This window comes from Mustela nivalis (genome assembly GCF_964662115.1).
Source record: "Mustela nivalis genome assembly, contig: HAP1_SCAFFOLD_118, whole genome shotgun sequence".
Lineage (NCBI taxonomy): Eukaryota > Metazoa > Chordata > Mammalia > Carnivora > Mustelidae > Mustela > Mustela nivalis.
In genome coordinates, this window is record NW_028136499.1 from 997383 (window position 1) to 1069471 (window position 72089).

Sequence of the window (72089 nt, forward strand, 5' to 3'; positions counted from 1 at the left end):
TAAATTTTGATGTCTCTTAATTTAATCTAATTAAATTATCAGTTAATGAAAGAAGTTAAATTTTTTATGTACTACTGCATCTAAACTTATCAAAGTCTTTTGTTATTATTAGACAAGTATGTCATCCTGTTTTTATACCAAGTCTTACATTAAAAAAAATCATACTATATGAAATATTACTTATTATTTTTATTATTATTATTATTAAAGATTGTATTCATTGGGGTACCTGAGTGGCTCAGTCAGTTAAGTGTCTACCTATAGCTCAGGTCATAATACCCGGGGCCTGGGATAGAGCCCCGCAGGGGGTTCCCTGCTCAGTGGGGGTGCTTCTCCCTCTCCCTCTGTTATTCCCCCTCCTGTGTGCATGTTTTTCTTTTCTCACTCTCTCTCAAATAAATAAAATTTAAAGATTATCTCTCTCAAATAAATAAGTCAAATTATTTTTGTCAATGGGAGGGAGAAGCAGACTCTCCACTGAGCAGGGAGCCTGATGCAGGGCTCAATACCAGGACCCTGGGATCATCACCTGAGCTGAAGGCAGACAACTTGAACCGACTAAGTCACCCAGGCACTCCAGTTGTTTATTTATTTATTTATTTTTATTATGCATATGTTTTATCTCTCTTTTCTTCAAGTCTTTTTTTCGATCTTTTTACTTTTTTACTTTTTTCATAAAACTAAATTATTTCAAGATGACTTGGTCATCCTCTTTTACCCCACCCCATAGGTCATAGAGTACATTTTAACTGTTAAAATATTAGTATTTAAGTGCTGCCTACACAAATTAAGGCAAATTATCTGTGGTCTGTATTCCTGAAAATATTTTTTTTTATTATGCCTTCCTATTCCAATGACATTTTATAAGGATCTAAATGTTTACATTTGTGATTATTTTTTTCAAAATAATAAAGCTATTACTTCATTCTTTTTTATATCTGATGTTATTTAAAAAAATTTCTGTCAGTCGGATTCTTGTTTCTTTATTAATGAATTATTTTTTTTCTCTCTAACACTTATGATTTTTTTTTTTGTCTTTGGTATGTATGCCCTAGTTTGGGATTCATAGAGTCAACTATAGTTATGAATATTTTCTTTCTTTTTTTGTATGTAAGTTTTAATCCAGTGTCTTGACTATTTTATGCTTGAGAAATAGATGTACATTAATATTCAAATATTTCTTTCCTTTTACTTCTTTCATTTAAAAAAAAAAGTCATTTATTTTATTTTATTTAAAAAAATATGTATTCATTTATTTGGAGTAGAGAGAGAGGGTCATGAAGAGTGGCTGATTATATACTTTCAATTTGGGAGGAGGTTAGGGATAGCACAAGCCTCCAAGGTATTTTATAAACAAGGTTTCCAGGACCTTGAGGGGGCTAGCTATTGTTAGGGAAAGGTCATTTATTACTATTTAGTAAAAACTCAGGGAAGAGACTCTTCTGATGTGTATCAGTGGGTATATGCTTGGGAGATGATTGCCAATGTATATCTTGAGGGCAGGGGTGGGGAATAGAGATAAAGAAGTTTCCAAAGTAATTTTTACATGTGAAAGTAGATTTTCAGTATCCTGGGGGGGTGGACTAAGAATGCTTTTTGCCCTGAGTAGATGTGTCCACATGGAAGCAGCTGAGTCTCCAGAGGAACTTCAAGGACTTGTCAACAGGCTATGAGTAGTAAGGAAATCTAATTTTTTCTCTAGCTTTTGTTCCACACGTATCACCTACATCTTACACCTCTTTTATATTGATAATTTTAATGCTTTGCTGGTATCCAGATGACTATATCCTTAAGTGACTTCTTATCTCTATTGAATCCATTACGTATTCTATCCATTGTATTCTTAATTCAACTAGATTACATATATTTAATCTATTAGTACCACTAGGTTCTTATTCTTGTTTTCATTTCAAAATCTTTCCTTATTTCCTTACATTATTTATTGGGTATATTTTAAATCCCTGATATACTCACTTATTATATATAAGCTGTCAACCTTATTCTTATTTTGAGGTAGCTATATCTTTTTGGGTTTTAGGACATTATACCAACAATGCCAAATAATTTTCAGACAACAGCAGGATATCCAAGAATTCAACTAAATTCTGACACTATCTACCTGAACATAGCGTAAGATTTCATCAGTTAAGGGATCAGTCCTCCAAGACTATCTCCAACCCCATCTCAGATGCCAGTCTCACTGTAGGCCCCAGGTTATTACCTGTTCTTGTGACTGAGCAACTACAGGTTGGAGGTCCCAATGGCCTACTTCTTACGTTCTTTTAATTTGCTACAGGGACTCACAAGACTCAGAAAAATACTTACTTTATGTTTGCCAGCTTATTAAAAGATATAATAGAAGATTTAAATCAATAGATAGATAAAGAAGTGCACAGGGCAAGGTATGGAGAATGGGCACAGAGCTTCTATTACGTTCTGTAAGACTGCCACTCTTCCTGCCTTTTCATACATTTAACAAACTAAAAGCTTTCTGAACCCAGTCCTTTCAGGTTTTCTGTGGAGGCTTCATAACATAATCATGACTGACTAAATCATTGTCATTTGCTGATCTAATCTCCAGCTTCTCTTCCCTCCCCAGATAATCCTGAATTGGGAGGAAGGGGAGGCATGTTGGGCAAAAAGTTATGAAGGCTTTCACCAAGTTGTTGGTCCTTCAGGCAAACAGCCCTTGCCTTGAGTGAGGTCTGAAGGTCACTTCATTAACATAACAAAACACACCTCTCTCACCCTTCTCACAGGAAATTCCAAGAGTTTTAGGAGCTGTGAGTCAGTAGCCATGGTTGAAAACCAAATATTCAGATGACCAAAATATATTTCTTGTAAACCGCTATATTACCCTACATGCTTAAGTATTTAATTATGTGATCTTTTAAACTAATATTTTTCTAAGAGTCTAAACTGTTCTGTCAGTAATCTGGATTGGGGAGTGATGTATTGCCAAATTTCTGTTGTTTCAGTCCAGGAAGTCAAAGAGAAACAACAGGAGAGCCCCTTAGGGCAGGAAGTTCAAAGTAACAATGTTGACTACTACTCCCTTTTCTTGATTTTTTTTAAAACAAGCAAAGCATCTCTTCAGAGTTGCAGTTTAAAGCCAAGAACATGCGGAATTGGGAGAAAAAAATCGTTAAATTTGGAGACTTGCAGAGGTAGAATCAGAGTAGTGAAAGCCATTACAGTAACGGAACTAACTGAGGTCAGTCTTTGGTGAATCACAGAAACAGGTGGAGTTGTCAAACAAAGGAATCTTTGTTTACAACATACAAGGAGATCACAGGGAATAAGTTCCAAAGCCTTGACTGTTTGAACAGGAGAGAGATTTTTATTTAGTATTTAAGATGAATACTCAGAAGGGAGAGTTTTATTATCCCGTGTATGGTTGGTCATAAGGTTGTGGATGCATGCACATCCACATATGTATTTGTGCAATATGTATTGAATGTTTACCTGAATGAAGCTTGTATTCCACCGAGGGCAGAAACCAACATTAGAATAAAGCAGAGGTAACTGTTGGACAAGGGAAAGGGACTCTGCAGGCTTCAGATATAAACTAGATGGGGTCTTGGGCTCATTTTCTGGGACAAGGAATGCAAGGCCTTGATTACTTTTGAAATAGCACTAGGAGTTTTACCACTGATTTATTGTCTCAATAGCTTAGGCTATTTCCTGGTCTGGTGGTGACTGTTTTCCCATTGCCTTGTTCTCTCAAAATCCTTAACTAGTGAGGTTTTTGCATTTCTTTGTAAGAGCCTCCCAGGAAATTTTGGAAGAAGTGTGCTTGGGCAAGTACACAGGTGGGGTATAGATCATTGAAAATAGCTGGGGACAAAAAAATGACTTTTCTTATGTCAGGAAAACTCATCTCATATCTCATATCTCATATCTCATCTTTAATTTTCTAAGAACCTCTAACTCTTTCTGCTGATGTTACCAGCAGGCATCTGAGATATTACTGATTGTTCTCTTGAACCTAAGGAAAAGGAAATGTAAAAAGCAAAAGACAAAACTTTAAAATCTATCCTGCAACTCATAATTCACTGCAGCCACCTCTCTGTCTTTCCCTTTCTCTTTTTCTCTCTTTCTATTTCTCTCTCACTTTCTCTCTCACATACGCACAACACATGCAAATCAACTTAAAACAATTTTTAATTTTCCCTATTCCATTTTAATATACTTGAGGCATGATCATTTTCTTAGTAAATACAAGAAAAAAAAATCTAGGATTCCATCATTCTGTGTGATTAAAGTATTGAGGAATTTACTTCCAATAGCACTTATAAAAACATATATTTTTTTAAAGATTTTATTTATTTATTTGACAGAGAGAGATCACAAGTAGGCAGAGAGGCAGGCAGAGAGAGAGAGGAGGAAGCAGGCTCCCCGCTGAGCAGAGAGCCCGATGCGGGCCTCTATCCCAGGACCCTGAGATCATGACCTGAGCCGAAGGCAGCGGCTTAACCCACTGAGCCACCCAGGCGCCCATAAAAACATATTTTATTTAAGTAATATTATATAATCAGGTGCCTGCATTTTTCTTATTCTCCAACTAGTGTCATTTGGCAATTAATATTTTGTCAATCAATATTCCCCTATATCTGAATGTGTGGGCAGTGAGAGATGAGTTAGAGGCAAGGATGGTGAACACTCCCAACAACTGCAGACTACATATATCTTAAGCCATGATTTTCTTTGCAAAGGTCAACATTGATAATGTTCTAGTCATACCTCCGTGTACCAGGAAAGAAGTAGCATATTTCTTGAAAGACACAGCTATCAAAGCTCTATTGAGAAACCGTAAAGATGGAGAAGGGATTTGCAAATTATATATCTGATAATGGACATCTACTCTGATTATTAAAAGATGAATAAAAATAAAAAACCTTACTAATAACCAAACAGAGTATCCAATTTTACATGTGAAGGAAATAATGGAAGAGACATGTCACCAAAAGGATATGGATGGCTTATAAGCACATGACAAATTTCTCAACATTTAGACATTAAAGAAATACAAATTAAAATCATAATGAGACATGCTTACATATCTATTAGAATGGCTAAAATTATAAAGGCTAATTGTACTTCGTCTGAGCTAGATTGAGAAGCAACAAAAAATCTAAACTGTTGTTGGCATATATCATGATACAACCACTTTGGAAAATAGTCTGAAAATTTTTTTTAAATGCAAAATATGTTGCAGTTACACAAATAGCCATTTTACTTCTAGGCATTTAACCAAGAGAAACAAACCCTATGTTCATACAAGGACTTGTATATGAATTTCATAGCAGCTTTATTTTTAAGAATTGAAAACAATGGAAATGTTCATCAATGTCCATCAATATAGCAAAGACAAATTATGATCTATTCATTAAAGAGATTACTATTCAACATCAAAATAAACTATTTACAGTTGGAGATTCTCAAAATAATGATGCTGAGAAAAGAAAAGCCAGGCAACGAATAATATATACTGTGTGATTCCATGAGTATAAAAAATCTAGAAAATACAAATTTATATATAGTCACAGTCACCAAATATATTGGTGAGATTTTAGTGCCTTCTTCTGTGCTCCCATAGCTTCCTACACTTGGATCTCCGAGCATTTGTTACACCATGTGAAAATATGAACTCTTTTTCTTTATTCTGTCTTACTACAATAAGAATCCTTGAAATTTTATGGACATTTGAACTCTCAGTTATTAGCAGAAATTCTATCACACAGTAAGTTTCCAAATATAAAAGCCAGAGTTTTACAATGACTTCTAAGCTTTTACATGATCTAGCCACTCATTTAACCTCTGTGACCTCTTTCCCTGCTACTCTTCAGTCACTCACAGTGGCCTCCTTGCTATTCCTCAGATATGCCAGGCATGATCCAACCTTATGGCCTTCAAGATAGCCAATTCCTTTGTCTGGAGTGACCTTATTGCTGATAGTTCTGGGCAAATTCATCACCTTTCCATACCTTTGTTCAATTGTCAGCTTCATTGTAACTACCCTGATCTTCCTATTAAAAATTTTAACTCCCCATCCCCTGCCTAGCAACCTTGATTTTTCTCACCCTGATCGAATTTTTCTTTTTCCCCATTATACTCATCAATTTTGAATGCACTATGCAATTTTTATTAAGGTTTATAGCTTTTAATTGTCTCACCCATGAAAATAAAAGTTCTACAAAGCCAAGTATTTCATTTACCAGTGTAGTCTGAAGTAATATCTGCCATATAATAGGTTCAATAGACAATTGGTAAATTTCAGAATAAAATAATGTTGAGAGTATACTGAATTTCATAAGTCATTTCAATATTTTTTTCCAAAAAATAAACTATGTAAAACATACCTTAAATTTACTTTCAAAATATTTTATAGCATATAATGGACAATATACATAAGCCTTAAAGAAACAATCATATAAATAACCATTTCATACCTACTTAAAAACTGCATAATACCGCACTCCTAGATCCTCTCTGAACGTTCTAAATTAACCCTTCAAAGGAAATACATTTTTAAAAATAACAGATTTTTTGTCAAATAATTTAATAAAATAAAAGTTTCATTCATCTATGTAGATCATAATAAATGTTTTTAATAAGCATGAAATTATAACTCTGAAGTGTGCTAAAATGAAACCACCTGCGAAGGGTGAGAGAACAAAAATAAACATCATTTTTCCAAATAAGAGGAATTTATTACTTTTGAATCCAAGCATGTGGATTTGTTCAAACTGGCAATAAAGGAATATGGAAACACAAACCATAGAAAGTCATATTTTAGATTTCTAAAAGACTTCGAAGTGAAGAGTATACATTTTTTAAATGCTACATAATGCTACATAATGACAAGATGACAGGTTGTGACAAATAGCATTTTAAAAGCTCTACTCATAATAGAACGGAAGGTGTCATTTCCCTATAATTTTATATATATCATTAATTTACTATATCTGGATACAACATATTACCAAACAGATGTTCATCAAAGACTAAATCATTTTTAATGGAACATAATAATTTGAACCTACATGTATTAATCATTTTTTTCGATCTAACATTTATAGTCTCGCTAAACATTTTATCAGTTGTCCACAAAATTCAAAAAAAATAGGATAAAAAGTCGTGTTTGGAAAAGTAGATTTTTTTTGAAATTTGCATTTAAATGAAAATATTTGATGATATTTTTAAAACTTTAAATGTAAATTTATATATATCTGACCTATCAGATGATATAAAATTTTTGGAGAAAATATGACATATTTTTTGATCTTGGTTGAAGGTATTAATAAAGAGCAACTGTTTGTATTATTTGTATTGTGATATCTTAGTTAATAAACATGAATAACTGGTATAAAATATGTTTTTTAAAATATTTTATTTATTTACTTGACAGAGATCACAGGAAGGCAGAGAGGCAGCCAGAGAGAGAGGAATAGAAGCAGGCTCCCTGCTGAGAAGAGAGCCCACTGTTGGACTCAATCCCAGGAACCTGGAATCATGACCTGAGCCGAAGGCAGAGATTTTATCCCACTGAGCCACTCAGGCGCCCTAAAATATGTTTTTTTTTTTTTATATATATAGAATTATAGTTCTTGCCAAACTATGGAACTAGCTGGAACTGAATGCCTCCTTCAAAGTCAGCTCTGGAGAAATTATGCAAGTGTAATATGGAACTATTTCAAATATTAACCAAAAACAAAGAAATGATGATAAATTCCTTAAAAGACTCAAAGTTGCTCTTGACTGGTATGTTTCAAGCTCTATTCCTGGTTTGAAGACAGGTTTTAACAGGCCTGTTACTGTAGAAATCAGCTGGATGTTTAGAGGCTATCAGAACTGTACAAAAACCTTGAAGGGGTAAAGACTTGAAAATTCTTTAGAGAGATTAGCTCCCTAAGGCATTATTCCTACACACATTTTCCTCCAATCAATTAAGACTGATGGATGAGGGGCACCTGAGTGGCTCTCTCATCACGTGGGTGGTGGGTTAAGCCTCTGCCTTCATCTCAAGTCATGGTCTCTGGGTCCTGGGATCCAGCCCCACATCGGGCTCTGCTCAAAAGGAAGCCTGCTTCCCTCCCTGCTTGCCTGCTTCTCTGCTTACTTGTGATCTCTCTCTCTCTCTCTCTCTCTCTCTCTCTCTTTATCTCTCTCTGTGTCCAATAAATAAAATCTTTAAAAAAAAGGCTGATGGATGATAAATTATGAAAACTGCTCCCTCCAAATGATGCTTCTTCATAAGGATTTAAGAATTTAAAATTGTAAGAATTTAAAATTGAAACTTGATCGTAGGATTTATCTTATAGAATAACATCAAGTGAAGGCAGTTATTATTAGTTTTGAAGTATTTGTGATTCTGAATTCTTGGCCTCATTAGTAAATTTATTTTTAAATTCTCCCATGGAGTGGTGAATGGCCTTCAGTCTTTCATTGATGTACATCATTGGGTCAAATGAGATGTGTGTGCCCAGAACTATATATAATCTTCTTTGTATTTCGCTGGAGATGGCATTTCTGAGTTTTGTTCAATTGAATTTGGACAGATGTTTTAATAGTCACTTCTAAAGTTGGCCCTGGAGAATATCTTCCTTTTTTTCTCTTCCCGATTCTCTGAAAAACCCTGACTAATTCACATTATCACAGTGATATCACAATTCAAGTTTTTCCAAACACCATAGCTGCAAAATAGAAGGAAGCTACTCAGAATGTAATACTATTGTGAATGATTGAGAAAGAAAACATTATTATAATTAAGCTACCAGGTTTCAATGTATTTTATTGTTGCTTAGAAAATCCTAGCATACCCAGACTTTACAGAGATTTGATGATCCGAAGAGGAGCTGAACTCATGGACCAAAATAACTATGCATATAAAAAGTACAATTACTTACCTAAAAAAGATGATGTGGTTAACTTTATATGGCAATCCAAGAGTTATTGGAACAGGAATTTAAAAAATAGCTTAGGGGCGCCTAGGTGGCGCAGTGGATTAAGCCACTGCCTTCAGCTCAGGTCATGATCTCAGGGTCCTGGGATCAAGTCCTGCATCAGGCTCTCTGCTCAGCAGGGAGTCAGCTTCTCTCTCTCTCTCTCTCTCCCTCTCTGCCTGCCCTCCATCTACTTGTGATCTCTCTCTGTCAAATAAATAAAGAAAGAAAATCTTAAAAAAAATTGAATGACTGTACTTTTAAAAAATAGCTTAAAAGGGGCGCCTGGGTGGCTCAGTGGGTTAAGCCGCTAGCTTCGGTTCAGGTCATGATCTCAGGGTCCTGGAATCAAGCCCCACATCGGGCTTTCTGCTCAGCAGGTAGCCTGCTTCCCTTCCTCTCTCTCTGCTTGCCTCTCTGCCTACTTGTGATCTCTCACTGTCAAATAAATAAGTAAAATATTTTTAAAAATAACTTAAAAGTATATGATAAAATAATGATATACATATACAAAGAAAAGATACTATACTGTGAATATAAATTAAGTGAAAATTGTTGAAATAAAGAATACAATAAATGGAGACTAAGATGAATATAGCTGTAAAATAAATAAATGAGTTGGGAAAAACAAACAAACAAACAAACAAATTAATGACTTCTGCCCAAATGCAGCAGAAAAGAAAAAAAAAATAAAGAAAATATTTAAATAAGTACTGAGATAAATTTTGGAGAATTAAAGAAAGATAAAAATTACCAGACTTAAAATGATGCCAAACATGAGAAATCAGAAACAAAACAAAACAAAATCCACACACACACAAAACCACTCATATACATTATGGTGAGTTTTAAGAATATCAAAAACATAGAAGAGCATAAATGATGCCCAAGAGAAGAACAGATCACCTAAAATGTACAAGAATAATACTGACAGCAGAATTCTCAATAGTAATAGCATATAAAGGAGACAGCTGGGGGTTTGTATAGATGGAAAAGATATTTGAAACTAGATATTATACATCAAGCCAAATTATTGATTAAATTTGAGAGTACAGTAAAAATACAATGAAGCATGTTAGGTCTTAGAACATTTATCACACAGAGACACACATTTTAGAAAACTTCCTTGGAGGACAGCTCAATTTAGATAGAGAAAACAGAATTATGTACTCAAAGGCACATTTTGAAGGAAGGATTGAATATAGTCTGCACTGCAAATATTCTTTAATCGTATGTTCTGAATTTCCTAAATTTAAGAAGTATTTGTTCAAATATTTATCTTTAAATAAACCCTAGGAGACTTTTTCTTGGATTCTGGAAAATCAGTCCATTTGGATACAAATCTTTTTGTCACTGATGGAAATTTTGATATCCCTTAACAGTGGAATGCCTAATGTATTGTTACAGCAATTGTCATTTGCCAATACATGGGTGATGTGTGTGTGTTGTGTGTGTTTATTATTATTTTTGATGGTTTTACTCTTCTATGAGATTTTTAAGTAGACATAATTTTAATAAATTATGATTTGTTGAAATTTATCTGAGGTTATATATAATAAAATGAAATTTGTGTGAACTAATGAAGTGTGTCTCCATTTTTTTGTTTTAAGAGTAGACTGGTCTTTAAAAATTGTCCAAAGAAGTACATTATATTCATTATTAAATTTGATAATATACAATAAAGTATTTATGGGCATATGGAACCATATCAAATTCTACTATTAATTCATATTAATAATTACCATAAGAGGAAAAAGGGATATTTTTCAAAATGAAAATTAGCGTATTTTTCAGAATATGATATAGTGTTATTCACTGAACAGAGGGAACAAATGTCAAAGTTTAACACAGTTTACAGAATGTTTTAACATAAATTGAAATTTAAATCTGACCCAATTTCACAGTTTTAAGTAAAATGGTAGCACTTATAGTTGGGGATGCTCAGCTTGCTCGGGGCGGAACACCGCCCCTTCACAGAAGCTGGGCAGCGGGGGATACCTCGCTTGCTCATGGCGGAATGCAGCCCCCTCACAGAAGCTTCGCTGGCTGGAAGCCCGGCCGGCCCAGGGCGGAATGCCGCCTGCTTCGGGAAAGCGGAGCACCCGGGAACGACAGGTTAGCTCAGGGTGGAATGAAAACCGCCTGCCTCCCTTATCTCTTCCCAGAAGTGCCTGTTGCTAGTTAGAAGAGTTCTTTCAATGTGCTTGTTTAACTATAAACTTTATCCTCCTTCTTGCTTGTCAGCAAGATGGGATTAACATTTGACCTTCCTCAATCCTTTTATTGGCTATTGTTTTCTATCCAATAAAAGTGAGACTGTCGAGTTGCTCTTGGCAGACGTCCTTTTCGACTGTTGTCCCCTGCTCCCAGTCTTTTCCAGCTGACTGGTTCGTGCCTAATTCTTCTCTTGTCGCCATCTGGAAGCGGCACCCAAGCTTTCTTGGGCTTCCTGTTTTTGGTGTTCTGTTCCACTCATCTCTGCCACCGCCCCCAGGTCCTCAAAATGGTTTTCTATGGTATCTTCCAGAAAACTTCTGATGTCCTCTTTAGTATGTAGGCTACATCAGTAGGGAATAGCGTTAAAACCTCTTCTGTTCCATGTGGATATTCACGTCGTTGAGCACTGCTTGGTCAAAGTCTGCCCTTTTCTGTTGGTCTGTTTTCTCTGGTCACTTCAGGAGTCCTTGTGTAAGAAATCCTATCCCATCAGATGCTCCTCTCACTCTCTTTCTCCCTTACTCTTGCTCTGGCTTCTTTCTTCAGATTTGCCGGGGAATGACAAGTCCTTTTCATTCCTATGAAGATAGAAGAATTGGCTAATCCACAGATACCATTTTTAGTGATATACAAGTGTATATATAATAACTAATATGGAGATGTACATGTGCACCTACGTATATATTCTATAATCTATAAAGTATGGAGGTTGGATTAAGTCTGAAGTCTCTCATACAGCTTGATAACCTGTGACTCTTTGATCAATAACTTCCATTTTCCCACAGGTCAGAGAAATGGGAAAAAATGCACATATGAACATATGTAGCACGTTAAAAAATGATCACAAATCCTATGACTCCCCATTCCCTTTGATTCACATGGGCTATGTGACTGTGTTAAACAGTGAAATAAACGTGTCAGTTTCAGGCCCAAGTCCAAAAGGAACCCCTCTCTTGGAACATTTGCTATTGGAGCTCTGAGTGGACAGGAAATAAGTCCAACAACCTTGTTACAAAGACTGCACGGAAGTGGAGGGCCATCTGAGCCTCATCTCCCAACTGTACCCATCAAAGTGACAGGCATGTGCATAAAGTCATCCTGAATCCTCTAGACCAAGCAGCCGCCTGCTGAAGGCCACCACCCACTGACCTCAGTTAATGCCGTATTAAGCATAAAAATTGCCCCATGAGATCCTGCCCTAATTTCTGAACCCCAAAACATATGTAATATGACAAAAGGGTTGTTTTAAGCCCCAAAATTTTGAAGTCATTACATAACTAATTGGGTAACATGGCAAATATGTATCCAAACTAATGGAAATCAAGGAATATGTTTAAAGGCACCAAGTTATCTTAAAAAGTTCTCTGAACACACAGAAAAACAGAAAGAGACCCATAACTACAGAGAACAAATTGATCGTTTCCAAAGAGGAGGCAGCGGGTGGACAGGCAAAATGCGTGAAATACAGTGGGAGATAACAGGCTTCCAGTTACAAAATTAATAAGTTGCAGGACGAAAGGCATAGCATAGGGAATATGGTTGGTGGTACAGTACGGTGAGCACAGCACAACATACAGACTTGTCAAATCTTGTTGTTTTATATCTGAAACGAATGCAACATTGTGGGTCAGCTATAATTCAATTAAAAAATCAAAGGAAGTTTAAAAAAATTAAAAGTGAGCTCTGTTATCCAAATAGGACATACGAGATGGATTTCCCATCATACCATAAATTGAAAACGACTTCTCTTGATAGAACAATGCTTTCCTTAGTCTTAGTCCCTACTCCCTCCACAAAAACAAAACAAAACAAAACAAAAAAACAAAAAACAAAAAAACAACTACTTTTGAAAAACATCTTGGTATTTTGAAAATTATAACTGCAGTGAGTGATGAGAGTGAAAACAAACTGATAATCCACGTTTCCTCATTTCTTATCCCTTTTATGAAGATGAACAGTAAAATCATAGTGTAAGAATTAACCCGAGAGAGGTCCATTTTCCACTCACTATAATCAAGCTGGAATTCTCAACTATTATTTAGATTAGTTGATTCTGGTGGCAAATGCAAATATGGTTTCACTTCTTGGGCACATGAGGAAGATTTGGTTGGTGAAACAGACATACCAGGTTGGCCCAGGCCTGCACTGCCAGGGTTCAGAAAATTGCAAGATACAACCTGACACTTAAAACTTCCCATCAACAACTACCGCTGCCCCCCAAACATCTTGTTTCTTCCCACAGACAGCTCATACTGAGACCTGTCCACTGTCAGGGTCAAGCTAAAGGGGGATGCCCACAAACTAGGTGGGAAATGAGAGGATGCAACTGCAGCTCTCTGGGGATGCCTAAGGCCACTGAATGCCCCGTCATGATTCTCCAGCACAGATGGGGGCAGCCTGCACCACGTGGGTGGAGCTCGAGGACACAGAAAGTACTGGAGTGGCAGTCAACAAACAAATGTGTTTGTGTAATATATAAACACCCATAGGGTTGTCAATTGGTGGGATTCACTTTTTCTAACTGTTCACCCCATGACATACAACTTCAGGAAACCCAGAGCCCATGGATTATTGTTGAAGGGCACATTAGGACTCAATCAAAGTGTAACTAAGCGTAATCATACAAATAAATACAAATATCATTAAAAAATCAATACCACCTCAAACTTTCTTTTTCATTCCCAAATGAGCTTTTATGGGTTTTAATATCAATTAATGTGCTTATAGAACTGGTAAAAAAAAAAAAAAACAGTCATTGATGAAATTTTAAAATTACCACTCTGCTTTCCCTAATTTCTGTTGATGTACTTTTATCTCACACAAAAATGAATTACTAAGGAATAAATCATACTTCACTGAACATGTTTCAGCTGAAATGATGCACCAAGATGTACCGCTTTGGTCAGGCTTATACTGTTGTTGTCAACATAGTATATGGGGTGTAAGAGCTACTGTCTTTTCCTTCTCCCATGAATATTAGTCCTAACAGATTCTTCACGTGGAAAGAAAACTTAGTCTAGAAGATACACTAATTCCTCTCCTCCCTGGTGAAAAATACTATTAGAGGTATTAGTTTTAGATAGAGAAGCAAGTTCACTTTGGAAAAAAGCACACACACACAAAACCCTCCAACATGACCTTTAATACAGTGATAAGGGTGAAAGTGTAAACTTCATTTGGAAACAGCACTCAAAATACTGTTTTGAAGGGCCTTTACAACAGCGGTATACTCTTTGAAAAGATTTTTCAGATCAACTGATTGAATCATATTTAATTTACCTAGGGACAATTAGATAAAATTTAAAATTCCAAACAAAAACTTTTAGGACACAAATAAAATTATATGTGCTTTTATTCCTGCAACTATCTCCAAAATCTAATATTCAATGGTTTAAATTGCTGCATTTCTCATTTGCAATGCAGATGAAGAGAGGAACACAGCAGACACATGTGAGATGAGGTGTGAGGCATAAAAGGGAGCACAGGAGGCAACTGACCAGCTGAATAGCGACTGCCCCAAAGATGACCATATCCTGAGCCCAAGAAGCTCTGAGTACTTTACCTTACCTGGCAAATGGGATTTAGCAAGCATGATTAAATTAAGGTGTGAGGGGGGGAGAGATTATCCTGGATTACCTCGGTGGTCCCAATGTAATCATGAGGATCCATAAGGAGACAGGAGGATCAGAATCAGAAGGCAATGTGAAGTTGGAAACAGAGGGATAAAAGGTGGTGCAATGAAGGGCCACAAGTCAGGGAATGCAGGCAGCTTTAGAAGCAGGACAAGGCAAGAAAGTGGATTCTCCTCTAGAGACTCCAGAAGGAACACAGGCTGCTAACACCCCGATTTTACCACACTGAGACTGATTTTTGAACTTCTGACCTCCAGAACTGCAAGATAATCAATTTGTGTTGTTTCAAGCCACTGAGAATTTGTCATTTGCTACAGTGGCACTAAAAACTACTAGAAGAACTCACTGAGACATATTGAGTCTGTACAATGGCAGGGACCATTTCTAGGTAGGACTATCTTCAGGGTGTGGTAGTACTGGATCTGGAGAGTTGACTGCCAGCATCCTTCCTCCCTCCCCCTCCCTGAACCCCAGTGCACTGTGTGCCTCCTCCACTGCAGCCCAGGTGACTCACAGGAAGCTGGCCCCATCCACACTACAGGGAAGGGGTCTGTCATGGAAGCCAGTCATGTTCCTCCTGGGCCATTCACACAGCCAGCTGCACGACAGTCAGTGCCTTGTTACTGTTCTATGAGAGACAGTAACCTAGGTTGTCCCACACACACAAACGGGAAGGGCTTTACAGAAATATCTGGGTTGTCTCTGAATGTGAACAAGAAAAGCAGTGCCCCCACTGCGGGCAGCCATCACACAGTCAGCAGGGGGTGGAAGACAAACTGGCCAGAGGGAAAGGGCACAGTAGGGAAAAATGGAGAAAATCATGGAGACAGTGTGAATAAAACACATTCTCCGCAAGCACTGCCATGAGCTGCTTCTTCATGAGATTGAAGGGTTTTTTTTTTTTTTTTTAATCTTTAAGACAGTTTGAGTTAGGATGAGACAACCATCCAAACTGATTCAGGAGGTCAGACTTTACGGAAACTAAGAAATCCAGATAATAAAAGTAGATGACTCACATGTGTGAAAAGTTTCCTTTCCCACTAAGGGCGGGGGGAAAACTAGAACCTTGAATTTGTGGCTATTCCATTATTCTTGCTATTTTTCATCACTCAAATGTATTTTTCAAGAATGAGGAAATTATTCTCAATAAATACAGTGATGGTTCCCTGAAAATTTGTAACCAAGTAGGGAACAGTCAGAGTCTCTAAACAGATTGTTTTGAATTGACTTAACAATCACACAAAATAGACTGTAAAATTTATCAAAGAGTGGGGCTGAGTTTCTTATATATGATTTCATGCAAATTTTTGTCTACCTGATGATTTTTAGTTTTTGTCTACAGGGTGAGTGAATAAAGGTGTCTCAACATGGTCCAGAACTAATGGTGTTCCCTGGCTCACTATGAAATCCAGGGTCATTTCTGTTTCCTTTTCCATGAACTTCTTCCTCTCATTTGGTCTGTTTTTCAATCGGACTGTTTGTCTTCTTCTCAATTTGTAGGCACGTCAGAGACATGAACTCCTTGAACAGCTGATGTTACAGACGCTTTTCACAGCCTGTTGCCCACATGCAGCTTTACTCTTTTTTGATATACAAATCTTTTTCAAATTTTTAAAATAAAGTGGCATGTCATTTCTTCTATGGCCTGTGGGTCTTATCTCTACCTAAGGTAGTCTACCACTTCCCAAATTTTTACATGCCCCTAGATTGTCTCCAAATTCTTTATCATTTTGTTTGTAGAGTTAGAACTTAAACCAATTTACAAGGTTAATCAACCTGAAATCTCCTTACATATGTGATAGGAAGCAAGAGTTCTAAGAAAGAGAGTTCTTTCAGCTCTGAGGGATAGAGCTTAAAGTCAATATTCAATGATACTCTGTCTCATTTTCTAGAAGGAACTGGTGGTTTCTGTTTGGAACTCTGACAATTTTTTTCTTAGTCCCTGAAAGTCAAATAGGTTTACGTCTGTTTTGGTTTGAGTCTGTTCAGCTAATTCTCCCTGGGACTTGAAGGCTTTATGAACTGAAGGCATGACTGTTTTTCAGCTCAAGTAAATGCTGCATTAGTTCAGTTATAACTTCTGTTATTTTCTCCTTTTGTCCTCAGGGTACTTGCAAGGTAGATTTGGACCTGACCTCAGACCTTACTTATTCGTTTCTCATTTCCATCTCTTTGAAATTTTCCTCAGTGTTCTGGGATATTCCTTTGGAAAATCAATTTTGTGGGGCACCTGGGTGGCTCAGTGGGTTAAGCCACTGCCTTCAGCTCAGGTCATGATCTCAGGGTCCTGGGATCGAGTCCTGCATTGGGCTCACTGCTCGGTGGGGAGCCTGCTTCCTCCTCTCTCTCTGCTTGCCTTTCTGCCTACTTGGGATCTCTCTCTGCCAAATAAATAAAATCTTTAAAAAAATCAATTTTGTTCTCAGCAGTGATCATTACTGTTTACAGGGTTCCTATTACATGTTACAACTAGTGAATTTAAGTTTCAAATCTTTCTTGTATTTTTATGTTTTAAAAGATTTATAAAATTTATTTGACACAGAGAGACAGAGAGTAAGTGAGCACAGACAGGGAGAGTGGCAGAGGGAAAGGGAGAGGGAGAAGCAGACTCCTCACTTAGCAGGGACTCCCCACACCCCACCACAGGGTTTGATCTCTGGCAGACATTTAACCAACTGAGCCATCCACGCACCCCAAAGCTCCCTTTCAAAATCTTCAGTAAGTATTTTGCTGCTCTTTACTGTAACTGTATCCCCCTCAGACTTCTTGACAATAAGTTTGTCTAGCTCTGTAGTCAGTTCTTAATCAATGAGGACACGTGCTCTGGACCTCAGTTTGGTGCTCCTCCACCAAGATGCTACCTGCCACTCAGGTGTGTGAACTCTTGCAGCTCAGGCCTAGTCACACTTTTGGGAACTCTGGGGCATCAGCGAAGCTACTCTAAGGGGACCATGCTTTGTGCATAAAAGCAGGCCCCTGCCATGAAGCAGCCCCTCTCAAACCTCCCCAAGTTGTCCTTCCTTACACAGCACAAAGTCTCTAAGAAACTCAACCTGCTGGGAAAGCCCATTTCTCTATGACCAAGGACCACAAGAGAGGGAAGGTATACCATGGGCCCCACACAGAAAGAGGTCTTCACTGAAAGCCTTCAAAAGAGAGTCTGCCTTTTCTTCCAGGCATTCCATCATGGCACCTCAAAATCCTGAGATCTCTTCCACTGCTCCCTCTGAGATGCCAAGAGGCACTTGGCAGTCAAATAGGTCCTTCCCACAGCCCACCTACATGATTATTGAGAGCCTGCCTGGTGCTGGGGATGGGTGAAGGCAACACAGGCCCCTGGTCTTATGCTCTGATGTCACTGGCTCTTGAGCAAAGGAAGGAAAATGAGAGGGTCCAGGAGACTGCACACAACATCATGTTTTCAGAACATCTCCCTGGCCCCCAAAATCACCTTGTCATGGCAATGTCAGCAGGGCATGGCAAGTGCTATCTCAGAAGTCCCTCTGACACCTCAGCAACAGAGAGAGAGCCCACCCATAAACATAATCCCTAGAACCAGCATCCTTTAGGAACCAAAACCCCTATGAGTCAATTACTTTGGTATGTGTTAGTGTATTTTTACCTATGTAAAATATAAGAAAAAGAGGAATGACATACCTGTATGATTTGGGGCAGTACAGCAACTCGATTTTGAGTGTTTTGGATTATAGCTAGATACTTTTTTCCAAAAAGAAATTTATAATCCATTTAATAAAAACAATGTGAATTGCCATGTATGGAATTTTTATACTATAAATGTTTTCATTGTCTTGAGTTGTAGTAATGTACATACACTGGCGCTGGTCTCAAATGGGGGATGTCTGTAAAAAAACAGAATACATGATTAGGGGAGTGAGTGTAAGCCACCACCCTAAACAGTTCCATTTCTCACAAACATATACCTCAGCTATATATTTGATTGGATGAATATTAACTAAAACTTTAAAATTAAAGTGCCAGAAATTATTAGGGATGACATTTTTTGGTAGACTTGTTTCTGATTCTGCCTTGTGACCTGACAAAGGTGGGATGGTGACTCCTGTTACTGCTTGCTTATTATAGCTATGGCATACAGCGGTGGAAGTACTAAGTACTAAGCCACTAGAAAATTTGAGAAAGGATAAGCAATTCTAATAGTAAGGATATTTTCACATACATTATAACTAATTTAATATTTTAGGACTGAAACAAATCTAGAAGAATGTACAGACATTCTTCATCATTTCAGGTACATTAACATCCAATACTACCCTAATCAAATCCATGAGACTTTAGTTTTATAGCCTTTTCCTTGTAGATGAATCTGAAGAATAGAATCAGTATAAACTACTTTATATCTGAAAAATTTCATCTTTGAATTTTGACTTGACCAGCTCCACAGAATCAATAACAAGTCCCTTTCTTGGTGCAGCCACATTGGGAAACAGTGTGGAAATTCCTCAAAAAAATTAAAATGGAGCTGCCCTATGACCCTGCAACTGCACTCGGTATATACCAAGAAGATACAGATGTAGTGAAAAGAAGGGCCATCTGTACACCAATGTTCATAGCAGCAATGGCCAAAGTCACTAAAGTGTGGAAATAACCAAGATGCCCTTCAATGGATGAATGGATAAAGATGTGGTCCATATACAATATGGATTATTATGCCTCCATCAGAAAGAATGAATACCCAACTTTTGTATCAACATGAACTGGTCTGGAAGAGATTATGCTGAGTGAAATAAGTCAAGCAGAGTCAATTATCATATGGTTTCTTACTTCTGGAGCATAAGGAATAACACAGACGACATTGGGAGATGGAGGGGAGAAGTGAGTTGAGGGAAATTGGTGGGGGAGACAAACCAAGAGAGACTGTGGACTCTGAGAAGCAAACTGAGGGCTTTAGAAGGGAGGCAGGTAGGGGGTTGGGTGAGCCTGGTGATGGATATTATGGAGGGCACATATTGCATGAAGCACTGGGTGTGGTGCATAAACAATGAATTCTGGAACACTGAAAAGAAATAGAATAATAAAAAAAAGTCCCTTTCTCCTTTAAATTTCATAATCAATACAAAAAGTTACATGGTATTGGACTTGAGCTACTACTTGCTGTATGTCCAGCTCTCTTACTTTCTTTTTTTTTATTTTCAGCATAACAGTATTCATTGTTTTTGTACCACACCCAGTGCTCCATGCAATCCATGCCCTCTATATTACCCACCACCTGGTAACCCGACCTCCCACCTTTTATATACCTGGAGGCACTTGCATGAGGCAGACAAGTTCTCAATAAAGAACTTTAATTCAATATATTAAAGTATACTATGTTTTCCACAGTGAATATAGACTATTTATCAAATCAGAATCAAGTTCTGAAAAAAATACCCATATACAGATAGCTAACAAATACACAGCCCGGTACCTCTAAAGGTTAGTACTTCTACATATTTCAAAAGGCATCAAGTTTTTGCTGCTTTCCCCTGATCCAAGCATGCACATTTGTGTGTATGTAAGTAAACACCCAAAGACAACTGAATTAGTAGTCCACATTCACCACATGGATTAATGCCTGTTGTGATCTCTTTCCCTCCCAAATTGTTTCTGATTATTCACTTTAACTAATTTTGCCTGCTTTCCAATAATAGGGAGAAGAAAATTTGCTTCCCCACCCCAGCACCAATCAAAGGGATACTTATGTCCTGTGAGCCTTCATTTTTCATAGGGGAAAACAAACAAACAAACAAACAAAAACCCAAAAAACCCTGAGCAGTGAAACTAGAAATTCCCTCATGTTTCCTTCCTTTCTGGAGCTTACTGCCCTTAGGTTGCACAGTTGCCCAAATATTGGCCCCTCCATAAGAAGCTGTAAGTAGCACGTAGTGCATGAAAGATCCAGGATATAAGGAAGGGCTACTCTGGGCAGTTGCATGGCCTGGGATGGTCTGCCTCACCACTGGGCAAGGTCTGGGGTCTGGGGTCATTATACCTCAACACCGTTAAGAGAAGACTTCAACGAGAATGTTTATTTCAACATCTTTGCATGAGAAAATAAACACTGCCTTCCATAAACAGTTTCAATTAAAAATTAAAATTTTAAAACTTAATTTTAAATATAATTATACCAAGAAGAATCATGACACATGTTGAATTATTTTAGGAGCCACAGTCTTCCTGAGGTACAAATAAATAGTTTGTACAAATAGGTAAAATCATTTATTAGGAAACTTAAAACCTCTTACAATAAAGTTACCATTAAATATAAGAATAAAGTGACTATTTTGCTTAAAAATAAACAAAGGTCACTTTGAAAGAGAATGGCAGCTTCCCTGTGGACATCCTCTATAACCAGCCCAATCAGTACTTACCAAGTACAAGTTTGTAGATTTTGCTAACATGGTAAATGATGGAAATAAATGAGGAAGACAATATTTTCAAAACAGTGTAAAAAGAACTTTAAAACAAGTATCTTGATTCTCCTTATTCTTCCACTCTAATTTGTAGCCTTTGGATAATATGTGGGAAAGAACATATATACATTTAAATTTTAACTTAAATGTCTACTGAAATAAAATGCTATCTTATTAAAATTCCTATCCGAAATTAAAAAAAAAAGTCATGGTGACAAATAATGTTGACAATTATGTAATGTAATCCTATCTTAAAACTGAAATTATGCTAAGAATGAATATTTCAAAACTAAATGGTTCACTTTGTTAAAAATATTCTTACTGAGTATTAAAAAAATCACCCAATGGTATCATGTTTTTAAACTCATTCTACTCATCATGCCTGTATTTTATCCTACCAGTTCTCTCTAATGACAGCATTCTTTCTTGTCTGCTCTCCTCTCTCATTTCCTTTCACCAGCACCAAAAACACAAAGACTCCAAAGTCCTGAGAGCAGACTGGAGTATCCCTTTGCCTTCTAGAAGCTGTGCATTTTGACCCTACTGGTCCATTCCACCTGCCCAATAGGCAAGATTGCCCAATAGGACAGTGCAGTCAGGAAGGGAGGCAAGGACAGAATCTTGAGGGATAGCAGAGAGAAAGAATCACCTTAAGAAAACTGGCAAGAATTCCTATCTTACATTGAGGTCTTCCATCCATTTTGAGTTTAATATTTTGTTCTAATAACACAACTCTGGGTGGGCTCCGAGATGGCTCCTCAGTGGGGACACATCACCAGGAAGACCACACCATGATTAGAATTTAGAATCTTTGGCACCCCCACCCCAACCCCTACATTCCCCCAGAGAGGGGAGGGGGCTAAAAGCAGAGCACATCTATTTAAGGAAGCCTCCATAAAAATCCTCATAGCAGGGACGCCTGGGTGGCTCAGTTGGTTAAGCAGCTGCCTTCGGCTCACGTCATGATCCCAGCGTCCTGGGATTGAGTCTCACATCGGGCTCCTTGCTCAGCAGGGAGCCTGCTTCTCCCTCTGCCTCTGCCTGCCATTCTGTCTGCCTGTGCTCGCTCTCTCCCCCTCTCTCTCTTTGATAAATAAATAAAATCTTTTTAAAAAAATCCTCATAGCAGGGGTTTCAGGAAACTTCCAGGTAAGTAAACATATCCAGGTACCAGGAGGGGGATAAAACCCAGCTCCACAGGAATAGACATTCCTGTGCTTGGGACCCTCCCAGACTGTGCCCTTTGTGTCTCTGCATCTGACTGTTCATCTGTATCCTTTATCATATCTTTCATAAATTGCAAATGAAATCAAATGTTTCCCAGAGTTCTGCGAGCCACTCAGTTGAACCGGAGGAGGAGTTGAAGGAACCTCTGATTTGTAGCCAAGTTGTAGAGAAGTTGTGGGTAACCTGGGCTCCTCCTACTTATGACTGGCACCTGAATGTGATGGAACAGTCTCACGGGACTGAGCCCTTAACCTGTGGGATCAGATGCCATATCAAGGCAGACAGTGTCAAAGCTGAGTAAAACTACAGGACACCCAGCTGGTGTTGCAGAGTTGCCTGGTGAGGGAAAAATCCACAGCCTCAGCCACAGTGTTAGAAGTGAAGTGTTCTGTGTGAATATGGTAATATAAAAGCAGATGGGAGAACTGAAATGTTTGCTTGACATACACTCTCACACAAAATATTATGTATGCCAGGTCTTTGCTGATGTGATATCGCACATATTCAAGTTCTAGTGAAATATCATAAAGAGTCAACTCAAAAAACAAACAAACAAACAAGCAAACATACAAAATATGGATGAGCTGGGAGAAAATAAGCAATGTTTCCTCTTTCCTATCAAGAGAAAGACCATTCCTGAATTATCCAAGATTTTGCTTTTACCTGAATAACCATACAGTTCAATAGTACTTGAAGGAAAAAGCATGTTTGGTCCTCAGCGATCCTTTCCCCTGATATGGCCGGCAAGAGTGGAGTGATTCTTGTGGATATATCTTTGCTCCAGAGTGGGGAAAAAAAGGAGTTCTTTCACCAACGTTCAAAGGGTTTTTAAAAAATGGCCTTCATTAAAATACATCGGCCCCTCCTTTGGAACCTGCTCACGCTACACTCCAGGCCAGCGAGCATCAAGGGGTTGGAAATACGGTACAAACTCCCATGAAGCCACCTCTCCCTCTAAACTATTCTTCTCTCTGCCAAATTCTGCTTCGGTCAGCCTAAGGATCAAATACCTGTCTTTGGGCAATAAAGTGATGTGCATTAATCAATCATTGGCCCTAACTGGCAAGTTCCTTAAAAACTCATGGGACACAGATGGTTGCCATGACTTTCCCAGGAAGCAGCTACTGTCTTTCCATGAATGCGGCATGAAAATACAGGGCTGGGTGAGCAGATGAATGTCCACTCGTGAAACAATCATGCTGAGGACAATAAACAGTAGTTTTGGATGGCAGATTTAAATTTCATTCACAGCCAAGAAAACACTCCAGATACATGATGTGTCTCCACTTCCTGTTGTTTCCAACATCTGAGTCCTCCCTTCCATTCCTGTTTCCACCACTTCAGTAAATGTCTCCCATCCTCATTGCATATAAAAAAGGCTCTGATTCTTTCTATTCTAATGTCTGTAAGACATTACTGTGAACAAGAGCAGGGGATAATTCCTCCTCCAAACCCATCTATGAAATAAAGGGTTCTATTCAGGATCATGACAAGCTGAGGAATCCCTCAAGAGAACTTCCAGAGTCATTTCAACCTGTAAGGCTGGCTAAAATGTTCCTCACCATCCACCACACCAGGGCTAGGACTGATGAGTGTCTCCACCATGCAGGTCCCTCTGGATGACATGATCGCTGGGAAACCAGGCACGAGGCAAGCAAAAATCAGCACCTGCTCTTCTGCAAAGTTTGTCTGAAGTGCTTGAAGGCAGAGAAGAAACAGATTGACTCCTTCAGATCTTACCTAAAAACAAAATTAAAGGTGACAAAATTAAACACATGTTTATGCAGAGATGCACTGCAATGCAGATTCAGTTCTGAGAAAGAAAAACTAGAAGTTAAAGGTACCGTTAAACTCCTGCACCAAGTTCTTAGTGACAAGAAATCAGGCGTGCTGCAAGAAGCCCAAGGGTGAAGAGTTGGGGTCTGGAGCCACAGTGCCTGGTTCCAATGCAGGCTCTGCTTTTTGCTTTTTGCTTGCTTAGCTGTGGCCAGTGGAGAACCACCAAACTTCTCCCTTTGCATCAGTCTCTACCTCTGAAAAATAAGGATGATAAAAGAATTTACCACAAAGTGTTTGCACATGGATAAGTGACTTACAACAGTGCCTGTATCATCAACTGTCATTTAATCACAAAAATAATGCAAAGACAATCATCCTCCAAATTTACAGTGTGCTTTGAATAGGGTTTTTTTCTATAATATGCTTATGTATCATGGAAAGTTCTTGAAAAATCTCAGAGCTAAATAAGACCTTAAAGACCTGGCTCAGTTATTTGACCTTGAAGCCCATTCATCAGGCATTTCTACACCAGCCCTCCTTTTTTTTTTTTTTTTTTTTTTTGCCTGTGCAGGTAGCTACCTTGAGGGCTGCCGCCAAATCATCACTTCCACAAAGAACCATTCAGAAATTTCTGGAACTCATATCATTGCTGGACTTCTGGCATAAGTCCATTGTTCCTGGTGGATGCTTCCAGTAGTAGGAAATGGAACATGCTCAATGAGGGCAGGGGGTTGTGTTTGACTTGCCCACTGCCATATCTCCAGCACCTATAAAGGTGCCTGAAACACATAGCTGGCATCCAGTAAATGTGTGCAATAAATGAGTGAACTAGACAAAAATAGATATGCACTGGTAGACGTGGCCTGTGGAGTACAGCTTCAAAAGCAGGAGAGTATTGAGAGTCCTACATGGTAGGTTGCATGGCACTGAGTTAAAGAAAATGGGTCCTACAATCAGACCAAAGGTTAAACCTCGAAAGTTGTGTGATCTTGGACAAGTCACCTACAAGAACAAAGACCCCTGTCTTCTATTGATAACACCTGGGAAGAGAGAATCCATTTCAGAATGAAAGGGGACACAGGACGGCTGTGTATGACACTTATATTGTGGTCAAGATGGCAGTGTAAATTCACTTCATGGGGTCCCACACCATCATCCCTCACTACCATTTGAAATACATGGTAATAAGAGATGAAATATATATATATATATATATATATATATATATATATATATATATATATATATATTTTTTTTTTTCAGTGTAACAGTATTCGTTGTTTTTGCACCACACCCAGTGCTTCATGCAATCCGTGCCCTCTCTAATACCCACCACCTGGTTCCCCCAACCTCCCACCCCCTACCCCTTCAAAACCCTCAGATTATTTTTCAGAGTCCATAGTCTGTCATGGTTCACCTCCCCTTCCAGTTTCCCTCAACTCCCTTCTCTCCATCTCCCCTTGTCCACCATGCTATTTGTAATGCTCCACAAATAAGTGAAACCATATGATAATTGACTCTCTCTGCTTGACTTTTTTCACTCAGCATAATCTCTTCCTGGAAGAGATTATATATATATTTTTTAAAGATTTATTTACTTACTTATTTATTTGACAGAGAGAGATCAAAAGTAGGCAGAGAGGCAGAGAGAGAGAGGAGGAGGAAGAGGGCTCCCTGCTGATGCAGGACTCAATCCCAGGACCCTGAGATCATAACCTGAGCTGAAGAAACAGGCTTAACCCACCCACTTAGCCACCCAGGTGCCCCTAGATTAAACACATATATTTTTTAAAGATTTTATTTATTTATTTGGCAGACAGAGATCACAAACAGGCAGAGAGGCAGGCAGAGAGAGAGGAAGGGAAGCAGGCTCCCTGCTGAACAGAGAGCCTGATGTGGGGCTCAATCCCAGGACCCTGGGATCATGCCTTCAAGCCGAGCCGAAGGCAGAGGCTTTAACCCACTGAGCCACCCAGGCACCCCTAGATTAAATATATATATTTTTTTAGGAGAAGAGAAAAGTTCGCAAGTGAACCTCGGTAAAAAACAAAACAAAACAAACAAAACCCAAAACTGACAAACATCTCCATGAAGCAGCAACCGCAGAAATTCTCAGTGATGCACAGATGTGTAGCGACAGGAAAAGATGTCTGGAGGCTGACTTCAAGGAGGACAAGTCGCTCCCACTGGAGATAAAGGAAGACAGAAAGGCCTGCTCGCTTGCTGCCTGAAGCCACAACTTCAACTGGGCTGCGGACTTGATTGCACACCACTTGCTTCACCAGAACACTGTGAGGTTTCCAGTAGCTCATTACATCTAAACACTACTGCCTCCTTTAACAAGGTTTCCCTTCCAGATTGCCCCTAACTTACAGGGATAGGCAGTAGGTGTCCCTCCACGTGCTCCTTCCAAATTCTCTCCTCTCTCTGCTTTCTTCTGATCCACTTTTTATTTATGGGCTAGCTTTACAGGATATCCCTTCTGTGATTAAACAGGTCTTAATAATTCTACCTTTTGTAAAGGAAGCCTTCCCCAATTATTTAGATGTTGATAAATATTTACCTCTGAATCTCCATAAATCATCACTTTATATGGCAGCAACATGTAGAAAATAAGAATGAAGTTACCCAATTTTCAGAACGAACCATACAAATGACAACCTACCATCTAAAGCCAGAGACAGAAAGAGAACATCTGCATAAACTAATGTAATGCGGGTTCCTTATTCATTCATATTTATTATGCAAAATGGAAGTTTTAGGAAGATTAGAATAATGCATACTTGTTCTACTATATAGGCAACTAATCCTCTGTAGATGGTAATGTATCCATAACTCCATCTCCAATCTAGAATTTCTGAACACGAGGAGAGGGTATTAAAATCTCTGTGGGAGGCAGAGCATTACAGTGTCTGGCTCTGGCCTTCCTGCTGCAGGATGAGACTTAGTGATGGCAAATGGAATTCACAAAACATTTCTGGGCTTTAAAAGACATCAGAAAACTAGCAAAGGACTTAGAAAATGGTAGGAAAGGAAGCAGGAAGAGGGAGGTGGCAGAAACAAGTGAGCCAAAACCTGATCTGTAAGCAACAAGCTCAAGAAAAACAAATCAGGGTGCCAGAGAACAAATGCCATTTTCACTGCAGGATCTCTACAGGCCTGTGCCCTCCAGACCCCGTTCCCACCACACGGTAAGTTGGGGGAACTGAACCTGAGATTTCCTTAATAAACCAGGATCCTCAATTGGAACCAAAGTGATCCCAACCAAGAACACTCCCAGCCTCCTGGCAAAGGAAAGACAAACCCTCCAGGAAAAAACAGACAGACAAACAAACAAACAAACAAAAACACCAAAAAACAGAATTAAAAAAGATTACATCTATGTTCCAATAAATCTGGTCTCAAAATCCCTTCACAGAGCATGCAAGAAATGAGGCCACTGTGAGAGACAGAAGACTGAGGGAAAATGAAGACTTTAGACACTGGAATGATCAGATACAGAATAGAAAATATTACGTGTTAATTGTTTAAGAACACAAAAGAGGTTTAAAAATGAAGAAGGATCAAGAGCCTATCAAAAGCAACAGGTCAAGTGTGAACATGGAACTGAAGGAAGTTAAACAGGGACCAAAAATCACTGAGACGTAAAACACAACAGAAAACACACCAGAATGGTGGGGCAGTAGATGATCCCCGAATGAAGGACTTCACAACACTGCACCAAGAAGTGAAGACATTCCCCAGAATGCAACACAAGGAGGCAGGAGAAGAGGATGAACGCCAGCTTGAGAGACACGAACAACAGACGGGAGGTTTAAATAAGAATCCTGGGAAGTACAGCAGAAGGACAGAGTCAAAATTTCAGAAGAAAACAGCTGAGGATATTACAGAAATGATAAATCCAGAAATACAGGAAATGCACAGATACCAAGCAAGATGAGAAATCTTTAATTAAACATTTTGTGGTAAAGCTATAGAACACCAAAAACTAAGAAAAGGTTTTAAGGAAAAGGGATTTAAAGGAATGAACAGGGTGGAAACAGGGTTTAAAGCTGCTACAGTGGTAAGGAGATGCTAGTAAAATGGTACCTGTAAAGGGTGACAAGAGTATTTTTACTGCCACTACTGCTAATACTGTGTCTAATGCACATAACAACTGAAGACTGCGAAGGTTAAGCTGGAGCAGAAAAAAATTAAACAAATTATGACCCTCAAAAGAAGGATAATGCCGGGGCACCTGGGTGGCTCAGTGGGTTAAGCCTCTGCCCTCAGCTCAGGTCATGATCCCAGGGTCCTGGGATCGAGCCCCGCATCGGGCTTTCTACTCTGCAGGGAGCCTGCTTTCTCCTCTCTCTGCCTGCCTCTCTGCCTACTTGTGATCTCTGTCTGTCAAATAAATAAATAAAATCTTTAAAAAAAAAAAAAAAGAAGGATCATGCCAATGAATTTCACAACTCTGGTGATCACTTTAAAAGCATCTCTTCTTTTTATCATAGCATTTGTATCATGTCCAGGATGAGATATTACAGCACACATGATAGAATATTTTAAAACAATAGTCCATTTTGCTCAAACTCCATGTTGAAAGCAAACGACTCTGTCAAACACTTTGAAGAAGGTAATAGTAGTGGAACCATGTTTTGTCAAAAAAGCCCAGGGAGAAAAGCAGGTAGTAAAACCAAGTAGCAGTATCGAGGAAGGGCAGCCTCAGGAAGAAAATGAACACCGTTTTCTTCTGCTTTGTTCTCTTTTTTGTTTTCTTGTTGTTGGTATCTTTTTTTTTTTTTTTTGGTCTTTCCCAGAAATCACTTCATATATATACACTTATCTGTTCAACTTCAGTGAAAGTTGGGAGGAAAAGGTGCCAGAACTTTTGAATGGTTGTCTTCAGCTGAGTGCTTATTTTCTTCCTTCAGTTTCTCTGGGGTTTCCCAATATTCTTCAATAAACATGTGTTGCTTTCTGGCAGGGTAAAGCCAAATGCATTTTTAAAAGAAGTAATGGCAGGTCATCCGTCCATCTAGATCAGGAGAGAGCCCATACCAGAAAAGGCAGAGAGGGTAGTAGACTCCCCTCTGTGAGTTCCTGCCCTCTTGGTCTTTCCTCAGCCCTTGCTCTCTGCTATGTCTCTCCAGTCACACCCCAAACCCAGAGAAACAAAAGGACTCTTCAAAACTTAAACCCTGTGAGAAGGGCCACGCGGAGGCAAGGAGAGCCCTGTAAAACTCTGAGCCATGTGGTCTGTATCTGAGACTGCACATCTCCTTGAGCCACGTTCCATTCCCTCCATGCCTAATGTTGGCCTTGTGTTCTACAGAAGCAGTCAGGGCATCCATACACTCCTCTCAGTGTGCTTTTCTGTATACCTGATCCCATCTCAACCCACAACATCCAGCAGCATGCACCATCTGTCATCTCCCTTCAGTCAACCTGCAAATAGGTAAACACAGCTTGTAAAACCCACCCTTGTCCAAGCTATGTCTGGAGTTATGATCGTCTGTGTCTTTACCATCAAACTTTCTAAAAGGCTATTCTTGTGTGTGACCTCCATGGTCTCACGCCCAGTCACTCTATCTCTATGTCTGGCTTAGGACTTCACTACTCACCTCCCATTTTCTTTCAGTACTCAGTGACAATTTCCTCGATCTACCCCCACCCCCTAATCAAGCTGCTTTGCAACTTTTCACATCATCGAACATTGCTGACATTTCATTCCTTGAAATCTCTCTTCTCTAGACATCTGTGCAAAAATGCCTTCCTGGCATCAAAGCCACGTCCCTCCCCTTCCATCCACTACTCCTTTATTCTTCCCCTTTATCTGCCCAAGAAAAGAAGGAATTACCCTAAATCCTTAACTGTCAGTCTCTCTACAAGGAATATATCCCTTGGCAACAGCATGATTGCATCTCTCTTCCCCCAAGCACCCATTCCTACATTTTGACTGTCCAACCAGAACCTACACCTGCACGTCCAACAGACACCTCAACTCAGATTGCCTAAAGCTGCACTCCTCCTCTTACCTCCTGCACCTGGCTCCCTTCCTGAGTTGCCACGACTGTTGTGGCAGTTGACACATCAGACTCAACATTCTGAAACCACAGAGGCACCCCTAAGCCTACTGCAGCATTTTTTTTTTCCATAGCCGAGATATGGAAGCAGCCCAAGTGTCCAGCAACAGAAGACAAAGTGGTACATACACACAATGGTATATTACTCAGCCATCAAAAAGGATGAGATCCTGATATTTACAACAGTATGGATGTACCTAGAGGGTATTGTGCTAAGCAAAATAAGTCAGACAGAGAAAAACAAATACTGTATCTCCAGGGATGAATCCTTAAAAAATGCCCTACATATTCAAGTTTTAAGGCAGGATCAGAAGCAACAGTTTTAGCATATATCACCACGATATAAAATAAAATCTTAAAAAAAAAAAGGAAATAATAGGACAACAGCAATTAGGGTAAAAAGACTTAACAAATGTCTTGCTCAACATCACCAGCACCACACCAGCTACACGTCTGACCCCCAGACCAGCATAGCAGGTGTGAGGACAGGTCCAAGCAGAGAAAGTGTTACTTGTCACATTTTTTGAAAAATGATAAACAGAAGGGATGCCTGGGTGACTAGGCTGGTTGAGCGGCCAACTCTTGATCTCAGCTCGGATCTTGATCTCACGGTGGTGAGTTTGAGTTCCACACTGGGCTCTGCACTGGGTGTGGAGCCTGCTTTAAACTAAACTAAACTAAACTAAAATAACACCTCTGTCAAAAGTACGTGAATTCACAACTTACATGTTATAAGTCAAGTTCTACTTGTTCTAAGACAGCATGAAAACCAAGATGTCGTTATCAAGACAGGAAGCAAGATAAATTGTGTATTCCATGTGCCGTGAGATGACTCCAACTGCATCCAAGTCAGCCATGGCCCTCCACACATCTGCAAGAGAGGGTATATTATCCACATTAGCACAGAGGAAACCAAGGCTCAGAGAGGTTAAAAAAAAAAAAAAGAGTCCAAGATCATAGCATCATTTAGCAGCATAGCCAGAATGTATAGGAATTACCTCAAAACAGACCACACTAGTGGAAGAATACCTTAGTGTGGAGTTATGAAAACCCAGGTAGAACACTGCCTCAGAAAGGCAGATAATCAATAAAGGAAAAATAAAGAGGAGCCTGGGTGGCTCAGTCGGTTAAGCATCTGCATTGGGCTCAGATCATAAATAATCCTGGGATCTTGCCCTATGTCAGACTTCCTGCTCAGCAGGGAGTCTGCTTCTCCCTCTGCCTCTGCTCCCCATTCATTCTCATAAACAAACAAATCAATAAAATCTTACCCAAAAAAAAGAAAAAAATAAAGATTATAAGCTTACAATAAAGATATGAATGATGAGTCAAAGCTTTCAGTGACACACCCACACCTGCCTACAGTTCACTGGCTAAAACATGGGTGGAATTGATGGTGTTAGAAGAACAGGAGGCACATAGGCCCGGACAGCACAGCCCCAGCAGATGCAGAATCCTGGTGTAGGTTTAGCTAACTTTTATTGTCCTTTAAAATGTCAAAGCTAAAGAAATCTGGTAGGGTTATTGAAGTCTGATCCTGGGGGATGCCTGGTTGGCTCAGTCTGTTAGGCAGCAGCCTAACATGACTCAGGTCATGATCACAGGGTCCTGGGATCAAGTCCGGCATCAGACCCCTTACCCAACCAGAAGCCTGCCTCTCCCTCTGCCTGTTGCTCCCCCTGCTTGTGCTCTCTCACTGACAAATAAATAATCTTTAAAAAGAAAGTAGAAAGAAAAAAAAGAAAAGAAAAATAAAATCTGATCCACAGTATAGAACAACACAAAGGATGGTACTTTCTTGGGCTGATTTCTGTTTGTTTGATTTTAAGTAGGTTCCACAGCCAGCACGGACACTAGTGCAGGGTTTGATCTCAGGACCCTAAGACCATGAACTGGGCCAAAGGCAGACAACCGATTAAGCCACCCAGGCACCCCACTTTCTTGGGTTCTAATGGGACTTTTCCTAGGTTCTAATCCTATCTGTACTGGCTGCCAGGGGGAATGAAGTCCAGCACCACAAGAAAAGCATCCCAAGGCAGCAGTCCTCTGCAGAAGATTTGCTGGTGGCTACCATCATCAAAGAGTCAGTGGGTGAAGTTGTTGAAGCACAGTGGGAACAATGATAGCCACTGCCTTTTGGGTGTCACTGAATCATCCTACTCATCTTCAGGAAGCCTGGCCCTTCTCCAGTCAACGCAGCAAAAGCAAACTTGTTAGAAGAACAGGGGAGGGGGTCATCTCCCTCCCTCCCAGAAACTGAAGCAACCAGCAAAACAGTGCAGCACTGGAGTAAAAATAAAAATATGAAGGAATGTGGCTGCACCTGGGTAGCTCAGTCTGTTAAGCATCTGCCTTTGGGTCAGGTCCTGATCTCAGAGACCTGGGATCTGTGACCCACATCAGGCTCCATGCTCAGTGAGGAGTCTCCCTTTCCTTCTCCCTCTGCCCCTGCTCCTAGCTCATTCTCTCTCTCTCTCTCTCAAATAAATAAAATCTTTAAAATAAGAAATTTAAAAATGAAGGAATGAATCAAAATGCAGAATTCAGAAACAGAACTACAGATATAAAAACTACATATAAAAACCTGAAATATGACCCGGTGAGTGAGGAAGGATTATTAAATCATGATACTGTATGAATTGATTGCCAATTTTTTCTTAGAACACAGAGCACACTGCACTACACGAAAACGAAAACACAAAATTAGGATTGAATACAAAAACAAAATTATCAGTGTTATTCCATCAAGTGTTTCTCTAACCTACTGATCAAAACCTCAGTTCATCCTCCAAAAGAATCTGGGCACCACCTCAGCACACATGAACACATTTTCAGGCCACAGTTCACACTGCTCCAGTCCTCACTCTAAGTCCTGAGCCATGGGCTCCTCCAGGCAAAGCCACCACCAACTAGGCCCCTGCCCTAGAAATCCCCAAACCCAACCACTTCACAACAGGGAGACTCAGGGAGATTCAAATGGGCAGAAACGTGGGACTTTGACTTTTTTTTTTAATTAAAAGAAAAATACAGCAAGAAACATTTCTAGCACAAAGTGAAGAGCTCATCTTTCACAATGTCGAGAGTATTAGAATTATCAATACACCATCAGTAGTTTGATAGGTCAAACAGGCCAAAAGCTGGAAACACAAGAGGAAATGCTCACAGCAAACAGACCTGAAAGCCAGGGCCTGGACCGGCTGACATGGCTCTGCCGCTTACCACAGCGAGAAAGTGTAACTTTCCTGGGCCTCAACTTCCCTCCTGGCCAGCAGGAAAGTGGCAACACCACAAAATTCATATCTGGTCGGGGATTACGTGAAAGGAGAATGCTCAGTGAGAGCCCCGCCACACCGCCCGTCCAGCCACAGTCTGTGCCCAGTGAATGGGAATTTCCTCTACTGCAGCCACACGAAGAGCTGAAGGATCTGCACAGGATGCCTGTTTATTTACCAGTCGCAAAACCACGCTCTGCCATAAACAGAGAGGGCAAGAGACCCCAAGAGATGGGAATATCCCTCACCCTTGCCTGGACCAGGCTTTCAAGACAAGTTGGAAAGCGCACATCAGCTCTGCCACTGACTCTGAATGAGCCTTTGGAAGACAACACCATCCCAAATAACAGTTTAATATACTTCTCTTTAAAAAACAGTGAGACAAGGTTTTGGCCACATTTTCATAAATTAACAGCTTAGGAGGCTAAACCCCAATGATTTAGTTATGTCCCCAGCAGGCACACCTCCACTCGTGGGCAGCTTCAGGGAGAAAGGGTGCCTCCCCATCCATGAGGACACCCTCTGACATTCATCTGAAGATGCTTCCTACCCATGGGCATTTACTCCCTGGAACACCCCCATCTAAGTTCCTCTCTGGATGCTGCACGAGGCAACTTCCTCACACCCCCATCACCACTGGTGACACTGCAGCTACCCCCGAGCCTTCAAGCAGGGTGCACCTGTCTTTGCTGCCAAGTGTCCCATCAGCCCAGCTCCATCACTGATTTCTGTACCCATAATTAATTAACTTATGCATGTATGTATTTATTTATTTTTACAGCTTCATTTATTTTAGGGAGAGATAGACAGAGAGAGAGATACAGTGAGAGCACACACACACAAATACAGGGAGATAGAACCTCCAGCAGATTCTACACTGAGAGCAGAGCACACCTCAGGGCTCAATCCCACCACCCTGAGATCATGACCTTAGCTGAAACCAAGAGTTGGATGCTTCAACGACTGAGCCACCAGGCACCCCTCTGTACCCTTAATCTTAAGAAAAGACAGACACCGCTTCTTTCTGTCAGCCACGGCCTCATAAGACATCTGTCACACAGCCAAAGTTTCCAGAGGGTAGGACCAGGTCTGCAACACCAGTGATGCCAGAGTATCTCCATAAATCTACAATCTAGTGAGTACCAGGCTCTGCTCTAAGCTCCTAATATGGCCTTCTATTTTGTACCTCTCACAGAACTACATGCTAGGTATTATCCACAGTGCACAGAGGAGGACACTGAGGTCCATGGCTTACCCAAGCGATCTACTTTTATGTGGCAGCAGCAGGGGCCTGAACCCAAGTCTATGACTCCAAGGCCCCTCTGTCAACTCTGTTACTCATGCAGCCCCAACACAGTCATCAAATACCTCCCTAAACCCTCATCCCTCCTTTGAAAAAGCATGGTCTTCTGCCATTTCCCAGATGGGAAGAAAGCCGGCGTGAGCCAGATATAGTGACCTGCCCATGATGGTACAGGCGATGTCCCCCCTGTTCTCCCCCCAACACCCATGTCATTCTGCACGAGGCCCCATGGGGTCCTTCATGCTTCCAGTGGAAAACTCTGGTGAGACCACCAGTCTCCTGGCAGGCCTTCATCTTGACCCTGGAGGACAGGACCAGTTAGGAGAAACCGGCTAGTTAAGCCTCTGAAATGGGGTCCTACCACCCAGGAAAACCCCCTTATCTCTAGGGCATCGCCCGTGTGAATTAGCTGGATTTGTAGAGGGCTCCACAAACACCAGCCTTGCTGAGTCACTTTCTCTAAGGTGGTGGCTGAGACAAAAAGGACCCAGGAAAGAAAGGCATAGGCTGTTGTGGAACTCCAGTGCCTTGGCATCAACAATTAATGTGAGCAGCTGCCTCTGCTCACCAGATCTGCATTTTATGTGGGGCACACTGTTCAAAGTTTACACCCCCCATCTCTGTAACCTTCACAACACCTGGAGCTCCCTGCACCATCATTACCACCTCACAGACAAGGAGACAAGGCATGAGGGGTGTGTAGAATGATGCAGCTCGGTGCTGGGGCCAACCGGGGGAGGACACCCACAGGCTTGCTCTTCCCACTGCTGCAGAAGCAGCTGAAAACAACGAGTTTTTCAGTTTGCATTATGTAGAGTGGAAAAGTCAACCATAAAGGTCATTCAATTTTTAAATGGGTTATTCCTCAGGATAAAAACAGTTCCAAAAAATAATTTCCGAGAAGTTCAACATATTCCTCCTTCCAGGTGCCTGTAATGTGATGGAATGTTGATAAAATAAGTTCTGGCCCATCAGTATGCCAGACAGAAACTGGAAGTAAGCTGTTGCAGGTCCCCAAAGGCTCCGTCACAACCCTAAAGAGAAGATATAACTTTCACTGTCCCAAAGTGGTTATGTTTTAAAAAAAAAAAAAGGCACAGGTGGAACATTTTAAATTACAGACTTTCAATGCAGGGGCAGTGGGGGCGGGGGGGGGTGTCCCCCAACTACCCCCAAATGTTTCAGCTATATATAGTGACTTACCAAAGTGACTCATCACAAGTACCTACAAGGCGACTGACAGGCAACTGACCGATGAGGAAGGTATTCGGACTGCTTAACAAAACCAACACAACTTAGAATATTCATTATTAAGAAGAGAAAACCATTTATTAAACACTCGCCAGGCACCAAACCCGCTAGGCACTGTCACACGCTCTACTCATCACAAGGCTGCCAAACTCAGTGCAGAAACTGAGGCTGAGTAAGTCACCTAAGATCATGCAGCACCAGAAACTGGATTCCAACCAGTTCTGACATCAAAGCCCACCCCAGCTTGCTGCAATGCTTCAAAACCTAAGCTTTGTAATGATCAATAAACTACATGCTTAACAATGTTTACACATCTCTGTTAGAATTCAGGGAAAGGTTTTTAAAAATGACATACACAAGGGGAAAAAATAATACAGTTTCTGGAGGCAGGCTGCCCAGGGTTCAAATCTTGGCTCCTCCACTTGAAAGCTGTGTGACCTTGGACTCCTTTAGCTCCCCTGTGCCCATATTTCCATGCATTAAAATGGTAGCCATAACAGACCCTATCTCCTAAGGCAAATAAAGCATTTTGGTGTTGTTGTTCTTGTTTTAAGATTTTATTATTTATTTGACAGAGAGAGAGAGACACAGGGTGAAAGGGAACACACACAGGGGGAGTGTGAAAGGGAGAAGCAGGCTTCCCACTGAGCAGGAAGCCTGGTGAGGATTAGATCCCTGCACCCTGGGAGCATAACCTCAGCTGAACAACTGAGCCACCCAGGTGCCCACAAATAAAACATTGAGAATCATTCCTGGCATGAGTTAAACCTCAGAAGGTGTGGGCTGGTGTTACTTCTTGCTGGCCACTAGATAGAGTCAGCAGCCTCAGGCCCACTGTTTTAGCAACTCATTTGCATAAACAAAGCCCAGGCTCAGCCACTTTGTGCTTACCCTATGATTTCTTCCTGTCACTAACATCTCTCCTCACTCCTGCTCTGTGGCACTAAGCTCTGGGTCTCAACTTCCCATCTGTCAAATGAGGTGAGGAGCCCAGCTGATCTATCTGAGGTCCTTCCAGCTGGGCAACCTAGGGTTCTTGGTAACTCAGGGCCCAGAAATTTCAGAACCATCCTAACACAAACATTACCAGATGGCACTCACTCAATTTCCTCAAATCTTCTCTTCCGTGTTATGTATAAATGCTTATTTTCATGGCAAATCTTCTCCAAGATCCCAGAGCTCCACGAGCACCCAGAATAGGCTGGGCAGGCATCCCCAGTGCTGAGGCTGGGGACATGATGGTCAGAAGCTCTGACCTCCAGGGGAGATGGATTCCAAATCAAGCTGCTCTGATAAGCAGGTCTTCCCTGTTAGAGAGGATTTCAACAGAGCACAGTTAAGAGGAAGTGCAGGTAAGAAGCTCAGAACTTGGCCCACCGGACAGAGGGCAGTAGGACAGTGGGCCAGAGGGGTGAGAGAGGGATTGAGAGGAATGGCACGATCAACAGAGGCCAGCCAAGGCAGCACTGATGCTCAATGTGAGAGGGTGGGCTGGGGATACACTGTGAAAATGGCTTCAAAGTCAGGAAGCAAGCCCAGCTCAGCACAAAGCAAAGTCCTGAGCAGGAACCTTCTGGGACCAGGTTGGACACTAAGGTGAGCTGATAATGGCTGTGGCACCCAGTGCAGTCTGAATCTCACCCATGCCTCTCACAGGCTGGGTGACCCCGGACCAGTTATGCTATGTCCTTTAATGTTTCCTAAAGGGTATATTCACTCCATAACCCTGAGCCATGTTCTCATTTCGGTGAGTGTGGGAGGCCGCAATAAGGCTTAAGACGAGAACCAAACCAGACCCTGACTTGTGCCTCCTTTAAAGTCCAAATAACCTAACAAAAGGTTTAGGATGGGAAAAGTTCAGTAGCACTGGGCAAGAGTCTATGCTATGTGTTGTGCGCTCGCCTACGTGACTTCCCACACGCTTACTAAACAAATGAGAACAATTCGGTTGGGCTAAAAAGTTCGTTGCTTGTCCTTGCTGCCTTAGTACAACCCATAATTTACTTTCAGGTTTGCTGTATTTGTACTGGCATCAGCCATTTGGCGTCATGAGGAACCATAGTTGCTTAACTAAACACAGATGTAATATCACTATATATATGGCCTTAAGGCTTTGAATAAACTTAGCACTGTTGGACATCCTCCTCAGTGCTCCTCCTGTCCCCCATCTCTTTGCTTCTCGAGTTCTTTTCTTCATCCTCTTACCCTCATGTTCCTGGTTGATTTGTTGCGCCGGCCATGACAGGTGAGGATCTGATGGTGCCCACTATCTACAGATATCCAATATATACAACTAGGACAGCCTGGAGGGGGGTGGGCAACCCAGGCTGGACAAGGAGTTAAGAAGGAGTCAGGAAGGGCGCCTGGGTGGCTCAGTGGGTTAAGCCGCTGCCTTCGGCTCAGGTCATGATCTCAGGGTCCTGGGATCGAGTCCCGCATCAGGCTCTCTGCTCAGCAGCGAGCCTGCTTCCTCCTCTCTCTCTCTCTCCGCCTGCCTCTCTGCCTACTTGTGATCTCTCTCTGTCAAATAAATAAAATAAAATAAAAAATCTTAAAAAAAAAAAAGGAGTCAGGAAGAAGTCATTCCCACACTTGAGGCATGGGTTGGTACTGACCAGAGACACTGGGCAAGAGACAGTGTCCTAGGACTGCTGTAAGACTAGCCGGTTCCAGGCAAAGTGCCTAACAGTGTGAAGATGTAACCCATCTGTAAAAGGTGGACTGGGGGTGGTGGTTTCAGCTGGTTGAGCATCTGACTCTTTGTTTTCGCACAGGTCCATTCACCTGGCCCATTCACCTGTGCCTGCATGTGTTCTGTGGTGTGCTCTTTATCTCTCTCTCTCTCAAATAAATAAATCAAAAAAAAAAAAAAAGGAAGTCAGGAAGGATCAGGAGACCTGCTGTTAAGGTCCCAAAGACTCCACCCTCCTCAACTAGCCTCTGGAAATAAAGTAAGTGGATGCCCAGGAGCCTCCTGAACACAAAACTTTCCAAAGCAAAGCTTTCAATTTCATACTGGAGAAAAGGTTGCTGTGCAAATTCAAGACAAAAAAAGCCAGCCATGGTGGGGTGGGTTTGGACAGGGTTGGTCCTGTAGGGCTCTGGCCACTAAATGCCCACTGCCCAAGCCAGGAGCCTGGAGTCTGTGCAGCCAGTGCTTCCTGAGGCTTCCACATCATAGCCTCACTCTGAAGTTTCCTCCTGGAAGCTCCTTACCCAGGGAGGCCACCTGTGAGCTCCCCCTCACACACACCCCAGCTTCTGCCCCTCCATCCAGCTGGAGTGAAGGATCCCCAAGCCTGCACTCTCTGGTCTCTCCTGCACAGAGAGGAGTATGTGCCCTGGAAAGGAGGGTCCCTGAGGATACCTGAGTCCTTGGCCCAAAGACAGCTGGCTTGAGAATGTGGGGTTTCGGTGCTCTAGGCACAGCAGTTCCTAGAGGAAACAGGGTAGGGAGCTCCAAGGTGGAGGGGAGTCCCGGGAGTCTGGGATCACAGATGCCAGTGGCCCCCAAGTGGAAGAGTTTCAGTAACTCCAGAGGTGAGAGGGGCCAGGGGACAGGCCTGGAGGTGGACAAGGACCTGTGGTGTAGGGGGCCGCAGATGGAAGTGATCCCAGGGTGGTTGCAGGCCCAAAGTAGAGGTGTGGGGGTGGGGGTGGGGAAAAGGGGTCCATGGGCCAGAAAAAAATGGTATCCTGGGGCTCCTGGGTAAAAGGCACTTGAGGTGGAGGGGGCCCAGTGGGGACCAGGCTGCGTGGGCAGAGCCAGCGCCTCTCAGGCTGGGGAGCCCGGCGATTCTGAGGGACAAAATTTTCCATCAAGTTCTGGAAAAGAAGCCTGTCAGCACAGGCGTCTCTCCGGGGTCCAGACGAGCCCAGTGGTGCTGGGCCCCTTGATGTCAGTAGGGCCCCACGGGTTCCCTGAATACCGAGAAGTGGAGCAAGGGCTGTGGGGCAAGGGCTATGGGGCGTAGGAGCACCAGGCCGCCAGGAACCTGTCCGCCAGGCCCCCCTCTCGCTCCCTTGGACGAAGGAGCAGGTGGCAGCAGGCAGCAGGGCCCCAGTCTCCCTCTCTGCCTAGCGCCCCTACCCTTCCGCAGCCCCTCAGTACCTGAGTCAGCGGGGCACCGATGCACTCCCCCTCGCCTTGCCCAGCCAGCCCAGAACCCCTGCCTTCCCGGGAGGCGCTACTTGCGCAGTGAGTTTGCTGGGCCCACAGAAGGCGGTGGGCGGGGCAGGCAGGTGCGGCGAGCTGTGGCGGGTGGGGGGCGGCAAACAGCAGTGCAGGCCTCTCTGCAGGCCCGCGCGCCCTCGCCCAGCCTCCTGTTCTGTCCTGTCCGGTGAGGTGGCTGGCTGCGCCCCCTGCTGGTTCCCGCTGCTCTTCTGCTGACTCCAGGAACTCAGTCCCCAGCCCAGTCCCGGCCTCCCTGCTGCTCCCTGCCCCTGCTTGAGCTCCAGGCTAGGCGCGCTGCTGCTCCTGGGCGGCCAAGCTGTGGCCCCGGTGCGGTGTGGCTGGCCCTTTTCTCTCCCCAGGGCACAGTGGAGCCGCGAGGGAAGGCCTGAGGGGATCTTCCGTCTGCTCAGTGCCAGTGGACACTCTCCAGGAGCCTCTCTACCTGGTGGGCTCCACCCATGGCCATCTTGGAACCCCTGGAATCCCCTTCAGAGACCAGGTGAAGCCCTTCTTGGGGAATCCAGGCTCCTGGGACCAAGGCGAGTTGATCTTGTGTACTGCTGTGTTTGTTCCCTGGCCTGGCATGGATTGACAGTTGCTGAATTGATCTATTCTGGGGTCATCAAGGGCAGAGCAAAGAGTTCAGGGCTGGGATCCCCAGGCCTGGGGTCCACACAGGCTTGGAGCCCTCTTGGCTGTCCCTGACAGAATGACCAAAGAGGAACCCTCAGAAACATGGATCTGCCTTGAACTGGCAGAGCATTCAGGGACAGGAAGGGGAATGTCTCCTTCGCAGAGTATCTGGAAGCCTGAAGTGGAAGATGGATTTGTCTGAGCCATGGTCATTAGTGTTGGGCCAAGGAACCCCTGGCTTGCTTCTCCTACCTGCATCCTAGGTCTAAAAGGGTGTCTGGGTGGCTCCCTCAGTGCAGCATCTGTCCAGGGTCCTGGGATCCAGCCCTGCATCTGGCTCCCTGCTCAGTGCAGATCCTGCTTCTCTTTCATCCTCTCCCTCTACTTGTGCTGTCAAATAAAATTAAAAAAAAAAGTTAAGAGGGGGGACAAAATGGCGCAGAAGTAGGAGGCGTCTTTTCAACTTGTACCCCAAAATGAGCTGATTACCTACCAATCACCCATGAACTCCAATCACCCATGAAATCATCCTGAGATCAGAATTATACACGTGTGGATCTCTACAGGGGGAGAAGAAGCCAGTGGGCAGGTAAAGCAGAGTGGGAACTGTGAACTGATATCGGAAGATAAACAAAAGGGGGAGGGAGCTACCAGAGGCAACCAGTTGGAAAGTAATAACCCAATACAAGCGAGAGTGCCCTGCGTCTGGGGACCAGCATTAACTGGGAGACTGGTTGAAAGCACTCCAAAAGAGCAAAGCATCTCTGGGGAAATTGTGGGAATCGGGGCGGCTAGGGACAGGGGCTTAAGTCCCTGGTCCCAGGACAGCCTCCCTTGGCACTGAGTCAGAGAGAGTGCGGCAGAGAAACCAGCTCTTGGTCCCTAAGCTGCCAGCGCAAGGAGAATGCATGGGGTCCGTTTCCTGTGAGGGGATGGGAGCCACACCAGGGGGCAGAATGCAAGAGTCCTGCTATAGAGCCTGAGATACTCCGCTGAGAGAGGTATAAAGGCCCAGCCAGTGCCCTTTGATACACGCCCTTGTTTCAGAGCCTGCACCAAACTCTCGCCCCAGAGAGGTGCAGGAAGGCCCAGCCTGGTGCTCTCGGACCTGTGCCCCATTCTCAGAGCCTGAGACCCGCGCGTGAACCTCTGCCTTCCCTGAAATTGGTGCATGTAAGGTGGGCGCTCTTAGACCCAGAAAGACCGGGCACTCCCAGCCCGGGCCAGCGGGAAAATCTCAGTGTGCGATTGCTGCTTGGAACCTCTCTAGCAGTCTAGAGGTGCCCAAAGCTGCTGCTGCCGTGCTTTTGGGTACAAGCAAAAGATCCTCCATCCCCAGGGACAGCGACTTGGAACCTGCTCTGCCAGCGGCCAAGGGGGAACTTATTTGGGCTCTGCAGCCAGACTGAGGTTTCTCTCTGAGAGGGAGATCAGGGTGCGGTTTGTTTTCCTCTAAAACTACAAAAACCATCAAAAGCGGTCAAAGTGAGAAAAAAAAAGTGAACAAACAAAAAACCGCCAGAGAACAAAAGCCTGAAAAAAAAAAAAAGTTTCCTCAGAGCCCACCCCCTTGAGGGGGGCGGTAGGACTTAAGTCAGGGAACATCATTGACTGAAAACCCACATGGCAGGCCCCTTCCCCAGAAAACAAACCAAGAAAGAAAAAGAAAAAAAAAGAGAGAGAGAGAGAAAAAAAGTACTACAAGAGAACTACCACTACTACATAGGAAACTTTTATCTTTCATTCATTCCCACTATTCTGGTTCTTTATATATATATATATATATATAGGTAATTTTTTTAACCCCAGCAGGATGGTGGAAGGGGTACATGGCTGAGTGCCTCCCGGGTCTGACCCTGTGTGATGCCACCCGGTGCCTGCAGCTGCCCTCTGGAAGGTGTTGCTTTAGCGGCAGAGCCGAAGGGCACCAAGCGTGTGTGTGTCTCCAAAGTCCTGGGCACCACATCACAATGCCTTCCTGAGAAGCAGAATCAAGGACAGTTGCTGATCTTCATTACTTCCTACCAAAGGTATCTCATACACCATCTTTGGAAGTTGGAGCCAGGGGGCGCCTGGGTGGCTCAGTTGGTTAAGTGTCTTTCTTCAGCTCAGGTCATGATCCCAGGCTCCTGGGATGGAGTCCCACACATTTGCCTCCCTGCTCAGCTCCCCTGAGCCTGCTTCTCCTTCTCCCTCTGCCATTCCCCCAACTTGTGCTTTCTGGCTCTCTGTGTGTCAAATAAGTGAATAAAATCTTTTTAAAAAGTTTGGGCCAGGGGGCACCTGGGTGGCTCAGTGGGTTAAGCCGCTGCCTTCAGCTCAGGTCATGATCTCAGGGTCCTGGGATCGAGTCCCGCATCAGGCTCTCTGCTCGGCAGGGAGCCTGCTTCCCTCTCTATCTCTCTCTGACTGCCTCTCCATCTACTTGTGATTTTTCTCTGTCAAATAAATAAATAAAATCTTTAAAAAAAAAAAAAAAGTTTGGGCCAGGGATGCCTGGGTGGCTCAGTTGGTTAAGCCGCTGCCTTCGGCTCGGGTCATGATTCCAAGGTCCTGGGATCGAGTTCCACATCGGGCTCCTTGCTCGGCGGAAAGCCTGCTTCTCTCGCTGCCTCTGCCTGCCTCTCTGCCTGCTTGTGTGTACTCTCTCTCTCTATCTCTGGCAAATAAATAAAATCTTTAAAAAAAAAAAAAGTGTGGGCCATACTCTTTAGCCATTCTACTTTCCCTGGGGTAATTTGCCACCTCCCTGAATTTACCTGCATCTTTTCCAAAATCTACTTATCTTCCTGCCTTCGTGACCATAATGAGTCTATAAATTTTCAATAGACAGTGTGAACTTACACTTGCTAATATTTGCTTAACATGCACCTCTTTCGATCTCAAAGAAAAGCTTCACACCACAATGGCCTCTAATCTCCAATTAGTTTCTGTTCTAGGATCCCACTGGAATTCTATGCGCCTGTCCCCTAAGATCCCATAAATTGTGGTCCAGTTTCCCAGCCATCCAAGAAAAGCACATGGGAAATCTTGCTGAAGTATGAGTAAGAGCCAATGAAAGGGAACATATTTATCTGCCTCGAATGCTGGGACCTGAGGAAAGCAAGTTTCATTACAGACAAATCAGGAAGGAGGTGCAGATTGCTTTTTATGTCACTCTGGAGTGGAGGTCTGCTCACTCACAGAAACTCAAAATCTTCACAAAAGACAATGCCCCCCACCCCCAAAGTCAGCTGGGGATTCTCAGGAAAACTTTAATTGAAAGTATTACGGATTCTCCAACTTCCCAAAATGCAGGAGGAACATCTACAAGCAAGACTGTCACCACTTTTAGGCAATTACACTTATTTACATTTTTTCTTCCTAGAAAATCCTCTCTCCCAATCCATGATCTTCTTTTTGTAACAGTTTCCTAAAGAAGGAAACAGGTGTCCTCCCATTCCAGTTCCATCCAAAATAATAAAATAAGAATCTTTAAAATTAAAAAAAAAATTGTGATTTGTTGAGACAGAGCACATATGCAGAGGGACAAGCAGACTCTCCCACTGAGCAGGAAGCCCGATTTGGGGCTCGATCCCAGGACCCTGAGACCATGACCTGAACCGAAGGCCGATGCTTAACCAACTGAGGCACCCAGGAAGCCCCAAAATAATTCAATTTTTAATCACTTTGCCATAGACACTTTTGGGTGGCTTTGAAACACCAGAATCTCATTGACTTATCAGTGTCCTCTTCACCATCTCAGAAAAGGACTGGGTGCCTCTCAGAGGCCTCTCTCCCCTCCTGACCCAGGTCCCAGCCAAAGGTCCTTCACATTAGAGTATGAGGAACTGAGCGGGATGGGGTGTGGAAGCACCCTGGGGTGGGGTGGGGGGCTCTGGGGCCCTCCCACTCCCAACTTCAAAGACAGCGCCTGCTTTCCCCTGCCTCATATAGGTACCCTGGGTTTGCCCTCTTTAAGGTTCCTGGTTGCTGCAAAGGTATGAAAATCTCCTAAGTAGCACAAAAGCCATCATGTGCATTTTGGCCACACGGGACAGAGGGAGTTTAAAGGAAGAAAGATAAAGCTCCCCAGAATGAGCCAGCAGCTCTGGGCTTCCCCGCACATCTTTCCTGACCTTCAGAACCCTGGGAAGGAGCCCCTTGGTGCAAAGTCACAGGGGGAGCCCACGCACAGCCCAGGCCTCCTGCCCCAGGTCCTCTCCAGCCATAAACTGACCCCCTAGCCCCTTCCAAACCGTCTACAGCCTCAAACCACTGACGTGCGGTTCAGCACCCATCTCCAGAGCGCAGGATGCACGTGGCTTCCCGGCACCCTTCCGTGGCCGCTCCCAAAATCACCGTGGGAATGTCGCAGCAAGGAGACAGGGAATCAATTTTTATCCTCTTGGTTGTCTTCCCTCGTAGCCCCTCAGGAGTCCCCACGCAGCAATGCCACGTGGGCCCTACTGCTCTGAATCCAATTCCCCGGAGGAATCCGCTTTTCTTCAGCGTCTGTGTCTGCAAACCCGGCTCCTCTAACACCCCCCACCAAACGTACCAGGAACCAACGGGGAAAGAAGTTCATTTCTGGCCGACAAGCCTTTAATCCCTGAGAGCTGTGGCTGATGCAGGAGCAGCTTTTCTCCAAATGGTGATTTCGATACGAGGTCGTCTTGCCTGCCGGCCCCCAACATCCCTGACGTGTGGCTCCCAGGGGCCTCCCCGCGGCCAGGCCTGAGAGTGAAGCCCACCCTTGGGCTCATTTTCCACCACGCTGAATCCAGGCAGCGGTCCCGTCTCACTACAAAGGGTGCTGAGTAACGAGATGCAGCACCAGGAAGAGAGGCAGCAGGTCAGACAGATCTGGAGAATGACACTGGCCTTCAAGGGCCCCTCACAAGGGAAATACCATTAAGTAGCAGATCTGAACAGATATACTGTGTTCCACATTCACGTCGTAAGGATGGGGTTTCCTCGAGCCCTAATCAAAGGAACTCTTTCACCTGAGATCACTTGACCAATCATTGACTCAGTTTCCTTATACTAAAAATGAGGATAACAATACATCACAAGATTGTTTTGAAGAGCACACACGTTACAAAGTGTTTAGAGGCACCTGGGTGGCTCAGTGGGTAAGCATCTGACTTCAGCTTAGGTCATGATCTCATGGTCCTGGGAGAGGGCCGTGTCAGGCTCCTTGCTCAGCGAGGAGTCTGCATGTCCCTCTCCCTCCCTCTTCACTTCCTGCCCTCTCTCTCTCTCTCTCAAATATATAAATAAAATCTTTAAAAAAAAACGAAGTTCTTAGAACACTATATGCACATAGTACAGAACACACAAGCACTTGTTAAACAGATAAAAGGGTACAAGAGGCTGGCTTCCCTTCAGATTTCTAATAGGCTCCTGTCTGGGGGTCTCTAGCTCTTAGGAAGTGGGGAGGCCGCAGAAGCCCAAGATTGTAGAGTTCCTCCGAGGCCAAGTTCAGTTTTCTATGCAGGACAGAAAACCTGTAAAACACATCCCAGACTTGCTTCGCTGCCTTCCTAGTAGGGAATCCATTCCCTCAAGAGTGGTCCAACCTCTCTTCCACTATTTGGGATGTAGAAAACGTTTAGACATTTCTCCATTGGTGCTGATTCCATCCTCATTTTTAACAATTTAGCTGTGTGTTCATCTGGGCTTCTGTTAGTTCCTTTATTCAACAAACATAGAGGACTCACCGTGTCCTAACTGTGACCAAGACATCCAGCATCTCATCCCACAAAGGAAACATATTTGCAAATGTGGCAGCAAAGAGGGATGGGGTAAGGCAGTGACATCTGAATCAAGACCAAACTAACAAGCAGAGCCTGCCATGAAGAACATTCCAGGTATGGGCCCCATAGGCATGAAGGCGGAAATGAATAGATTATGTGCAGACAGCAGGACAGGGGACTAAGGGGACACTGGAAAGGAAGGCTGCGGAGCAGCTGTCGGCATTGGAGGCCTTGCGAAGGACTCTGGAATTCCCTTTGGTTTCAGCCGGAAGCTACATGAAGGTTTAAGCGGGGAATCATCAGATTAGCCTATATTTGTAAAAGATCGCTCCTCTTCCACAGAAGAAATGGGGATGGGGTGGGGGTGTCCACGAGCCTAGAAGCTGGAAATGAAAGCTGATGAAGTTTCCAATATCCTGGCCAAGGAGTGAGTCTGTCGCAGTGAGAGTGTCAAGATTTGCAGTTCTAAACTTTTTAGTAAAGTGGCTTATTAAACACACAGCTAACTATTGCCCGGGGTTCCTAATTTTGTAAAAAACTTGTAAAAAGTTTTTTTCTGAAACTCAAAAAGGGGAGAGGGGCTCTCTGCACCACCTGCCAGTCGGGGCGGAACATCATCGTCACATTACAGGGTGTTTTCAGAGCCTGTTATCCTTTTAGTACGACATCCCTCCCACCCCGAGACAACACCGTGCCTCTTTCCGCCAACAGAAGTTGAGTTTTTCCCTTTCCCTCTTCCTTCTTTCGAGGGCAGAGCTCAGGGCTTCTCCAGAGATTCCATCCGAAGTTCATAGATCTCACTGAGCCGACCACATTCCCCTCCCTGTGGGCGCCAGGAAACGCCGGAAACATCTGTATCTGCACCTGAACATGGGACCTTGGATCCCAGCTACAGTTACTTGTGCTGTGGTAACAAGGACATCATGTCGCGTTTCAGGACATTTTCGTATATAAGGCCTCGGGTCGGGATGCTCAGGGTAGGAAAAGGGTGGGTTCACCCCTGGGCAGAGTGGCATACCTTCTCTCTCCTCCTGGCCTTTGCCCGAGTTGGAGATGCCCTGTTCCTTCCTCTTCACCTGAGTAATCATTTTCTCTGCTTCCAGAAGCAGCTCAGGGGGCCACCTCCATCCGAGAGGCCACCTCCTCCCCAACCCCGCAGGACCAGGTGACCCTCCCCAGAATTCCATATAAATCCCTGTTAACGTTGATCCCACTGCTTCCCAGAGGCTCTTTCTCCTTGTCTTTACTTTGTCTCTCCTGCTGGACCCCAGGAGACAGGTCTCACTCATCATTTTATCCCAGCAGGGTTCAGGATGTTGCTGAATTAACACATGGCATGTCCCGCACATCGCTGGCAGCTGGATGAACTAGAACACAGTGTGGCAGCATGTACTGAAGCAGGGGTTCTCAGAGCACCAGGGGATTCAGTCGGTGAAGCATCTGCCTTCGGCTCAGGTCATGATCCTAAGGTCCTGGAATCCAGGCCTGCACCGGGATCCCTACTCAACAGGGAGTTGGCTTCTCCCTCTCCCTCTGCTTCTCCCCTCCCTCTCAAATAAATACATAAAATCTTTTCAAAAAATAAATTTAAAATAAATTTTTAAAAAATTAAGCAGTTGTTCTCAGCTGCAGGTGATTTGGCTCCCCAGGGGACATATGGCAATGCCTGGAGAAACGTTTGGTTGATGTAATTGGAGGAAAGGGCGCCACTGGGCATTTGGTGGGGAGAGGCCAAATGGAGGTGGCCAACATCTGGCCATGCACAAAACAGGCCTCAGCAAAACATCACCCAGTCCATGAGGTCGACAGGGGAGACCCGCATCTAATCTAGGACCTGGAATACCTTTTCCTAGGTTTACATGATCAAGGGAAATGTATCTGTCCATCAAAACCACAAGAATGTCTAAATCAGCTTATCCTCGGAAGCCCCAAACTGGATGCCATGTAAAAGACCATTAACAGGAGAACGGATAACCGACTACAGTACCTACGTGATGGAAGACAACAGACGATAACGAAATTTAAGATGCCACATACGCGACAACAAGAAGGAATCCACAGATGTGCTGAGGAACCGAACCACCAGAGCAAGGTAACAGGCAAACTTGATCGCTGGTGATGGAAGAGAAGCAGGGGGCAGGGAGTGACTGACTGGGAAGGAGCAGGAGCGAACCTCTGGTGTGCTCAGAATGTTCCTGATCCTCATCTGGGTAGTAGTTACACACAGCGTGCCGCATGCTAGGACTCATGTGCTGTGTGTGTGTATTACACCTCAGCAAGCTTTACCAAAGGCAACGGTACTCTAAGAGCCCCGGCGGGCAGGAATCACACACTGGAGCAGGTCCTCCAAGCATGACTTTGTAAGGATTTCGGTGCACAGCCGGCAGGAGCATTGTTGATATGTTTATGGAGACCTATTTCACCACAGACACCAAAAACCTTACAGTGGGTCCTTGATTCAATTCTGCTTCGGTCATTTTCTGCTAAGGATTGTGCTACAGATGTGCACACAGACTTAGGTTTCAAGAATATTTATCACAGCAGAACAAATACAAGAGGGAGGCAGCAACAACACGGACCCAGAGGAAACTGTGTGATACCGCGGACTCATTAAAATCGACATTTAAAAATGTAAACGGAAAACGACTACAATATATTAATTACAATTAAAGAGCAGGTCACCCAACAAGCTGACACCTAAGATATATGAAGAATATACTCAATATGATTAACTATGATTAGCTAAGGTCATGAGGGGTTATGGGATTTCTTAAAATTTTATCATTTTTCCCTAAAATGTACATATATTACTTATTAATAAGAAAAAATACACAATCACACTTCTTAAAAATAAAGGTGAGTTTTCAACTCTAAAACTGAGTACCAGGGGCGCCTGGGTGGTTCAGTGGGTTAAAGCCTCTGCCTTCGGCTCAGGTCATGATCTCAGGGTCCTGGGATCAAGCCCCGCATCGGGCTCTCTGCTCAGCAGGGAGTCTGCTTCCTCGTCCCTCTCTCTGCCTGCCTCTCTGCCTACTTGTGATCTCTATCTGTCAAATAAAATAAATAAAATCTTTAAATAAATAAAATAAAACTGAGTACCAGACCCCACACAACTCCCAGATTCCCCATGGATTCAGAGCCCTGCTGCCTGCAGAAGCGCCCTATCAACGATGCTCATCACAGTGGCTGAGACAGATTAAATAAAGAGATAACATTGCAGATTTCCTGTCTCTTATCCGACTGTGCAGATTGGTTACACAAATCCAAATCCATACATGCATTAGATCTCACTGAACTGCGTACGCCCTGAGAAAAAGACCCTGTAAAGCAATTCCCTGTAAAAATACAAAAGTATTTCTGACAGCAAAAGTTTTCAGATTGCTGTAAAGAAAAAAAAAAAAACTAAAAAGGCACGACCTTCCCTGATTAATCAAGTCTCCCTCGAGAGAAGGCTACCACTTCCCCAGGTAATCTCATCACCTCAGACGAAACCATGTTTTTCTGTGAAGTGGAGGTGATCGCGGCTCTCTCGGAGTACTCACATAGGTTTGGCGTAATTATGAAACGGAACATTATGACCGGGGCCCGCTGGTTGTGGTCACCGTCATGCCCACAGCCTGAACACCACATCCCTCCAGGAAGCTCCCTTCTCTGAATTCTGTGTGGTAGGGGCACGTGGCTGACTATTAGGGAGCACTGCATAAGGCGTACCCTGTCGCTCGCCCAGACGCACAGCTCCTCCCGGAGCCACCGAATGCCATACAGAGCTAAAGCTGGGAGCAGTGGCTCACCGTGGACACCAATGACGAGGGCCCAGGTACCTCAGCTCACAAACCCATTACAAGCATATACACTTAACTCTAGCTTTAAGATGTTTCTCCTCTTATTTCTCAGTCAAAAAAGACTTTAAGCCGAGTAAACCAACAACAAACCCTAAGATAAAACATTTAACCTTGTTAACTTCCTAAGGCCTACGGTCAGGTCATCTTCAGCTTCTCAAGGTCACACCTCTCTGTTGAATGATTACCAAGGGTTGCTGACACGGTACACAGAAAAAAAAAAACTCTTAGGATGTCCAGCCTCTAAGAGAAAAAGCAAACAGCTCAGAATGCAGCCAGCCACGGCAAAGGAACCACCGACAAAGCCAAACACAGAGGGGCCCCTGAGCATCTGGGAATCTGCCTGTTCCTTTGCCTCCTCAGAGGAAACGAGTCACAAGACTGCTCAGAATGGGAAATGAGAAGGGCAGAAACCCAGAAACCAGCGCGTCCTGAATTTCGTGCTGCTTCCAAGGAATGAGCCCGCCTGCTGTGCTGCTGTGTCAGTTATTTACACAGTGGGCAGGTGAGGCTGACAGCTTGAAGGGGTTATTTTAGAGGGAAGCTGTAAGTCTGATCAGGAGAAGGTTCTGGACCCTGGGGTCCCAGCACGCATCTCCAGCTTCCAAGCTGACCCTCCCTTCAGACAGGGTTTAAGAGGCAGCAGGGCAAGCATGGTCTTTGTATTTAAATCACCTCAAGGGGGCCCATATCTCCAGGCACAACCAGAAGCCAGGGAGGAGAGGGAAAGGGTACCTCCACTCCTATCTGCTGGCTGAACTTCTGGAGTGCCTGATTGAGGAAGCTAAATGTGTGGACAGAACAGAAGGAAGAATCTGGGAAGACTGGAAGACTAGAAGAGCTGTTCGTGGACTATCTCAACCTGAACCAGAGAAACACCTCTGCCTCCCTGCCCTCCTCCCCTCGGCTGGGCACCAGGTGCCTCCCTACTGCACTCCAGATGCAGATCCAAGCTCAGGGGTGCCCAGTGCCGATGCCTCTCTCCGGCGCAGGGACTCTAGGGCATCAGCGGGACTCCTAGACATCACCTGTGAGCTCTAATTTAAAACCAATACCAAAATCCCCAATCAGCCCAATCCAGCACAAGCAATACATATTTATGTGTAAGACACCTATGCACACATACACATTCACTTATCTACACACACACACACACACACACACGCTTTTGCAGCCGAAGGCAGGCATGAAACCTGTTCCCTAAGTCCTTTGCTTTCCTCATCTGCTTCTAGCAGCAACAGCCATTCCTGCTACGGATTTTCCTATTCGAGGGTTGATCACAGATCCAAATGCCACCATCCTGTTTGCCACCCTTTCCTACCCCACCGGCCCGCTGACGTCTGTCAGTGAACCAGGGAACAAAGATGGAAGACAGGCCCAAGCTGCCTTCCTAAAGTGGGGTTATATTTGACACTTTAATAAACCTCAGAGCCTGAGCCTCTTTGCTCTCAGACTGGCCAGGGTGCAGCTCTCACTCTTACCAAACCCGTCCATCTCTCCTCCCCCCACCGCAGGGCACAAGGGTTTTCTCTGCCCGGCATCTATTTCCAGGCCCCATAAATCATATCCCATTGTTCCAGGCCATCTGAACTCATGCTTAATAAACCATCCACCTCACCCTTCCGCCACCACCCCGAATTTCCCACAGGGAAAGACTGTTTCAAGAAGAAAATGAAATTCTTCATTAGGGCTGGATTTTAAAAGCAAGCTTCCACAAAAAACCAGAAAACAAAATTGGGTATAAATACCATCCAATAACCACTAAATGTCTCTGGTTAAAGCACCTGCCTGCCTGTGATTCTCAGGTCCAGATGTGAGCTCAGTGCACATCCAAAGGAAGCAGAATTTGAACCTGATGCTAAATCCTGAACTTCATGACCATTTAAGTGCCACAGTGGCTAGACTAAATTGCTCTGATGCAGAATTTCTCCCAAGTATAGGTTACTGAGAAACATAATATTGCTTGAAAATGTATTTAGGTGCGCTCATCCTTCTCAGACCAACACTCATGGGCTCTTAGTCATAACCAGGCTTAAGCTAACACGATTCCCCTATTTTCCCCAGAGAGGGAGGGAAACAAGAGGACATGTCTCTCATGTTCCAAGATCAAAAACTGGATCACAGCACTCACAGCATCAAGTCTGCCAAACCAGAGCTCTGGGTACGTACAATTCTTAAAGAGCTAATTGAATGGAAAACAGCCATCTGGGGCTGGAAAACCTTATGACATTCTGGGAAATGTATGGGCTTTAAAAGGATTATGCAGGGTGATGTGACTTTCAAAATTCCCAAACTCTGAACTGAAGCCTAAATGAGAATATGTTAAATTCACCCATTCCAAAACACAGCACAGTTGACTCGGACCCTAGAGCCCAGCTGTAGCTCAGGGTGTCCACACTGCAGCCTGTCTGTGGGAGGTCTGCAGACCACTCCCTGCTGAGAGAGTCCAGCCAACCCAATCAGCCTACCAGCAGGCTGTGGCACAAGGTCCAGATCCTAGCCCAGGCACCAGCCAGGGTTCCCTTTGGCCTGCCCTCTTATGGTTGAACAACAATCAGGGAGAGCGGCATTGGGTCCAGTATGGCCACTCCCTGGTCCTCCACAACACTGGTTGCACACTCTTCAACACAAGAAAATGGTGTGCAGAAACAAGGGCCTGCCACAGTAGGCTGTCGAACAAGGAACAGAAAGCATCAGGGGACAGGTGGGACTGCTGGCTGGTCTCCACCTCTCCCAGAGGGCAGAGGCCGCAGAGCTTCTGCAGGCTAAGCAGAGACGTGTCAGAATTACCTTCCCAAAAAGTAGGCAGTAAAGGAGGATTTCAAGCAGCCACAACCACCAGCAGGCCTGCGACCTCCAGATATCAGGGGCTTGACCATGACCGTGTCGGTAAGCAGAACACACAAGTGCCTTCTGGAGCGAGAGAAGACAGCTTAACGCTGATAAGTGGTCCTCTCACTCTTCTCTGCTCTCAGCAAGTGATCCTGAAAGGGATGGACAAAGTTGGTCAGATTCACTGGAGAAAACACGAGCCAGTGAAGACGTCCCGGCTCGCACTAGGCCTCCCTCCAAAGGCTGGCTGCCCCACCCCTGGCACCTGGGTAACGCTGCTCTGGGGCCATCCACACAAAACGATTTACGTACCCCCCACCCGCAACAAACACACACAGACACAGACACACACACACACACACACACACACAAGCTGCATCGGGCTTTAGGAACCTAACTCAAATGCACCCCTAACAACAACCCCACAGGTGTGACTGGGTTGGACACTCCCAGCAAGGGAGGGAAGGCCCCCCCCTTGGGTCCTTGCCAGCGGCAGGGTGCCACCTGGGCCTCCGCCTCATCCTCTCCATCCGCGGGGAAGTCGGAGCGGCCCCCACCAACCACCACCACGCAACCAGATTGATTCTCGCACTTCAAATCCCCGCTGCCAGGGCCCCATCTGTGTGCTGACCGAAAAGCCGCCCTCAAGCAGCCGGCCCGCGGAGCATCTGGAGTTCTCCCAGCCCCGCGCTCACGCCTCCCCAGGCCGCCCCCGCCCCTGCGGGCCGCGCCTTACCGCCAGTGTCCACGAAGCGCGGAGGCGTGCGGTCCCGCAGCATGGCACTCCAACCCGCGCTGGCCTCGTCCTCGTCGGACTCCTGCCCTTCGGGGGCGTCGGGAGGCAGCGGGGGGCCGGGGCGCTCGTGTTCGTCGTCCGAGGAGGCGGCGGAGGAGGAGCGCGAGGCAACGGACGTGCTGTAGAAGGCGTTCCCGCCGCTGTCCAGGCCGGACTCCCCGAACACTTCGTCCCAGATGTGCAGGCTCTCGTGGCGCGCGAGGACCGCCTCCAGCTGCGCCGGCGCCCTCCTCCGCGCGCTCCCGCCGACCAGGGCCATGGCCCCGGCCGCCGCCCGCGAGCCCGCCCCCCAGAGCGCCTCCCAGCCGCACGCGCCGGGCACCGGGCCCGCGCCGTGGCCCGCCACCCCCACCAGCGCAGCCCGCAGCACAGCGCCTGCCGCCCCACGCCCGGCCGGCCCGCCATCTTGGCCGCCTCGGGCCCAGCGCCCTCGGAAGCGCCCTCGGAGATCGGGCGCCGCAGGCTGCAGGCCGCGGAGGGACGCAGGGCGCGAGGGCGGGAGGCAGGGGCCAGGTGCCGCCGCTACCGCCGCCGCTGCGTCTCCTCGGCGCCCGCTGTGTCCCCGCGCGCCCTCCCGCCGCACCCCGCGCTCCCTGGCCGACCTTCCCGGGCGCGAGCCGCCAGAGACGGACCCGCCTCCTCACACCTCCGGCCCGCCCGCCGGCCAATGGGGAGCAGGCCCGGGCGGGGCCCGCGCGGGGCACGCCCCAAACCCCTTGGCGGATCGGGGGGAGGAGAGCAGCTGCGCCGGCGGTGGCGGCAGGGGGGAGGGCGGCCGGTGGCTTCCTCCCCTGCGGGACGTGTGGCCCGGGACGGCCACCCGCAGGCCCCGCGCGGCCCCGCAGGGGGAAGGGAGGAACCGAGTGGGTGTCGGGGGTTGGGGGGGACGCAGCCGGTCTTCCCGCCGCCCCAGCCGGCTCACGGAGCGTGAAGCCCGCGCTCTCGGTCCCCTTCCGCAGTGGGCGCCGGCGGCGGCGGGGAGCTGTCCGCCCCGGTGGTTCTGAACCAGGCGCTGCGGAAATTCCAGGTAGGCGCCAGGCCTGAGGGTCACGATTCCCGTGGCTGCTGTGGCTGCTGCTGCTTTGGTGCTCCACAGCCGGCTGTACCTTGAGCTCTTGCAAGCACAAGGGCTATCTGGCTTCCGGGAGCCTTGCTCTAATAAGGAGCCCTCCTCGCTGGATCATTCCTGGGGTCAGGTGGTGACTCAGTCTCTCTTCTATACCCCTGTAATTTGAGGGGGGCAACATCCGATCTTAGTCATTCCTTCCGTCTTTGACCTTTGACATCTTTAAAATCAAAATATTCATTACCTTCCAAATATTAATTACTCTAACACCACCACTGCAACATCTTCACCCATACATTTGACACACTTGTCTGTTAAAGCACGGCACAATCACCCAGGCTTCAGTGTTCTGATAAACAATAGATCAGAAAGGTTTCATCCATCCCTCTGCCTTGGCCAGGAGTGCGTGGCACTCATTTCATTGATGACGATACACGTGATCAGGCGTTTCTTGCTCCTCTCACCCTCCCACAATAATGCAATAAGTCACAATGATGGTAATTGGGCCATAAAGTCACTTGCACTCTGAAATAAAATAAATCCACAGAGATGTGAAGGGCTTGCAAATCCTACTGGGTATTAACTAAATAAGGATTACACGAAAGGGAAAGGCATATTGCTATTTCATGCATAAAGGATGCAGATGCATAAAGGGGGAAGATGTTGGCACCACCAGCTAAGGTCGTTCTAACAGCAGGTGAGCAGCTTCTGCTCTCGCCCTCCCCTCGCAAGCCCCTGTTTCCTCCTCCCAAACCAGAGTCTCTGTACCAGCATGAATTCCTGATCATCACTGAAAGATGATATATAAAAAGGAAAGGATTCACATGACATTGCTTTGTATATGAATTGGCTGATATACGTGAAATTGTTTGCAAAGCATTTCAAATCCGTTGGAAGAATTGTGTCACAGAAAAGAACTGGTTTCCAGCACTTCTCTATACTGTGTTAACCAGGGAAAGATTCTGAAGAGAGTTCATACAGGTAATCAGACTTAAAAAGGTCATTGACACATAGATTAAAGACGAAAAGTAAGATTGTGTAGCTCAAGTTCAAATTCTGCAATTAGGAATTCTGTAATATTCCTGTAAAATTTAATGACATATATTTTAAAAAATAATTGAAAGGAATCAAAACACTGAAATATATAGGCAAGAACTCCTTCTCTTCTCCAGGCAGCCAATGAAAAGTCAGCAGCTAAAGTGTGTATTTTAAAAACACTGGCTTGCTTTGCTACCCAGAGGAAGCAGGAAGTAGAGTAGTAACAGTTACAAGGATGGAATCAGTCTTCCATTGTGCCAAATCTGCATTTGTATGGTGCTAATCCCAAAGAAACCTTAGAGTCTTTGTGCTTATGAGCTCTCAAGTGCTTGTAGCTCACAGAGCATGCAACACTGGGAGAGGATTATATGGTCACAAAAGAAACAGACTGGGAAATCAAATTGTTATCCAAACCCTGGCCCAACAAAAATGAGATGGCTATGTCCATTTAGAATCAAGGGTTTAGCAACCAAGTGCTACTTTGTTTAAACAAATGTTTCCGACCAAGAACAGTAAAAATACTTCAGCCTTTAAAAACAGGTGGCTGATTCTCCTTGTGAAAGGAGGGGAGGAAAGGGAAGAAAACAACTGGAAAACAAAAACCAAAAAACTTTCCCATCTGCTTGGCAACCTCCTACTCGATGCTATGATTATGGTTCTACATCATTAAGTTTTACAAGTAATGTTTTCTGGGAGGATAATTATAGAACCAGCATTATACTGAGATCTTTTAACTTTGAGTCATTTAAACACATCTTCCAAATAATACAACTTTGTAATATAATTAATTTTAAGATTAATATTGAGCTTTTGGTTCATAGTCTGCACAAAAGGCTCCAGGGTAGTAAGAACAACCCATTTCTGTAGTAGATTCCTTAGGCTTTGTTAAGCCAGAGAGGTTCATGCTCTTGTGAAACTGGGGATAATAGCCATATTTCATTGAGTCTTAGCCTCCTTTCCTGGTATAGTTTAATAAGAAACAAAAAATGCTACCATTCAAACTATGATACAATGTTTTCTTTTCATTAATATTTTAATTTAAATGTATTCAAAAAGCTCTTTGGTAAGTATTTAGACAGATTTTTATTACATATGGCCTTAATGCATACATAAAATAAAAGTTAAAATTTTGGGTTAACGTTTTTCCAAACCTCACATTAAGAATCTCACTACTTTTATTTACTTTCTAACTGAGAGATTTCAGTGCCCAGATTTTTCTCACAATATGTTCCTCTGAGCCACCCAGAGCTTTTGTCATACTGCACTTAAAAAATTATTATTAGACATATAGCTGACATTCAATGTTAAATTAGTTTCAGGTGTACAACATAGTAATTTGACAATTCTATAATTACTCAGTGATCACCACAGTAAGTATATCATCACGTCACCTTATAAACTTATTATAATATCATTGGCTGTATTCCCAATGCTGTACTTTTCATCTCCAGATGAGAACAGGAAATTATTTTATTTATTTTATAACAGGAAATTTGTACCTCTTACTCCCCTTCACCTATTTCACCCATCCCCCATCCACCTTCCCTCCCATAACCACCGGTTTGTTCTTTGTATTTAAGAGTCTATTTCTGTTTTTTTTTTTTTTTGTCTGTTCACTTGTTTCTTTTTTTATATTCCATATAGACGTGAAATTACAGGGGCCCCTGGGTGGCTTAGTGGGTTAAAGCCTCTGCCTTTGGCTCAGGTCATGATACCATGTTCCTGGAATCGAGCCCCGAGTCGGGCTCTCTGCTCGGTGGGGACCCTGCTTCACCTGCCTCTCTGCCTGTCTCTCTGCCTACTTGTGATCTCTCTCTCTCTTTCAAATAAATAAATAAAATCTTAAAAAGAAAAAAAAAAGGAAGTGAAATCATATGGTATTTGCCTTTCTCGGTCTGACTGATTTCTCTTAACCTAATACCTTCTAGATCCAGCCATATTGTCACAAATAGCAAGATCTCATTCTTTTTTATAGCTCGATAATATTCCATTATATATCTATATACACCATATCTTTACCCATTCATCTACTGATAAACACCTGAACTGCTTCCATATACTGGCTATTATAAATAGTGCTGCAGAAAACCTAGGAGGGCATACATCTTTTTGAATCAAGTGTTTTTATTTCCTTTGGGTAAATATCACGTACTAGAATTACTAAAACATATGGTAAATCTATTTTTAATTTTTTGAGGAACCTCCATACTGTTTTCCACAGTTGTTGCACCAATTTACATTCCCACTAAAAATGTACAGAGGTTCCTTTTTCTCCACATCCTGGCCAACACTTGTTCTTTCTTGTCTTTTTAATACTAGCCATTCTGAAAAGTATAAGGTGATAGATCTCCCTGTGGTTTTGATTTTATTTTCCTGATGATGAGTGATATTGAGCATCTTTTCACATGTCTATTGGGTGTCTGTATGTATTTTTTGGAAAAATGTCTATTAAGTCCTCTGCCCATTTTTCAATTGGATTATATGTTGGGGTTTGGGTTTTTTGGGGGTTTGGTGTGTGTGTGTGTGTGTTCTTTATATATTTTGGTTATTAATTCTTTGTTTTATTTATCATTCACCACTGTCTTCTCCCATTCTGTAGGTTCCCTTTTGGTTTTGTTGCGGGTTTCCCTTACTGTGCAAAAGCTTTTTATTTTGTTGTAGTCTTAATAATTTATTTTTGTTCTTGTTTCCCTTGCCTAAGCAGACATACCCACAAATAATATTGCTAAAACCAATCTCCAAGTGATTACTGCTTATTGTCTTTTAGGAGTTTTATGGTTTCAGGGCTCTCATTTATTCATTTAATTTTTTTTTTTTTAAGTAAGCTTTACACTGAATGTGGGACCTAAACTCACAGCCTCAAGAATAAGAGTCACATGCTGTAAAGGCTGAGCAAAACAGGCACACCTCACACTTCACATTTAGATCTTTGATCCATTTTGAGTTTCTTTACGTGTATGGTAAAAGAATGTGGTCTAGTTTCATTCTTTTGCAAATGGCTCTCCAGTTTTCCCAACACTGTTTTTGAGGAGACTTTCTTCTGTTACATATACTTGCCTCCTTTGTCAAAGATTAATTGGCCATATAATTGAGGATTTATTTCTGGGCTCTCTATCCTGTTTCCATTGATTTATGCGTATATTTTCTCCCAGTACCCTACTGTTTTGATTACTATAACTTTGTAGTATATCTTGAAATCCAAGAAACTGATACCTCCAGCTTTGTTCTCCTTTCTCAAGATTGTTTTGCATGCTACAATTCTTATAAAAGTATTCTGAGGTCATCCATTCTGCTTGGTTTGATGCTGGTAGGGTTTCTCTTTTTCTTTTTTCTTTTTTTTTTTTCCTTATCTGAGATTTTGTTCTCAAAATCTCTTGAGCTTTGTTCTCCTTTCTCAAGATTGTTTGGCATGCTACACTTCTTATAAAAGTATTCTGAGGTCATCCATTCTGCTTGGTTTGATGCTGGTAGGGTTTCTCTTTTTCTTTTTTCTTTTTTATTTCCTTATCTGAGATTTTCATATAATAACCAGTTTATTTTCTTTCTTTAAATGGTCCTCAAAAGGCCTGTGGCTTGGCATGCCAAGGGATGTAGATGATCAGTTGTGCCCTAGGAGCAGTAACCACATGGCACAGGGTCAAGCTGTGGTAACTTTATAGGGACTTCCACCTGCTCAGCCCCAACTATAAGACAATTCCTGACATTGGAGATATGAAAGAAAATGGGAGGGGAGGGGCATCTTAAAATCCATAAAATATGGCATATTGTCTCCTGTTTGTACTTTTACAATTTCTGATTTTGCAAATGGCCAAGCTGCCGCAGGGAACAAAAATGAGGTCCTAAGGTGGCAGAGACTGACCTGGCCAGCCCTGTACTGCACATGCTATGCGTTACTGGATCAGTATGAATGGAGAATGCAGGGGTGAGTCAGGGAAGCTGCTGCTTCTCCCTACATTGCCTTCATCACCCACAGGGAGGGGGTCCAAAGCCAAGGAGGACCTCCTGGAACTGAGACAGGGGAGGAGAAAAGAAAGCTGAACGATGCCACAGCTGCTGAACCATGACCAAAATATGGGGGAGAAGGCTGGAGGCAAATGTGCATGGTACACTGTGACATTTGGAGTCCTAGGTGACATAGAAGCTTAAGGATCCAACCTTGCTCAAACTGATTTTACATGATGATTTTATCTACTAATCAACCCAGAGATGCAGAGGATGAAATAGGGCAATACTATAGAAAATGCTTGAGAGAAATCTCTCTTATGATTGAGATAACCTGATATTTTCATTGATTCATTCATTCATTCATTCATTCAACAATTATGTACTGAGTATTATGTATCAAATCCTCTTCTGAACACAGAATAAATAAGGAAAAAAACCCACAAATACCATTTTTATAGCACATGCCTTCAAATAGAAGAGAGAGAACAGACAGTAAATAAATAAATATATAATATGTCAGCTGTTATAAGAAGTCAAAAGCAGAGAGGGACAGAGGGACAGAAACTATGTTGATTGTGATGGTGCTGGTGCTGGCTGTGTGTGCAGTTAGGGGAGATTACTCTGATAAGAAGACATTGGCAGATCCTTGAGTGGATTCAGAGAACAAGACAGGTACATTTAAGAAGAGGAAACAAGTGCAACCCCCCAAGAAAGGCACGCACTTGCTGTACTCTGTTAAACACTAAGGAGGCTGGTGAGCGGAGGCAGAGACAGCTGAGTGAAGAGGTAGGAGATGAATTGAGAAGGAAGTTGAGTGTTAAATTTTGTAAGACTGAATTTTGTATTGAGTGAAGTGGGGAGCCATTGGAGATCTTAGAGCAGAGAAATAACAAGGTCTGACTTTTGTCTTAAACGGATTGCTTTAACTGCTGAGTGGAAAATAAACTAGAACAGAGCAAATATGGAATCCAGAAGACCAGATAGGAGACTATTACAATAACTCATAGAAGACGGTGTTTTGGACCACAGTGGGAGTAACTGAAATGTGGAGAACTGGTCAGATTTAGAATATATTTTGAAGATAGAATCCACAGTTTCTACCAAAGAATTAAACGTGGGCAGTGAAAGAAAGAGATGAATCAAGAATGACTCTACAGTTTCCTGTTTGAGCTATTGCAAGACCATCAGAGCTAGAGAAAAATAAGAGCTTGGTTTTGAACATGTTGGGTTTAACTCATCTAGGTAGATCTGGAAAGCAGGCAGTGGAAGAAAGCTCAAAATCCAGGTCTGGACTGGAGGTGGAGATGTGGAGTCATCAGGAGATAGATGGTAGAAGAGGGACAGTCACCAAGGACTCAGTGTAGACAGAGGAGAAGTCTGAGGTTGGGTCCTGGAGCACATTCATACTCAGAGATCAGGGAAATGAGAAGAAATCCCAAGTGGAGGGGCATGTCCTCACTCAGAAGGGATTGGAGTAAGGGTTCCACCCAGGTAAACTTAGTGGGATTCTGTGGGTCTTCTTTCCTTACCGATTTTTCTTTTCAAGATTTATTTGAGAGAGAGAGAGAGAGCAGGAGCACACACATGCAGGGGGAAGAGACAGAAGGAGAGGGAGAGAATCTCAATCAGATTCCCCGCTGAGTATGGAGCCTGACATGGGGCTCTACTCCATAACCCTGAGCTCATGACCTGAGCCAAGATTCACACGCTTAACCACTTAGCAACCTTGACATCCCCCCAGTTTGTTTTTCATTCTTTTTTTAAGATATTTTATTCATTTATTTATTTGACACAGAGAGAAAGAGAGAGAGAGAGAGATCACAATTAGGCAGAGAGGCAGGGAGAGGGAGAGGGAGAAGCAGGTTTCCTGCTGAGCAGAGAGCCTGATGCGAGAGCCCGAGACCCTGAGACCAGGATCTGAGCTGAAGCCACCCAGGTGCCCTCAATTTACTTTTCTCAGTGAAGTCATCAGAATGGTCGGTCATCAGCTGTATCTGATGGAAGGTGTTCAATTCTCACTCTGAACAAAATGGCTGTACATTAGAATCACTGGGAGAATTTTAAAAGCACACTTATATCCAGACCCTAATTGGATATTAATCTAATTGGTTCTACACCAATTAGATCAGGTCCTTTGGAGGTGGGCACTCCTGTGTTTTAAAGTCTTCCAGGTGATTCAAAAGTGTGGCCAGTGTTGAGAAGCCCTGGCTTAAGGTTGGAGGAAAGAAGATGTGAAATAGTCAAAATATTTCACGAGAAGAATGGAGATTCTGTCGGTCAGAGAAACATACTTGGATTTGTGGCTGATAATTTAATGTGAAAGGGGCGCCTGGTAGGCTCAGTGGGTTAAGCCGCTGCCTTCGGCTCAGGTCATGATCTCAGGGTCCTGGGATCGAGTCCCACATTGGGCTCTCTGCTCAGCAGGGGGCCTGCTTCCCTTCCTCTTTTTGTGATCTCTTCCCTTCCTCTCTCCTACTGTGATCTCTCTCTGTCAAATAAATAAATAAAATCTTAAAAAAAAAAGAATTTAATGTGAAAGCTTCCAGCATTGTTGCTTTTCTCACCAACCACCTTCAGCTGCCAGGGGCAGACATAGGGTGGACAGAAGGTTGGGTTTTTACCAGGGTGGGGTTTTATCAGGTATGTATGATGTATGATGGAGGTGAGAGTATGGGACAGGGATTATAGTTATGGGAGCAGACTCTGTGCCAGCTGCGGAGGCCTGTGAGAATTTGGGGTAAGGATCAAGAACCACAGAAAATGAAATAGGGGGATGCCTGGGTGGCTCAGTTGGTTAAGCAGCTGCCTTCGGCTCAGGCCATGATCCCAGCGTCCTGGGATCAAGTCCCACATTAGGCTCCTTGCTCAGCAGGGAGCCTGCTTCTCCCTCAGTCTCTGCCTGCCACTCTGTCTGCCTGTGCTCGCTCTTGCTCCCTCTCTCTCTCTGACAAATAAATAAAATCTTTAAAAAAAAAAAGATTCTCTTCAAAAAAAGAAAATGAAATAGGTAAATGGATTCTTCTGAGTGACTTAGATAATTAATACTTCTTGAAATAATTTAGTGCAGCCAGACTCCTGCAAAGCAGCACAAACAACTCTGATGAGTGCTTCAATCTACCACTTCTTCCCAGGGCTTCAATCAATTGCTTTCAACAAGTGAACATTGAGATATTTAGAGCAAAGGGAAAAAAAATAAATATTGGAAGTTCGCATTTTTTTTAAGATTTTATTTATTTATTTGACAGAGACACAATGAGATAGGGAATACAAGCAGTGGGAGAGGGAGAAGCAGGTTTTTCCTCTGAGAAGGGAGCCCAATGCGGGGCTGGATTCTCAGGCCCCTGGGATCATGACCTGAGCCAAATAGCAGATGCTTAACAATTGAGCTACCCAGGCTCCCCTGGAATTTAGCTTTTTACATTCTTGGAAAATGGGATTTTGTACATTTATGTCCTTTTTCTGTCCCCTTGTGGATATTTTCCCTCTTGAAACACACCCAACCCCTGCTCCACAGTTGTCCAGTAAAAGAAAGGGATCTGAGTGCCATCCCCAAAGTTCACTTGTGTTTAAAGGAGAAACAATCCTGGGAAGCTGTTTTACACAAAAGAGTAGATTGCTCAGTTGTAGAAACTCAGGTATTATAAGAAAATGGAAGAGATATTCGTTACTGGAAGGGGGACCTGCTCAGCGTTTCTAAATTCACATTGGTAGATTGTTGAACTGTTGTAGGCTGAGTGTTAAAATCACATCTTTCCCTCCGTTTTCTTACAGAGACAATGATGGTTCTTCCAAGGTTGTCTGTGAAAGGCTAGGCACCTGCAAAACCACACATTTGACCTGAGCCATCACCCAAGTAGAATGTAATCCGCTCTCAGATAATAGGAGAAAAAAGAGAGAGAGAAAATCCCAAGAAGGAACACTCACGTCAGGATTTTCATCAAATTTAGTGCACGTCTCACCATTTATCTTCATTTGCGGTAATTTTTTAAATAAACACTAATGTCGAATTGCCCTGCGTTACAACGAGCAACTCAATTATCAGAAAATCACGAGTCTCCAACGTTTGTTCTAATTACTAAAGCAGAAGAGTGGACAGAGTTTAGAAAATTTTCAACAAGGCTTAAACAAGAGAGATTTTCCACTTTTTTCTAATCAGGTCAACATAGATACCACTTTCCCTACAACCTTGTAGGCAGTTGGTATTTTTCAGAGATATCATTTGGTTCTTTATAGAAGGCTTAAAGTTGGAGGTCCATAAAAACGATAATCAACTTTTATGTGTGCCTTCTATAGGCCAGGAACTGTGCTAAATGAACAGTATCTAACTTAATCCTCCTAACAAGCCCTGTGAAGTCAACACTACTGACTATTCTCACTCCAAAGGGGGGCAAAGCAGATGCTTTGAGTGTTGAACTCAGTTTTCCGAGTTCATACAGCTCGTATATGATGGAATCAGGACTTGAGCTCAGTCTAATGCCAGGTTGGACCCTCAGTGGCAGCTACTGTAGTTTTTTTGACCGTCACCTGCTTCCCTCCCCCACCGCCGCCCCCATCTCATTCCCATTTAGGGATAATAAGCCATACCTAAATGACAGTGGCCAGGCAGGAAGGGTGGCTACTGGGTTTAATTATTTATATCCAGGGGGAAGAGCCGCCTCGCCCCATACGTTCTGCTTCAGTTCTTGCCCTGCCAGGGGAGTAGCCATCCTTCAAACCATCAGGGTTAATTGCTGGTGAGGGATAAATTAGGCGGCAGGGGTCACACACAGTTTACTAGTCATGCATATTTCTTTCAGAATACCTAAGTACCATTCCCTTGGAGATGAGAAGAAATGATGGGAGGGATGTTAAAAGGGACTCCCAGAAATATTTCTGGACCAGTCATGATCACTAGCCCTTATGATACTCTTGGAGTCATTTTACTGGTTCTTGAAATGAGTGCACTTGCCCTAGGATAGCTTGGCCCCTCCCAGTAATCAGAAGCTCCCAGGATTGGTCAAAGATTACTTTATTTGCTATAATTCTGCAAGTTGAATGTATCTCTCAGCCATTTCCTGTGAATGCTATTATGGGGCAGGCACAGGGGGATGACTATGGGACAGAAACATATCAGGTGAGAGGGATCCTATGCTTTTGTATGAAGGAGAAGCCCATTCTCCTTGGTGATGGGAGTTTCCCTTCTGCTCTGACTCCTGCCCAGCCGGGATCAGTGGGGAGCCTCCTCCTTTGGGCGACAGGTCTCTTTCTTTCTAAATCTTCTTTTTTGGGGCCAAAAAGCAAGACTACCCTTCTTTTCCTCTTTCAGCTCTTTCATCCTGGCCAACGACACTCAAACACCCTCGCCCCCAATTTGGGCTGCTAGACTATGCCAAGAGGCCACATACTGGATATATTACCTCAGGCCCAGTGTTTGGACTTCACTGAACCTTAATTGTAACATCTGAGAAGGGTTGGGGAGGCGGATGTTGTGAGGATTCATTAAGACAATGTTAAATTTTTATCACGGAGTCAAGAAAGATCTCTTGTTAGGAATGTGTTCAATCTTACCAGGATAGAGGGCAAAATAGCATTTTACATATATTTTTTTAATAAAGTATTTCTTTTTAAAAAATTATTTATTTGACAGAGAGACAGAGCAGGAATACAAGCAGGGGAGTGGGAGAGGGAGAAGAAGTCTTCCTGCTGAGCAGGGAGCCCAATGTGGGCCTCCATCCCAAGACCCTAAGATCATGATCTGAGTGGAAAAACGACGCTTTAAGGACTGAGCCACCCAGGTTCCCTGCAAAACAGCATTTTTTTTAAAGTTTTTATTTATTAATTTGACCGACAGAGATCACAAGTAGGCAGAGAAGCAGGCAGAGAGAGAGGGAGAAGCAGGCTCCCCGCTGAGCAGAGAGCCCGATGAGGGGCTCCATCCCAGGACCCTGGGATCATGACCTGAGCTGAAGGCAGAGGCTTTAACCCACCGAGCCACCAGGCACCCCGGAAAACAGCCTTTTAAACAATATTTTTATTTTTATTTTATACATATATATGTAAACAGAGAATTGAATGTATACATATAAATATAACTAGTAAACACATTTGATATATATTTATGTTTATCCTAGCACGCAACACTGCCCTCCTGAGCAGCGCAAGACGGTGGGTTTTTACAAAGAATCACCAAACAGCTTGACCCAACTGAACGGCCTGCCTTGCGCTGCTGCTTAAGAGAAAGCCTTGAGTTGGGAAAGGTTTGACAAATACTGAGAAAAACCAGTCAATTAATATGTTAAAAACACTACCCAACCACAGTATGAACCATTTAGATATATGGCTTTAATTTTGACTTTAGTCTCCAAAGCCTAGGGGTCCCTGGGGAAAGGGGGCAGAGGGAGAGAAAGGACCAGCTTCTCTGTGGGCCAGGTTATTGGGGTTGCTCCCAGCCCTGCCCCCAGAGTGAATGCCCCCACCCAGGGATTTGCTCCCAGAAGGGCCCCTCCCCCAGAAAGCCCCTTCCCAAATGGCCCTGACCTTTGGCCACACCCTCAGAGGTCCCATTATCCACCCCCAACCCCCTCACACCCCCCTACCCTGCCAAGCACCGCCCTCAGAAGGGTTCTAAGGTGAAGTCAGTGTGCTTCTCTCTCAATGTCTAGGAATTACTCAGTTTTATTTTTGACTTTGTGTTTTTTGAGCGAAGTGGGTGGTGTAAGGACCTACTTTATATTTTTATATTTTAGCCAGAGGTTTCCATTGAGGTTACACAATAACCTTGTTGTTTAACCCTTAAGCTGTCCCTGCTCCTCTTCTCCCAGGGGACTTACTTAAAAACAAGTCCCGGAAATCAACCTCAAGTAACCAAGCCCAAATACAAGGGTGGGTCAGGCCAGGTAAGACATCTGATCAGTGGAGGGCTGCATACTGTTTCCCTAGCTACCAAGGAGTATGGGCCCGCCCTTTGTGAGTCTTTTGGGCGAAAATCCTAACCAAGGTGATAGGCTAGGTCAAATATCTACTAAAAGGTAAGTTGTAATTCAATTGGTCACCTAGCATCACTGTGCAGCTTTCTCTGTGTGTTACAATTTCATTGGCCACCTGTGCATGACCAGGCCTAACCGCATGGCCTATGTCCTTAAAAGCTAGTCTGTAAAGGAGAGAGGGGTTGACTTCTCTGTAAGAAAAGCGGCCCTGGCTGGTCAGTTTGATTCTTGATGCTTGGTGCAAAATAAAGCTTTGTTTGACCTTCGCTTTGTATCAGTCTCGCTCTTTTAATCATGGACCCATTATTGGGGCATAACAGGTGGAATAGTGGAGCACGTACATAGTGGAGGGGACAGCCCACTGTGGGTATCCACCATTCCTTGCCTGTACTGCTCATTTGCATGTACTGCTCGCCCTGCCCGGTGAGCACAGCATGGAAATGGACACCTCGTGAGTGGTGGTCAACGAGACTCGCTGACCACGTGATGTCTATGACCGAGTCAACCGGAGCTCGCCTTCCCTACAGACCAGAGCTTGCTCTGAGCACCGGCAGCATGCGGTGGCCTCTTGTGAGCAGCCCAAAACCCTGTCTTGTCATTTCTCACTCATGTCACCTCCCTGTGTTAGCCAAGCCTTGGAAGTGGTGACTTAGGAGGGAAGGGAAAGAAAGGCAGCCCCTGGCTCCTGATCCTGTCAAGTTCCGTACTCATCAGGAAGCCGAGGGCAGCAGGGTTGGTGGAACAGGTGTGAGTCCCCAGGTGAGGTAAAGATGGCAGAGCTGGTCTTGTGCAGGATTTCTACAGTTCTGATAAGAAGAGGGCACGTGGGTGTGCCCCAGCTGTGGAATCCCTGCGTGAATTATTTAACACTGACATTGCACCCTGCGAAGATGAATGGCATAAATCATGCCCATAATCACATTATAAAATTTTTATTTGCTTGGAATGACATTAAATGCAAATAGAAAACAGCAGCCATGCCCCTTCAGAAGACAGATGATGGAGGAAATGAGCTTTCTATTTTAGTACCTTTAACAAACACTTCCTCCCTGTTTTTGCCCAAAGGGCCCAATATCTTCATTTTGCATGGGGCTTGTAAATTATGTAGCCAGCCCTGGGGACAGCTGTGCAGTGTCTCAATGACCCAGTGCAGGGAATGGCAGGAGCCTCCCTCCTTGATACAGTAGTATTACACAAGCCCCTGAAGCTGAAACAGAACTTCAGGATAAATTCTGGGGGGGGAGGTCCTCAAATTTCTGAGTCATGGGCTGTCGTAAACAAAATAACAGCCGGGTGGCTTAGGCAACATGCAATTTATTTTCTCATGGTTCTGGGCGCTGGAAGTCCAAGATCAAGGTGGCAGTAGGGTTCGATTCTTCAAACGTCTCTCCTTGGCTTGCAGATAGCTGTGTTCTCCACTCTGTCTTCAAACGATTGTCCTTCAGTCTGTACTGTCTGTGTCCTAATCTCTTCTTCCTGTAAGCACACCAGTCCTGTTGGCTTGGTGCCCACCCCCAGTGAGCTCGTTTTCCCTTTATCACCTCTTTAAAAATCCTGTCTCTGAATACTGCCACATTCTGAGATGCTGGGTGTTAGGACGTCAACGTAGGAGTCTGGGGGCATCCAACTAAGCCCATAACAATAGTCAAAACTGGATCCGAAACTGAAATTTAGACACATTTTAAAATGCTAAAAGTGTATATATATAATTTTTGTGGTAGGCCTGAGATGGTTGGTAGGCTGAGATGTATTTGTAACCTTTGAGGAAAACATCCTTTGGAATGATCAAAGAGAGCTTCTATGTAATTCCATACATCCACAATTAAACCCCAGAGCTTTTTAATTTGGAATTTGGCTGTTTTGTGCTTGGTGGTAACCAAAACCAGCCTAGGGCTTTTCTTTTGTTTTGGCAGAAAAGTAGGAGGCAGAGGACTTGAGCATTTAGACATCTTGCTGCTCTTTGGTTTAATCATACTCTACTGAGTTGCCCGAAACTAATTAAGCTCTTGGCTCTGTAGAGGAGAGATGACGTTCATTACATGTCATTGGCCACAATGTTCCTTTTTTAAATTGTTGTTAACATTTGTGTTATTTTTCAGTATAAGAGACAAGCTTTATCTTAGTTTGGGCTGATGTAACAAGAGCACCATAAACTAGGTGCTTTAAAGACATACTTATTTCTCTCAGTTCTGGAAGCTGGGAAGTCTACGATCAAGACCCTGGAAGATTCCGTGTCTGTTCAAGTGCCCACTTCCTGGGTCACAGATGACCATCTTCTCCCTATAACCTCCAAGGTGGAGGAGGCGAGGGATCTCTGTGGGGTCTCTCTTATGGAGACACTAATCTCGCCCATGAGGACTCCACCCTCATGACCTAAACATCTCCCAAGGACCCCATCTCCTAGTTATGTCCTTTTGGAAATTGAGTTTTCAACTTATGAATCCTGGAGGGATACACTGTCTACAGTGAGCTTCGTCAAACATCTTTTATGTTCAAGGCACTGTTTTTTGGCAAAATTAATCATGTCCTACACATCCTTTGAAGCAAGAGTATTTCTGCACTTTGCCTTCCTTTAGAACCTTTCTCTAGAGAGGATCCTAAAAAGTTCAGAAAAGATGCAGAAGAAACCTGCTGGTTAGCTCGTTTTTCACAGTAGAGCAGAATTCATTTTGAAGTAGGTTAATCTTAGAAATCCAGGCGAAGACACCTCGCTTGAAAATCATCTCAAATGATCAGTTAGTTTTGTTAGTAGGAGTAATAGTAACTATAAGATCAATAGAACAACTTTTTGTTCTACTGTGGGCCTACTGTGTGCTGGGTACCTCGGAGCACCTGAGTCGAACCATCTCGTGATCCTTTCAACAGCCCACTGAGGGTCACACTGTCTTCTCCTCCACGTTATGGATGAGCCTTAAGACTGGGCCAGAAATGACACAACTTTCCCAAAGCCATATTGCTACTGAGGGGCCACCTGGGATCTACGCCCACTCTGGTGCCAGAGCCTGTGATTGCAAACGTGGGCTGCACTAGCTGTTCAGAACAAAGGACTGTTCATGGAGGTGACACAGCTAACCCGTGAGACCCACCACCCTTTTCCCTAAGGTCATCCCGGTACAGCCTGCAGTGATGGCCCGAGTTAAGCATTTGAACTTGGTGCTGCAGAGGGCGTGTTTTAGGGACAAGATTGGTGTTAAGGGGGTCTAATGAAGCCCAGAGGGAATGGAAGGAAACAGGACTTGGGGAAATATCTGGGTCCCTGGATCTGTGATCTCCTTTTATTACTGTGCACCTCTCTTTCACAAAAATAAATAAATACATAAATACATACATACATACATACATACATACAAAAAATATTTGTAGACATAGCACAAATTTAAGCAAATTTTTGATAAATTATAAACTCTACTACTCTACTAAATTATTATAAAAGGCATGCAAAATCTAAACAGTTAAATGGATGACATGAAATATGAATAAAACTTATAATATTTTCTTCCAGCCCCTTACTGGACTATTTGTCAAACTCCCTTTGGAGAAGACTTTTTAAAGATTTGTTTATTTATTTATTGAGAGAGAGAGAGACAACACGTGTGTGTACATGTGAGTAGGGGGGTGGGGCAAAGGGAAAAGGAGAGAAGCAGACTCCCCATTGAGCACAAAGGCCTCACTAAGGGCTCAATCCCATGACCCTGAGATCATGACTTGAGCCAAAATTTTGAGTCAGACATTTAATCAACTGAGACACCCAGGTGCCCTGGAGAAGACTTTTTAAGAAAGAGATAGGACACTGGATTTATAGCAATAATTCCTAGAATTAATCTTTAAAAGTGGGAAGATAGAAATGGTTTTTTAAAATTTTTTTAAAGATTTTCTTTATTTATTCATAAGAGATGGGAGGCAGAGGCAGAAGCAGGCTTCCCGCAGAGCAGGAAGTCCAGAGTGGGACTTGATCCCAGGACCTGGGATCATGACCCTAGCTGGAGATAGACGCTGGAGATACTGATAAACCAAACTTTAGGGAAAAATACTGAACTTTACTGGGAAGATGAAGCAGAACAGCATATGGCAGCAACATGAGTTTTAGATAGTTGTTGGTCACCCAGAAGGCTTAAGGTGGAGAGAAAAACAAAAGGCTGTAGTGACCCAAAATTGTTCGAGTTGTGTAATTTGACCCAGGAACTTCCGGGTGACATAAAGATTTGTTTATTTATTACACGGACAGCGCCATGTGGGGACAGAGCGAGGGGGAATGAGAATTCCATACAAACGTGTGAGTGGCTCTTCTCCCATCTCCATGGGGGAAGGAAGAGATTGGGTTTACTCCAGTAAGCATGGTGATGAGTTGGTGAGGTAGGTTGACTAGATGTCTGGACACCTGAAAAAGCCAGCTAAGGGGGCTTCCTGGCCATCTTGTCAGTGTCTTATTGAAAGCTTGTCATGTGCAAGACTTTCTTTTAACAGGTTGCCAGGTGAATTGATGTACAAATCAGACTACCGGCCGCCATGTGTCATTGCTCAGGTGGTCCATGACACAGTGCCCTGCAACTAAGGGGATGCACTTAGCATTACAGACATCGTTCTGTCTTTGTTATTTTGAAATTTAGAAAATATCTTATTAATTTGTTCCCCCCAAAGAGGCAATTTATTGCTTACTATGACAGTCTTTTGGTAGAGGACACAAAACTGCTTTCTTTGTTATGAAAATCAATGTGTTACACCAATTTTCTGAAAGATAGAAATGAATTGCCTCCTTCCAGCTGGGTCAGGACATAAGTGTACCCTATGTATTGGTTTTTCAATAGATTCCATTTACAGATTGTACATGTCTCTCAATACAGAAGACATTTGCTCACATTTATGTGTAGAACATTCCCGAACCTGGTCCAGGTTGCGGATGAAACCGTCACTCTGACTGGCAAGGCATAACGAAGAAGAGTT

At 43.7% G+C, this 72089-nt stretch overlaps 1 pseudogene across 1 annotated transcript; it reads right to left on the reverse strand.

The window, feature by feature from the left end:
* Window positions 1-11316: 11316 nt before the first annotated feature.
* Window positions 11317-54393, reverse strand: LOC309856998 (piggyBac transposable element-derived protein 5 pseudogene; annotated as a pseudogene). The gene is made up of 3 exons (XR_014316660.1): window positions 54075-54393; window positions 41182-41319; window positions 11317-11740 (listed from the first exon to the last, which is right to left on the reverse strand). The product of XR_014316660.1 is annotated as a piggyBac transposable element-derived protein 5 pseudogene (transcript).
* Window positions 54394-72089: the final 17696 nt, after the last annotated feature.